Here is a 72,089-nt window from a genome sequence, read left to right as displayed (position 1 = left end):
AGGTAAAAATACCCAGTTCCCAGTTTCCCCCTGATAAAAGCTAGCTGGCATATCTAACATCCTGACTTTCCCAACTGTTGTCTAAAGGTCTTCCAATTAGCCAGCATCAGGGGCTGAAGGGGAAGACAATTAATAGTCCTCTGGGGGCCTGAAGATGCATATGGGCATTTCCCATACCTTTGGGAGACTCACAGATCTTGGCACACCTTAAACTACTGGAACCAAATAAGAAGAAAGAGAGCAGCTGAGAAAGTCACAAAGGAGCAAGAGGCAACCAGGAGCTTGTCCAGGCTGATTAACAAGTTTCATCTCCTGCATCAGGTCAGTCTGTCAAGACTAGGAGATGTGGCTGTTTTATCTAATGCACAGAAACCAACATGGAGGTAAAAGAAAAAGAAGAAATATGGGCATATGTTCCAAGCAAAAGAACAAGATATGTCTTCAGAAACTAATCTTAATGAATCAGAGATAAATGATTTATCTGCTGGGGCGCCTGGATGGCTCAGTGGGTTAAAGCCTCTGCCTTCAGCTCAGGTCATGATCCCAGGGTTCTGGGATCGAGCCCCGCATCGGGCTCTCTGCTCAGTGGGGAGCCTGCTTCCTCCTCTCTCTCTGCCTGCCTCTCTGCCTACTTGTGATCTCTGTCTGTCAAATAAATAAATAAAATCTTTTAAAAACAATGATTTATCTGCCATAAAGATCCTCACTGAGGCCTGGAGAATAATGCATGGACAAAATGAAAATTTGGACAGAGAAATAGAATAGAATAATTTATATAGAATAATTTTAAAAGTACCAAACAGAAATCATAGAACTAAAGAACACAACAACTGAACTGAAAAAAATAAATAAAGGGTTTAAACAACAGACTAGATCAACTGGAAGAAAGGATGAGGAACTTAATGTCAGAGGAATTCATCCAATCATAAGATGAAGAAGAAAAAAAGAATGAAAAGAGTAAAGGATAGGTTAATGGACTTACTGGGACATTAACGAGAGTGCCAATATATGCATTACAGAGATCCCAGAGGATACAAGAGGAGATAGACAAAGGGACAGAAAATGTTTCCAATGAAATAATAGCTAAAAACCTTCCTAACCAGGAAAAAGACATTCAGATCCAGGAAGCCCAAAAAGTACCAAAAAAGATGAATCCGACCAACTGATAAACACTAATAAACTCTCAAAAGTTAAAGACAAAGAGAATCATAAAAACTGTAAGAAAAAAACAACTTATCATGTACAAGAGAATACCCATGAGAAATTCAGTAGACTTTTCAGCAGGCCAGAAGGAAGCAGAATAATATATTCCAAGTGCTGAAAGAGAAAACTAATACTCTGCACAACAAAGTCATCCTTCAAAATTGAAAGAGATTTGCCAGAATAAACTAAAGCTAAAGGAGTTCAAGCCCACGAGGCTTGCCTTACAAGAAATTTTAAAGGAAATTCTTCAAGCTGAAATGAAAAAATGGTAATTAGTAACATAAAAATGTATGAAAGTATAAAACTCAGTAGTAAAAGTAAATATATAGTTAAATTCAGAACATTCCAATATTGTAATTGTTATGGGTAAATCACTTTGTAATTCCAGTATGTCATAATAGACTAAATTAGAAATCAAGAACAAAAAGATATCTGGAAAATCCCAAACATGTGAAAATTAAACACAAATGGGAAAGAGGGAATAAAGAGAATAGAATAAAAAACAATGTAAAGCTGCATTATAAAGTATTTCAAAGTAAATGAATATGAAAACATAAAAATTGGTGGAATTCAAGTAAAGTAGTACTTGGAAGGAAATTCATAACACTAAATTACTATAATAGGAAACAAGGGTATAAAGTCAGTACCTCTGCTTAAGAGGCTAGAAAAATAAGAGAAAATGAAAACCAAAGAAGAAGACAAGAATGATCACATGGAAATCAATGAAATCGAACACACCAAAAAAAATATAGAGAAAAATCAATGAAAACACAAGCTATTTTTTAGAGAAGATCAATAAAATTTATCAACCTCTAGCCAGGTTGATCAGAAAAAAAAGAAAAGAAAAGAAACAATTAGAAATGAGAGAGGTGACATTACTATAGATTCCACAGTTTATTAAAAGCATAAGTTGGCTCAGTTGGTTGGACAGCTGCTTTTGGCTCAGGTCATGATTCTGGAGTCCCAGGTTCAAGCCCCGCATCTGGCTCTCTGCTCACTAGGGAGTCTGTTTCTCCTACTGACCTCTCTCCTCTCATGCTCTCTCTCTCTCTGTCCCTCATTCTCTCTCTATCTCTCTCAAATAAATAAATAAATAAATATTTATTTATTTATTTATTTGAATTTATTTAAATCAAATAAATATTTTATTTTTAAAAAATAAAATAAAATAAAAGCATAAGGAATGTTATGCACAACTTTATATGCCTATAAATTTGACTTAACACTTATAAATTTGACCACATAAAATAATACAAATTCCTTTAAGACACAAACTACAAAATCTTGTCAAAAATAAATAAACTGAATAGCTCTATCCATTAAAGGAACTGATTTTTTTTTTTTTAAGTAGGCTCCACACTAGGCACAAGACCTGTGAGATTCACAACCCTTAGATCACGATCTGAGGTGAAATCAAGTGTCTGACACCTAACCAACTAAGCTCCCAGGCACCCCATGGTAACTGAAGTTCTAATTTTAAATCTTTCCATAAATAAGTAAGTAAATAAGTACTGTAGATCCAGACACGTCACTAGTTACTTCTGAATAGTATTTAAGAAATAAATGTTACCAATCTACAAATACTTCCAGAAAATTGAAGGCCAAGGAATACTTCCCAACTCATTCTTTAAAGCCAGCATTATTCTCACAGAGCAGCCAGACAAAGACATTACAAGAAAATAAAACTACCTACCAATATCCTTCGTGAACATAACTGCAAAAGTTCTTAAAATTTTAGCAAATTGAATCCAACAATAAATAAAATGGATAATATATCATGACTCAGACTCATGACTCATGGTTTATTTCCAGAAGGCAAAGTTGGTTTAATCATTCAAAATCAATCAATATAACACACCATATTAATAGATAAAAAAGAAAAACTGCATGATTATCTCGTAGATGCATAAAAAGCATTTGACAAAATCAACATCCATTCCTGATTGAAAATTCTCTGAAGACTAGATGAAAGACATTTCAAACTTTCCACATAAAATCAAGGACAATGCAAGGGTAATTGCTCTCTCTCAAACATTGTACAGAAGGTTTTAGACAGTACAATAAGGCAATAAGATGAAATAAAGCATCTAGATTGGAAAGGAAATAGTAAAGCTCCCTTCATTCATAAACAAAAATTCATTTATATAGACAATTCAATAACAGCTACGAAAAAAAAATAGACCTAATCAATGTGTTTAGCAAGGTTACAGAATATACAATACCCAGAAAACCGTTGTATCTTCATATACTAGTAATGAACAATCAAAAATCATTTCTTTTCCTCTTTCAGCTACTACTTACAATAACTTCAAAATTATGAAATACTTAGGAATAAATTTGACAGAAGACTTCTAAGATCTGTTCACTGAAAACTATAAAATATTGCTGAGTAAAATTTTCAAGACCTGGATAAATACCATAATCATGGGTCTAAAAAGTTAATACTTTTAAGATATTAATTCTCCCAAAATTGCCCTAAATATTCCATACAATTCCAGTCAAAATCCCAACAGGTTTTTGGCTAAGGTTTATTGAATATTTCACCAAAATCAAGGTCCATAAAGAAAAAATTGCTAAATTAGCTTCTTCAAAATAAGAGATTTCTTTTTTTTATTCTTTATTTAAATTCAATTTAGTTAATATATACTTTATTATTAGCTTCAGGGTATACTTTAGTGATTCATTAGTTGTATATAACACCAAGTGCTCATTACATAAAGTGCCTTCCTTAATACCCATCACCCAATTATCCAATCCCCCCACCCATCTCCCCTCCAATAGCCCTGTTTGTTTCCTAGAGTTAAGCATCTCTTACTCCTGCTCTATTTTCATCTTATTTTATTTTTCCTTCCCTTCCTCTATGCTCATCTGTTTTGTTTCTTAAATTCCACATATGAGTAAAATCATATGGTATTTGTCTTTCTCTGACTGACTTATTTTGCTTAGCATCATACCCTCCAGTTCCATCCACATCATTATAAATGGCAAGATTTCATTCTTTTTGGTGGCTGAGTAATAGTCCATTATGTATATATTATATATGCATATAAAGTCACATCTTCATTATCCATTCATTTGGCAATGGACATCTGAGCTCTTTCCATAGTTTGGCTACTGTGGACATTGCTGCTATAAATATTGGGGTACATGTACCCTTTCGAATCACTATATTTGTATCCTTTGGATAAATACTTAGCAGTGCAATTGCTGGGTCATAGTTATTTTTTAACTTCTTAAGGAAACTCCATACTGTTTTAGAGAATGGCTATACCAGTTTGCATTCCCACAAACACTGTAAGAGGATGCCCCTTTCTCCACATCCTCACCAATGGCTGTTGCTTCCCAACTTGTTAATTTTATCCACTGTGACCAATGTGAATGTAAGGTGGTATCTATCATAGTTTCGATTTGTATTTCCCTGATTCTGAGTGATATTAAGCATTTTTTCATGTATTTGTTGCCCATTTGTATGTCTTCTTTGGAGAAATGTCTGTTCATACCTTCTGCCCATTTCTTGATTGGATTTTTTTGTTTCTTGGGTTTTGAGTGTAATAAGTTCTTTATAGATTTTGGATACTAGCCCTTTATCTGATAAGACATTTGCAAGTATCTTCTCCCATTCTATAGGTTGCCTTTTAGTTTTGTTGAACTATTAACTACCACACACAAAAATAAACTCAAATTGGATAAAAGACCTGAACGTGAGACAGGACTCTATTAAAATCCTAGACCTTGGCCTCAGCAGCTTCTTGCTTAGACATGTCTCCAAAGGCAAGAGAATTAAGAGCAAAAAAATGAACTACTGGGACTTCATCAAGATAAAAAGCTTTGCAAAATTATGGATTTCTGTTCTGAAAGACACTGTTAAAAGAATGAAAAAAGCTACAAACTGGAAGAAAATATTTGCAAATCACTTATCTAGGAATTCTATCCAGAATATATTTTTTTAAAAACTCCCAAAATTCAATAATAAGAAAATAAACATCCAAAACTAAAAAAAAAAAAAAAAAAAGAGGGGAGTCAAAATACTTTAACAGATACTTCATCAAAGAAGATATAAGGATGGAAAATAAGTACACAAAAAGATGCTCAACTTTGGGGCTCAGTCAGTTGAGTGTCTAACTCTTGGTTTCAGCTCAGATCATGATCTCAGGGTTGTGAGACTGAGCCCTGTGCTGGGCATGGAGCCTGCTTAACATTCTCTCCCTCTCCCTCTGTCTCACCCCCAACTCACATTCTCTCTCTCTTTCTCTCTCTCTCAAATAAGTAAATAAAGCTTTTTTTTAAAAAAAAAATATTTCAATATCAATAGTTCTTAGGAAAATGCAAATTAAAACCACAATAAGGTACCATTATACATCGATTTAAATTACTAAAATTAATGATACCAAGTGTTAGTAAGGATTTGGAACAATGGGAACTCCCACACTCTACTGGTGTGAAGGTAAAAATAGTACAGCCACTTTGAAAAGTAGCAGTTAACAGTTTAACATATACTTATATGACCTAACTATTCTACTCTTAAAACTGTCTACAAAATTTCATACCATTTTTTAAATACCCAGATATGAAGAGAGCCCAAATGTCCAGCAACAAGTGATGAATAAACAAACCAAAATATCCATACAACAAAGTACCACTTAGCAATAAAAAGTGATGAACTATGATACACACAGATACACACACACACTAAATGAGTCAGTTTCAAAATTACTATGCTGTATAAAGGAATGCAGGCAAAAACACTACATATAATATGATTCAATTATTTAAAATTCAAGAACATTCAAACCTCAGTGGTTACCTGAGGACAGAAGGGGAGGCAATAGGTTGTATCACGTTTTACACTCCAAACATGTGTACTTTATTGTATGTCAATTATACCATAATAAAGCTGTTAAAAAGTGGCTATCCATTATTATGAGTTTTAAGTACGTGAAACTTATTCTAAGTTTAAGAATATCACATACATATTGACAACTTCAATCTCCCATATGATTTAATTTCATTTCTATTCAAACTCCATCTGTTTCCAACATTAACTAACTCAATCCCAGTTGAACCTAATTATTCCCCCAGATTTAATTAGAATACCTTTGCCTTGCCTTAAATGGATGACTCTATAATCATACCTAAAGCATAGAGAATAACAAAGAGTATTTCATGTTTCAATTACCAAGAATCATCCAATTCTGATGGTATATGCAACTGTTTCTGGAAATAAAGAAACAAAATCTCAAAAATTTTTCATGCCAGCATGACTTCAAGTTCCCCCAATTATACTGAATACTCTCAAAAAATCCACTTTGAATTTTAGCTGGTCAAAAGAAATGAGATAATCACAGTGAAAACACAAGTTAAGAAAGTATCAGAGTTAATGTACTCCGAGAATAACTTTTTTATCTTTCCAAGAGAATATAAAAGGGCTTGTATTTTCACTGTCCTAAGCTTTAGTGGTGGCTTTGATAGTTACTGAGATCCCTCAATGTTCCTGAAGAGGTCCTTGCGATACAATCAAGTGTCTCTGGGAGCCCAGGGGGAATTAAATGGCAATCATCCAGATACAAATAAATAAATAAATAAATAAATAAATAAATAAATAACATGTTGATAAAGTCAAGAGAATGGAAACTTGGGTAGTCTTCATTCTCTCTTGCTAGTTGACCTAGCAGTATTGACCAAAAAGCTCAAAATGTTCCACCTCTTCTCCTGATGTGGTCTAATGAACTGCAGTTGAGGAAAAAAGCTCCAAAAACGAGGTCTAATTTAATACAAGAGTGGTGAGTAAGGGGAAAATAAGGCCATTCTTCACAGTATTTCCCTTCTCTTATTCTGTTTCACTGTCTTAACACCTCTCAGTAAAACATCCTCAGAAAGCTCCTGTAACTTCTGCAGAGCCTAAGCTGACTCTCCATCTGCAGGCTAAGCAAGCAGCCTTCTCATTCCTCCAGCAAACTTTTTTGAAAAACTACTCTTCAAGGAAAGAGTTCATTTCATTCATATAAATGCTATAAAGAGAAACAAATACTATTAGACAAATTTCTATCATTACTTTAAAATTCCTCTTCCCTTTCCTCTCTCTCACACACACATTACTTTTTCAGGGTTGGGGAGTAGCAAATGAATAATGAACTTAATTTTCTCCCTATAAATAGGCCTTGCTCTCAATGCAAAGGAACCATTCTAACATCTTTGCAGAGCTGCTATTGGCAACGCTGGTGCATGAAAATTAGAAGAGTGAAAATCTTCTTAAACTGCCAGCTTTTCCACGAATCTAACACCAAATATGTGTGTATATATATATATATATATATATATATATATATATGGAAAAAATACCAAGATTTAGACAAATAAAGATAAAAGTCTTGAGTTGTGAATGTCTGAGACAGGTGAGTGCATGTCAGGAGGTAATAGAGATTCAGGCAGTGGTGTACTATAGCAAACTTAACACTAGTTCATGATTATACTAGCTTGTTATACCAGCTCATCGTCTGATTATAAATTTTCAGAAATTTTGCAAGCTGGCAGTTAAATCTTTGGTACCTTGAAATTGGTCATTGAGGAAGTATTTATGTAGAAATCAGCAAATGTTAAAAATCAGGGCTTTGGGGGTGCCTGGGTGGCTCAGTGGGTTAAAGCGTCTGCCTCTGGCTCAGGTCATGATCTCAGGGTCCTGGGATTGAGGCCCGCATTGGGCTGTCTGCTCAGCAGGGAGCCTGCTTCCCCTTCTCTCTCTGCCTGCCTCCTTGCCTGCTTATAATCTCTGTCTGTCAAATAAATAAATAAAAATCTTTAAAAAAAAAATCAGGGCTTTTATTTTTTTTTTTTTTGTTTTTGTTGTGCTAATTGTTGAACATTTACCAGCACACTGCTGGGTGGATGATGAGAGCAGAGACAAAGACAGACCCTTCTAGGTAATAATACAAGGGAACCTTACTTTCAGCCCCATGTTAACTTAAAGGTAGAGTTCTACCAATTTGTAACATTTACAAAAATCTCTTAATTACCAAAAAGATTGGTAACCTGACATGTTAAGTTTTTAAAAAGTTTCAACTATAATAAAATGACAAAATACGCTTGTTAAAAAGAAACCCAGCAAGGAGGTTGTAAATACAATTCCAACTTTTATGTCCAATTTCTGAAATTCTCTTCCAAAAGTTATATTCCCTAGACCTAGCCAAACTACCAGTCTTCAGCTCTGACTCCCAAATTTAGACAAAGTCTGAATTTTGCAGGTGCTGTTTATTGAATGTTTTGACTGCAGATTCATCATCTGCAAATTTTTCAAGAGATTCTGAAAGCACAGTATGCTTCAAAATACCACCTGGACAAAACAGAACCTTTGCAGAAGCTAAAAGCAATTAGGTGATAGATATAAAAGAAACACAGCATTCTCTTTCTTCGTTGCAAATCTGTACTGGGAAGTGAGATCATTGGGTATATTTGTGTTCTCTTATTCTACTGATTTACATAGTTTAAGATGAGAGGAAGTGGAATCTGAAGTTAATTCGTAAAAGTAGACAGTCCAATCAAAATAATGATTCTACAAAATTCTCTGAATCAACTATAAGATTCACAATGTTTAAACTACCACATTTGGAACACTTAGAGTTTAATAAAATAATCAATAACATTTTCCACTTCTTAAAGTATTTTCAAAATTAAATGTAGGACATAAAAAGTCCATTTTGAAAAACTAAAACCCATGGATATATTAAGGAATAAGTCTTTTTCACCAAAATGCAGTCATTCAAGGTTAATAATTTTAAGATCCAACAACAGTCAGCTTGACAATGTAGAAACTGAAATACACCTGAAATTTTCAAATAATAGATAATACACTCATAATAAATACAAAAATAAATTTTAATTTTAAAATTAATTGATTGATTAATTATTAATTAATTAATTAATTAATTAAAATAAATTTTAAAATAAATAAATGGTAATGCAACTTGATATAGAGCAATTAATTTTGTTTCTAGAGACTCTTTCTTTTCTGTTTGCAATAAAAGTAGAGATTAAGCCACATATTTCAAAGTGTTGTTATTGGATGAATCTGTTTCATTCAAGGACAGATCAAAGATTGACAAAATTTCTAACCACAAAATTTTAAAGAAAAAATTTCACAAATATGAAAGGAAAAAGTTTAAATCTTTATTAGAGAATTTCATCTTCTGTACACATATGTGATTGACAAAATTAAACTTATGATACATACATGTACACAGAAAAAACTTAAAATACAGCAAAAACATTAACAGTAGTCATTTACACTTCTTATATATTATGTTTCTAATGTGTATATATTACATATGATTATAGGCTACTCATAATCAGAAAGCAATACATATTAAACTAAAAATTAAATTGAGCCCCAAATTTAAAAACTTCAAACTCTTATTTTTAAGAATTTATTTATATATTTGTCAGGGAGAAAGGAAGCACAAGCAGGGCGAATGGGAAGCAGAAAGAGAAGAAGGCTCCCTGCTGAGCAAGAATTCCTGATTCTGAGGGGTTTGAAGTGGTGGGGGTGGGGGGGGAGGTTGGGGTACCAGGTGGTGGGTTTTATAGAGGGTACGGATTGCATGGAGCACTGGGTGTGGTGAAAAAATAATGAATACCGTTATGCTGAAAATAAATAAAAAATAAATTAAAAAAAAAAAAAAAAGAATTCCTGATTCCAGACTAGATCCTAGGAAGGACCCTGGGAACATGACCTGAGCCGAAGGCAGATACAACCTGACTGAGGGCTGAGCCACCCAGGTATCCCAACTTAAAAAAACTCTTTCAAGTTGGATCTACTGAAAATGCCTTATCTGAAAAACAATACAGAAACTAACACTTGTCCAAGTCTTAGTTCATGCTTTGGGATTTTAAAGGAAAATATTTATTTGGATTACAGAGATTATGAAGCTTATCCCTTGGGTGGATAGAATTCTAAGAATGGCCTCCAATGACCCACACCATTGTGTCATCTCCCCTGCTTTGAGCATGGGTGAAACCCATGAATATAGTAAGATATCACTCCTGATTATGTTACTTTATAAAGCAAAAGGGAAATTAACCTGGTGGACCCAATCTAGTCACGAGTCCGTTAAAAGTGGACAGTTTTCTCCAGATGATGACAGAACATGAAATTAGAAAAAGTCCCAGTGTGAGAAGGACTTGATATGCCCTTGTGGCTTTGGAGATAGAGAGGACCAGGTGAGAAAGAACCCAAATGGTCTCTAGGAACAGGGAGTGGCCCATGGCTGACAGCCAGCAAGGACCTCAGACCTACAGGAACTGGATCCTGACAAAAATCTGAATTAAATTAGAAGCAAATTCTTCCCCAGAGCCTCCAGATAAAAGTCCAGCACTACCAACACTTTGGTCTTGTGAGACCCTGAGCAGGAAAGCTCATCCTACTTCTAGCCACAGAACTGTGAGATAAGGGACAGATAGTGTTTTAAGTCATTACACTAATATTTGTCATGCAGCAACAGTCCTTTATACTGCCTTTCCAGGCAGGGTCTTTTGAGGGAGAATTTCCTTCAAATAACTTCAATCCCTTCAGAGTAGAATTTCTAGCAGGGTGTTTGCATTTTGAGACTCAAAGTCATTAACATTTCACATGATTTTAGTTCTATGTAATATAAGTTTCCAAAAGGCTATCAAATATTTTATGTATACAGTTTTGTTTTGTTTTGCATTTCATGTTGAGACCAAAAAATTACCCTGAGAAAATATTTCCAATACATTACAGCAGTCATGGTGAAAATAATTCCACAACCTGAAATTTGTTTTACAACCAATTTGGGAGGGAAAGAAACCAATATCATTAAATAAAATCACACCTGAATATGGCCATCTTTTTTTAAAATTGAGCATTCTTGAATTTCAGTATTGGGGCATATTAATAGGGAAAAATATTTCTGAAAACATTTACCCTTGTCCCATTTACTATGGTTGGCCATTTTCTCCCATCCACCCCATGGAGCCATCTATATTGGGAGAGCCACTACCTAACCTGTCACTTCTGAAACCATGTCCTAAGTTGAAATTTAGCTTAATGATATTCCTTTAGACTTTCTTAGTCTGTAAGTCTACTTATTGCTCTTTTGACATCAAATCTAAGCTTGTCTGGAAGAGAACTGTGCTTTACACCAAAAGCCAACTTAAAATAATTTTCTTTTCTAACTTTTAAATCCATTCCTCAAAATGCAATCAGAATTCACTCTAAGCCTGTCCCATGAGTAACAAAAAAGACTAAATGATGTCTGAGATCCCTTCCAAATTTAATATTCAATGGATTGGGCATTTAATGTAATTGGCAATAAAGCTAGGATAAAAACTTATTTTTACAAGATTTAAGCTAGAAGGTGAAGAGAATAACAAATGACCCCTGTCATAATTTGATGAAATTTCCTTTGAAGATCTCAGAGAATATTAAGGCCATACTTGATAGTCTTTGACTGCAACCACCTACAGGCTTCACATTATTTCGAGCATCTCCTCCAACTAGATGCTTCAGGCACAAAATGTAGAACCAAGAAACTATTCTGAGCTAAGAAAGTGTCCGCTTTTATTTTAGGTGCATTTCTTTCCAATGTTTTATTATCATGAAAAAGTAGACCAAAAGAACACCATTTTCAATCATCCTCAAACCTAACCAAGGGTCATAACAAATTTTCCATAGGTATTTTGATCAATCTTTCATTGAAATGGAAAAGCAAGGTGTCTATTAGCTCCTTTCATTTCATTTAGGAGAGAAGGATGGGAAGCAATAAAAGAGAGTAAGGGAGCACAATCAGGTTTTAATATGTAGTATTTGGATGACTTGTAGTTTCATATTCCCAGACTTTCAGAGAATAACTACGTAATGATTGATACTTTGGGGAAATCATCAGGATATGAAATTAATTTCTTAGCCTGGAACTTTAATTTGGCACATGAAGAATTAAGACATAATAAAATCAAATATCCTTTATTAGCCATAATTCTCCTCAGGAAAAATAACTTTGTACTCCCACCCACCCATTCCTATCTCCACTCTATGATTTTGATTCACAATATGATGTCATCACCCACCTTTATTTTTAAACTGGGATTAATGTAATTAAACCCAATTTCATTTATCAGTCTTATCTGCAAAATCAAGTCTAGGAATAAAAATAAGCCTGGGAGAACACTGCTCTACTAGACCCAGTTAAAACTATGTTCACAAGGAAGTATTTTCTATAGGATTAAAAGGAAAGAATTAAGGATACAATTACCAAATTGCCTAAATACAACTTCAATGCTTCAGGGATAACTCTTCTTGCACAGGATATAAAATGATAGGCCTCCATGCTTTATATCCAACTGGTCCCTCAGCCCCAGGACTCCCCTTCCTCACCTCTATTCTTATTAACCACACATCTCATTCTAAGAAGCCCAGTTCAAATGCCACCTCCTTCCTGGAAAAATTCTGTATCACCATATCACAGGTCATTCCTTCTAGTTCCTACTTTTAGGAATTATCCCATTCATCAAAGAGTTTATAGTAAGGGTGCTTTAGAAAATAAGCCAGAGAAGGGGATGATGCCTTAGCATAATAAAGCTAAGTCGCTCCTGAGAAATATTAGGAAGAAATGTTTTATATATTTTAATTAATATTAAAATATTAATTCCTCATTTAATGAGGAAGAAAAAAATCAATTCTCTGATAGAGAGGCACCAATTTCAAGCTCAGAGAGAAAGCCAGCTTCCAAACAGAGCAAAAACCCCTTGTGGTTTCTCTCCTCACCCCTATGCTGTACCCGCCCTCACCTCTTCCCTCTGCAAGGCCAATAGAGCTGAGCAGAGGATAATGTCCCGTCATTCACAAGACACTGGAGGCAATGAAATCAGCAAAACACAAGGAGAGAAGATGTGGACTGAGATTCAATTTTTTTTTTTTTTTTCAAATATTTGAGAGGATGAGGGGGAAAGCATGGACTATCTCAAGGTATACCCAGGAGAACAAAAGGGCACTGAGGACACCTACAGGGAACAAGTTAAAGAGACTAAAAGTGGAGGAAGAGTTAGGAACAGGGGAGCTTCCATACAGGACAGCCCTCAAGGTTTACACAGTGGGGCCTCATCGTGTAGAATGCAAGGGAATGATGTTGCTAGAGCTCACTTTCTTCCCCACTCGGTATGGCTTGGGAAAATTACCTGTATCATCCAGTAGTGATTTATGTTTTGTTTTGTTTTTTTAACAATCATGACTTTTTACTGTACTTGTTTACTTATCTTTCTCCCCAAACTCATAGTTCTGTTTGTCTGTTCTGCTTGGTGTCAGGCCCAGTCTTTTGTCCACAGTAGTTAATTGTAGTAGACACTGTTCATGACCCACCCAACAGCCACTCTGTCTTTTTCCACCCTATCAGAACCCTGACTTTCTGTGGGTAACTCCAGAGGTAATCAGGATTAATTTTTAAGCCATTCAACGCACTTTATGCCTCTGACAACTATTACTGGTCTGGGGTGGGAATGTGATAGAAGTTGGTACAATCAGGCTGAAGAAAAAGACTTTCATTCTATGCTTAAAGGGCGGTGGGGGGGGGAGGCATGAACCAGGAAATATATGGCTTTAACTGACACTGGTGGCCGTCTTGCAATCACAAAGGATATAGGCTTAAGGTGAAAAAAAAAAAAACCTGTGAGAATGGCAGAAAACAGACACTAAGAACCCTGGATGTTAGTGCCATCACCCAGCCCCCAGTTTTATCATGACTGTGCCCTAGCAGACGTCTCACTCCCAGCTGTGGACAGTACTCTTCCACATTTTGATTCACTTTGAGTCACAGTTTTTATACTTGACTAGTAAAGTTACAAATGGGTTTTTTTTTTAATTGAAAAACAGTGAATGAAAGTTATTTACACATATTTAATCATAGCTTTAAGGATTTGTTTTTTAAAAAGGGAATAAATGTCACAACAAAGGCTGTGGGAACTTGGGAGCTAGATAGACCATATGGAATTGAATGGAGAAAATATTTATAGCTAACCCTTTGAATATAGAGAGGATAGTGGGCAAACACTGGAACTGGGTTTCAAGACCTTGAAATGACCAGATGGAAAATCAAGAATGGACTAGGAATACCGGGCAGAGAGCAAAGACAAGGGTTTTAGCACAGAGACTAAAGGCAAACTTGGTTACAGAGAGCAGGCTACAAGTCAGTGACTCAGTCACAAGTTCTGTTAGACAGAATTCCTTGAAATAAGTATGATATCAAGATAGGACAGCTTTCATTCATTCAACTATTATTTGAGGACTTGCTTTGTGCCAGGCACTGTGTAAGGTGCTAGAAATACAAAAGTAAGCAAGTACAAAGTACCTACCCTCATGGATCTTACAACCTAGTGCGGAGATAGGTATTATTCAAACTCTAAAAATGTAATATTGCACCAGTAATTTGAAATGAAGGAAAGCTACCCAGTGCTAGGAAAACATTGAAGCAGGATATGTGAGCTGGTAGGGACAGTTGCTAAGAAAGGTTTCATGAGACACAGAATCTTGAACAGAGTTAAGAACCATTAGCAGAAACTGAATAGGTAAATAGAGGAGAAAGAAGAGCATTCCAGGAAGAGAGAAGAGTATGTGCAAATGCCCTGGGACAAGGATGCTTAAGAGAGACTGGGAAAAAGCTAGAGAGAAAGAGTGAAGGGAAGCATGGTAGGAGATGAAGCTAAACAGGCAATGAGATAAGGAAACAGCATAGTAGGCCATAATCTTTATCCTAAAAGCAATGGAGCCCATTAGAGCTTTCTTAGCAAAGGAGGTTATGAATTATATTTGTGCTTTGAAGGGACTACTCCAGAAGCAAGTGAGGGAAAATACCTGGAGAAGGACTCATGCAGATGAATAGGACCTGATAGGATGCAATTACAGTAACCCCCCAGGCAACATATGATGTCTAGAGCAGTAGCAATGACAATGGTGAGAAGTGGATAGATATGAAATATATTCAGGTGGTGAAAGCTATATTGCATAGGGATTATTGAGCAAGACAAAAAGAACACCAATGAATGCCTAGGTGAAAGAGAAGAAGATGGGGCCAACCACGGAAAAGACAGCACAGGGCCAGCTGTGGGGTTGACTTTAGTTTTTGTCTTTAACAGATTATGAATTCATCAGTGGTGTGAACTTGCATGCTCGGGCCTTAATTACAGGTCTGGGGGGATGTAGTTCCTCCTCCCACAGAAATAAATTTGATTATTCCAATTATAAGGATAACAGTTCCCCAGACTAAAATCTTCACTCATGATGGAATGCAACAGTCATACATACACCTACTTCCAAGCCAAACATATGCCCTCCATTTTTTCAACTCTTTCTTTCTGCTTCTCTTGTCCCCTGGTCTCTTTTTGAAACCCCAGCAAAATTTTTTCTTTTATTTAAGACTTTTTTATTGTACCCCCCACCCCCAACACCCTGCCAAGAATCAGGAATACTCAATGGAGACCAAAAAAAAAAAAAAAAAAAATGCCTTTGAAAGAAATACATCAACTTTGGCAGAAGTACTAGCAATTCTGTTATTATATATAGCCATATGGCATGAAGAAAAATTATCTAATTTATCCAAACTTCTTACTGAAAATTCACTTTAAAAGATAAAAAAAAAAAAAAATACAGCATATACTGCATCTAAAGCTTATACACTATAAATAGCCTCTTTTCCCGGAGATTAGGAAGTTCGTCATTTATACCTACAAAGCAAAAGGCCTCCTCCATCTATATATAGATTTTTTTTTTTTTTTAAGTTAACAGATTATTAGAAACTAACATAGGGGACACATTAGATTTTTATTTTTCTTAAAGTGACCAAAATGGTGTACATTTATGAACAAGCTTCCTGACTAAATTTTAAGCACGACATCACAGACTAATGGGCTTCCTTTCTGAGAAGGTAAGACCTCTGATTACAGATAATGTGTACTGTACTTACTCTCCTTGAGAAAAGCAAGGGCATCTTTCAAAGTGATTACATTGATTTTTTTATTAATCAGTTTTCCCAATCCAAAACAACTATCCATACTCTCTTAGGGATGTAAAAACCTAGTAAAATTTCATTCATAGCCTAGTTTAGCAACAGCTAATGAAAAGTCAGATTCTTTCTTCCTTACTCTCCCTCCACCAAGTCACAACAACCAGACCTGTGGTGGTCGTCCCTGACCAGACAAGTTCAAAATTAGGAAAATTAATAATGACACTATTTGTTGAACTGTACTTCATAAGAATTATTATTATTAATACCTACAATAATGAAAGGTAGAAATTCGTATCTTTATTTCATAAATGGAAGGAGAGAAACTTGAAAAGGCAGTAAGTTGTCCAAGACTAGAATGCCAGGAGAGAATGAAGCTGGGAATTAAGCTGAATTTTCTAATTCTAAAATCCATACTTTTTCTACCACAATTCTCTACTCATAAGTTGACCTATCAGGATCCATTTCTAGATCCATTTCGGCTTTGGATCTTACAATGAGAGAGTTCTTAAAGTTTCTTTGGTACAAGCTCCTTCCACAGGAGAGAGAGGCAGCTAACAAAATATGATGGGAGGCTTTTCCTTGGGAGGCAGTGGTGAGAAGCTCGAGTTCTGGAATCAGAATGAGGTCTGGATCTTATCTCTATGCATGTGTGACCCCAGGGATATTTTCTCTAAGCCTCAGTCTCCCCATTTATCTATAAAGTAGATGAAAATATCTATCATAGAGTTATTTTTAGAATTTAAGGAAATCAAATAAAATATTTACCCTATTTTGGCAAATACCGAGTGTTCAATAAATAATGAATAATAAATAAATATTAATTAAAGCTATTGCAAAGAGTAATAGCTAGTACCTTTTCTAGCTGGTACCTTTTCATTCATTTTAGTTTGGCTTTCTGGAAAAACAGTTTAACCCCTACATAGCAACAGAGTTTGTCAGAATCATCCCATTTTTATTACCCTTATACAGCATGACTTCCTGCTCCCGCACGTTGTTCAGTAAGGAATAAGCTAGACGATCACCGTACTTTTGACTTCTATTAGCTGGTCAATTCAAATCTTTTTCATATAAACAGATGTCGAGCCAACCTAGTTCATAATACACATATACAACTGATTTGAGAATTTAAATGCAAACATTTAAAAATATGCTCATTAGTTATCACCTTACATACAGAACAGATTCACAAGGTTCATGAGATGATCCATGTGACTGACTGCATAAAGATTTTGAGGAGTGAAAGCTCTCAAAGCAGGCACTAAATATATGTCAACTGTCCCCTCCATAGAGTGTTGTTTTTGTCTAATGCCAAAATATCAGCATATCACCACAGACGGCAGCTTGAACAAATATGAGAAGATGGACCTCTCCTGCTATTATTGGATTCTGTCTAATCCACCCCCATAGAGTCTATATATGGTCATTTCAGTTCATGTGGAAAAGGAGTCCAAATTGGTCATGTTTGCTGACATCAGAAAACAAGCCATTTATAGAAGGAACTCCTCTAAGCGCAGATATTTGTGGAAAGATTCCTCTTCAGGTGGTAATTTGTGACTAATATTTTTTACTTGGTGCTTGATCTTAACTCTGCATTGGTTAGCCAAGAAATGTCCTTGCATCTTCCTACACCTGAACTTTAAAAATATCAGCAAAAGGTAGATACCGAAAGTGTGAACTGCATCCAGAGTTCTCAAATTGACAGCACATTAGAATACCTGGGCAGCTCCTTTAAACTACGAATGTCCAGACCTAACCTACCTAGATCAATTAGATCTGAACCTCTGTGGTGGCTTTTTAAAAGCTCCCTGAGGCATTCTAATTTGAATTGAGACTAGCTGACCTCAAAAGTTCCTTTCAATCCATCCTTCATTTTAGAAATACATGGGGGTATTCTCCTCCCTTAAGATGTTATCCATGACTTTGCCTACTTACCTTAAAAGCAAAAATCGGGGTGAGGGGGAAGTATTCCACTCTCAAGAACTGTCTATACACATTTGTTATGCTTTGACCAAATACCTGCTATTTTCAGCAATTTCCTCTAAATAACATGTACATAGACCGAGCAAAGTTAAAGGGTTAAATGAAAGAATCAGCCCCCTATTTTTTCTTTTGAGATCAGAAACTATAACTCAGGCCCCATTCCTTTCTGCCTACATAGCTACATCTCATCCTTCCTTCTGAATTCTGAATCTCTCCCACTTCCTCCCTGTGGGATCTACAGAGGCCCCCTTATTCTCCCAATCACAAAAGAAAACACAAGCTATAAGTCAAGACTGCTTCCTCCTTGACCCCTATTCTACAGGCAAAAACGTTGAAGCCCAGACTGTGAAATGTTAGAACAGAGAATGCCAAATTCAAGCACTATGTTCCAATTATTTTCACCTTGTCTCTCAGAAATACACACAGATTTTCCTAACATGGTCATCTACAAAACTTTTCAGAAATCAAGAGTATACAAAGGGAAAGACATGAATATTGAAATGGGCTGGGATGAAGAGCACTAATATCATCCATGTAGTTTGAAATGCACCAAAAATTGGATTGATGGATGGATAGATTTTGTAGCAAAGTGACAGCAATGTTGAATCTGGGTGTTAAGTATGTGTTGCTCACTGTACATCTCTTTCAATGTCTCCATATGTTTGAAATTTTTTTAAATAATGGAGGAAAAGGATGTACTAGAGGAAAATCTAGATGAATCCCACAGACATAATAATAAGTGAAATAAGTCAAACAACAAGAGTACATTTTCATGACTCCAATTACATAAAGGTCAAGAATAGTGAAATAATCTATGGGGAGAGAAGTTGGAATAATGGAAATCTTAGGGTGGGAAAATAGTGATTGGGAAATGTTATGAGAAAGCTTTCTACAGTGCTGGAAATGTTCTGTGCCTTGATTTATTTCTTGTTCTGTTTCTCAATACCCAGACATAATATGATTGAAAATAGATAAATAGATAGATAAGAATTCACTAACCTGTACAGTTTACTATAGTATACCTCAATTTAAAAAAAAAAAAAAAAGCTTTTAAATATTTACTAGGGAAAAGTAGTCATATGAGTTTGCTATATTACTTTCAACAACTCAGTATTATTCATGTGGAATTAACTCGCACTCTGTAGCAAAGAACCACTTAACCATACACATAATCCTAATTCCTACAATTTCGGCCCAGAATTTCTTTTTCTACCCTGATAGCCTAGCCTAAGTGACCACAAGTGAACCTGAAAGGCTGCTGATCTGCCTCTCTTGAGACCTGAAACTTTTTTCAAAACAACAATCCAATTTTTTCTCCTCCTAGCTCTCTAAAATAAAGATTTCTCCAAAGCTGAAGGTAACCCAATTTGGAAAGTCTCAATACAGAAGGAAAGAAGGGAAAAATACCAGCCACAATCACAATTTTGCTTGTTGACTATTCTTTCAGTGTTACTCTTTGTTTACCTTTATGCAAAGAGAAAAGCAGTGTTGATGTTTCCTCCATTTTTCACTTTAATTCTTCCCCCAGCAACTCCCTTAGTGAAGTTGGATACAACTGGCTGAAACAACTCTGTTTCATAAGGTGAGTCTCTGAGCAATGAAGCAAAGCTGCAGAGGTGAGTGGCAGAAAAGATGCACCCTTTTCTATTAGTATTATTTATCTAAAAATTATAGTGATTCTATGTAAAATCCTGAACAATCAGCAAATCAGATCATTTTTTGTTTGTTTGTTTGTTTGTTTTTAATTTTTTATTTTTTACAAACAAACATATATTTTTATCCCCAGGGGTACAGGTCTGTGAATCACCAGGTTTACACACTTCACAGCACTCACCAAAGCACATACCCTCCCCAATGTCCATAATCCCACCCCCTTCTCCCAAACCCCCTCCCCCCAGCAACCCTCAGTTTGTTTTGTGAGATTAAGAGTCACTTATGGTTTGTCTCCCTCACTGACCCATTCATCAGTCTGAGATTTCTTGATGAGAAAACTAAGGCGAGAACCTAAGGGTGGCAGAAAAGTTTACATGCATTCTCAGAGATAGATAACAACCAACTCAGAGATAGATATCTTGAAAATCTAAGCCCAGTTATACTATATAAAACATTTAAACCATGTAAATACTGTGTAAATGCCCAAATGCTATTAAGGAGATCAGTCAAATATTTCTCTTGATGTCTATAGAACTCTGTGTAACTTCAAACTTCTTTCACCTAAATTTTAAGCAATTGGAGAACCAAAACATGTTTCCATTTAAAGCAAAACTCCAAATCAATATGCAGGACTTTTTTTTTTTTTTTTAACTTTACCATTCCTTAGGGGAAGAGAGAAGTTAATGAAAATTCTTAATTCTCTGTGTAAATGTTAAAAGATTCTGGAAATACTTTTATTTGAGGGGGATAATCCTCTGGAGGGAAATTTAATATTTGTATCAAATGAGCAAGATGAATATTGTCAATCTCTACCAAATTCTGCTTTATTCAGTTTCTTACTTTTCAAATGCAAAGTTTGATCTCAGATTGTCTGATATGAAAAGTTCCCAAAAATCCCAAAATGATCACGGTGGTTCTTAGGGCCCAAGCTGAGCTAGAGAGAGCTGAACTGTCAGATGTCGTAGGAACCGATTAAGACAACAAATCAAAATGAAAATACCAGTTAAGCCTCTAATCACTTACTGCAATAGTATAAGCAAGAGACCAAACCAATTCCCTCTGCTCTATTTTCCCCATGGAACATGGTCAGTCACCAATCACTAGTTGATGGTCAGGTGAATCAGGACAGACAGGGTCATTTCACTGCCAAAGGAACCACAAACAAAAGGTTCCTGCAATATTATGGACCTGGGGATAAGGTAAGGGAGAAGTGAGAGGAGTGGAAAAGTACTAAGTACTGAGTCAGAGTGGAAGAAAATGTCTTTAAATTCTTCCCTTTCTGCACCATAAGGACACCTCTGCAGAAGTCCCAAAATAAGAAGGCCTCCACTTGGAGGCACTTGGGCTAGAAATGCAGCTATGTGTAAGAGCATGGCTGAGCAGGGGGCCTGAGTCCTTGAAAAGAACTCCTTTCATAGGCCGCAATGTACCAAGTCTGCCTTGGGGAGGGCAATGTTCCTCCACGAAGCCTGACATGTAATTACAATTACAAAAATTGTCAATGGTCAAACTTGGGGCAGGAGCTGGACTCCTCAGTGATGACTTTCAAAAATATTCCATTTTGTTCATCTCCGTCTTGCCTTTAGGTTGTGAAAGAAATTCACTATGATTAAGATTGTGTATACACACACACACGCTTATATATGTAATATATATACATACATATATCCTCATATATGTAATATATTTATTTATTTATAAATATCTTTATATATTTATAATATATTTCAAATGTTTTCATAAGATATAAAACTTGCCTCAAAAACATATAATCTCACAGCAAACAAAACCTATGAAAGTAGAAGGGAAGAAATAATAAAGAGTGGAAATCAATGAAATTAATTTGAAAATAATTCAAAGCAAATGTGTAAGATAAACAATCATCAAAGCCAAAAGTTAGTTCTTTGAAAACATTGATAATATTGGATACCCCTAAAAGTGATCAAGGAAAAAAATAAGAAAACATAAATTACTGATATCAGAAATAAAAAGGGAGTTGCATTGCCATTTCTATAGACATGAGAAGATAAAACAGTCATGAAAACTAATAAAAAATTAGTTTATTAAAACCCTCAGGTCAATAAATTTTACAATTTGGGTAAAAGAAAAAATCCTCAAAAAGTATAATTTATAAAACCTATCCAAAAAAGAAGAAAAAATCTTAAGAGTGTGATATTCATTAACAAAACTTAATCCACTATTTAAACTTTCACACACACACACAAACACATAATACCTAAGCCCAAATGGTTTTACTGGTCAATTTTTCCAACCATTCACTCAACTAAAGACCAATTTAGCAAAAACTCTTCCAAAAAATGGAAAAATTATCTTTATATTATATTTAGAAACAGATATTCTTAGTATCTTTATAATGCCTGCAAAATGTTGATTCAAAATATGAAAAAAGGGCAAATTTAATATAAAAGGCAAAAAAATAAACTTTTACAGGAAACATTAATCACCTCACTTTGGAGGGAGAAATTTCTTTAAAAAGATAGAGAAAGCACAATAAAAGTACATTAAAATTGATCATTCCTATTCATGAGGAAAAGCACCATTAAGAGTGAAACAAAATCTACAGACGAAGATATTCACGAGTCATCTAACTGTCACAAGACTCAGATTCAGAATACACAAAGAACTTCTACAAGTTAATAAATAAAAGGTAGGCAAGCCAACAGAAGAAATGACCAGAAGACTTAAACAGCCACTTAACAAAGGAAGGTATCTACATGGCTACATACCATGGTATCTACATACCATCATTAGTCATCAAGAAAACGCAAATTAAAATTACACTGAAAAAACACTCACCAGAAACTAAAAAGATAGAATGAGATAACACTCACAAAAAATTAGAAAGAGCAAATATCTGGGGAGTGCTGAAGATATGGAGCAAGCAGATTCTGTGGATGAGAGTACAAGTTGGTACATCTATGGAAAACTATTTGGCTATATGCCAGGAAGCTGAATGTGTACATTTATTTTGCTGTACAAAAGCTTTTTAGTTTGATGTAGTCCCATTTGTTGATTATTTTGTTTCTTATGTTGTAGGTATTAGATCCAAAAAATCATTCCAAGCCCCATGCCAAGTTTTGTTCCTGTTTTCTTCTAGGAGTTTTATGCCCAGGCAGGGGAATTAACTCATACACAAAGCTTAAGGTAACTCCCAGCCCCTCCCAAACAGAGAGTCTGTTTGAGAAACAGAGAGTACCCTGTAGTGGCCCATCACCCTTCCACCCAGGAAGGAAACCTGAGACACAGCCCCACCCACCGCGGAGAGTGTCTTCAACTCCACCCAACCAGAAAAGTGGCAAAAACACCTGAAAGCAGTGTAGTCCACTGGCCCTTGAGCAGAGAGAAAAGCAGCTAGAGCTGATAGTCTGCAGCACAAAGCCAGTGGCCCTATTCAGCCAGGGAATTTAGGGTATAAGTCCCTTGACTTAAAGCAATAAACAAAGAATTTTATTGGTTTTAGAGCTGCTTCACCCACTACCTGGGCAGGGAATCTAATTCATAGTCCTGCTCATGGCTGAATAAAGCCTTAATCCTGTCCAGCCTGGAACCTAACCAACACAGGGGAAGCTGAACAGCCCATTCAAAAGCTCTATATACAGTGGCACTTAAAAAGACAGCATAGCCTGTGGCTTTCTCCATCTGGAGAGCAAATCAGTGAACTCACCTGACCAGGGAATCCAGTGTACACTATGGCCTGAATCAGGTCCCCAAACAATGAACTATATAGGCTCTGGGTCCTGTCCTGTTCCCTTGTCAAGGTAGGGAAGCTAATTCATCACCCCATCTACTACTAAATAGAGTACCCAGTCCCAACCATCTGGTAAGTCTGACACAGAGAATCCAGGCAACCAGAGACACCGTCCTATAGCCTCACTTGGATAGGGCACCAAGCCAAGCCAATCCTGTCCAACTATTCTCAGCCAGTGGCACAACTTCATTCTCATCCTTTGAGCTCAGACAGTTGCCTAACCCAAAAATACATCATAAAATAGCAGGTTGCACCTGCCCAAAAACCTTACCAGCAGAAACACCCAGAAACCCAGACTGAGCTGGCTGGTGAAGAACTGTCTCTGCCAAAAATCCTATAAATTCTATAAAATATTCTATAAATTCTATAAAATAAACTCTAAATTCTGAAAGAATTCCTCAAATGTGAAGATACAACATAAGGAATCAAAGATCACAAGATCACAATAAAATCAGGTAAATAAAACACCACCAAAGGAACCTAATAAATTAAGCCCCAATAACTGACCCTAAAGAAATGGAGATCTATGAACTGTCAGACAAAGAATTCAGATTAATCCTCTTATGGAAGTTTGGTGAACTACAAGAAAACACAGACACACAACTAAATGAAGTTAGGAAAATAATGAGTGAACAAAATGAGACACTGGAACAGGAAAAACCAGCCAGCAAAACAAACAAACATAAAATCTTACAGCTGAAAATGAAATGCACTGCACTGAAGAAATTTATGGAGAGTTTCAAAAGTAGACTCAACCATGCAGAAGGAAAAATCAATGACCTGGAGAATAGGGTATCAGAAATCACCCAGTCAGGGGGGGGGGGGGACTAAAGAGACTAAAGAAAGCCTATGGGAATTATGTGCACAATAAGAAGAGACAATACTCACATTACAGGAATTTCAGAAGAAGAGAAAAAGAATCGGATTACAGCAGAAAATGTCCCAAAACTGGAGAGAGAGATGAACCCACATAGATCTATGTGGCCCAAAGGATCTCAAATAGATTGAACCAAAACAATGCTACATTGAAACACAATATAATTAAAATGTCAAAAGTCAGATACAACGAATTTTAAAAGCAGCAAGAGTAAAAAGAGAAGTTACATATAAGAGAAGCCCCATGAGACTATCAGCAGATTTTCCTATGCAGTATCCAGCCCAAATCCACATATTTTGGTAAAACTCATGGCAAAAGTGATCACTGAATTTCATTAGACTTTACCCTGAAAACAACTTTGGATCAAGTCAAATATGGACGATTAATTTTTACAACTGAGAGAGTGGTAATGGCCAGCTGCCTTGCTACTCTCTTTCCTACCTGTGACAGGCTCCTCTAGCATAGTGGGATGTATACACTAGTATCCTCCAGTCAAGGTGGGTAAAGAATGGAATGCACCACCCTCCAATCTCTTTTCAAACACAGAATTCACTCATCTCAAATCACCAGTCCTCTGCTCAGAGGACATGAGTGGAGAACTATCACAACTTAGTGACCATGAGAAATGTTTGAATTCATGAAAAGCAAACTGTGCCTGTTCACTCCTTCTCCACAGAAAATACAGAAACAATCAAAGAAAAAAATTGTAGGAACTGTCAGTGTGTAACATTATGATATTTTTAAAACTGGAAATACAAAGTATTTTTCATACACCTTCTGAATTTACCCAAGTTTTCCTCTTGGCAAGGCACATTTGTGTTAGGTAAGTCATGCTGTATTATTATTCCAAGCTAAAAAATTAATTTAAGCACTGACAGACTGAAAGAGGCAATCCACTTGTTCTGACCATGGAAGCATCTTAACCACAAGGTCAAATTAGTGCAGAAAGAGATGCATTTACCCAACATTATGTTATCAACATCACTTTTGGTGAAATGTAGAGTAAGAACCAAACTAAAAGCCTAACTGATTTGAAACAAGAAGTTCCCAAACAAAGAAACAGAATGTAGACTTTAAAATAAAACCGCTACTCTAACAAATAGTTGGAACAGAAAATTATATTGTGTCCTCAGTCTTGTGAACATAACATTCAGAATAGAGTATTTGGAAGCATAAATATCACACAGCAATTAGTAATTGGCCTGATGCACCTATCCTTGTCAGAACAATCAGTACATTTTTCACTAGACAACATCTCCCATTAACTGTGAGCATTCTGAGGCCAGAGGTCCTGTTCATGACCAGCTTTTAATGTCCACTGTGGAGGAGTCATTCAATATATATATTTTTGAATAACGATCATATAATTGAAATGAAATCAATGAATGACAGAGCCTTCCAGCTCTAACTTGAAAAGTCTTTGGTATGACGTTCTATGTAATCTTATCCCAATGAAGATATGTTTCCAGAAGTTAGCTCTGTTTCACCAGAACTAGCTGGCCCAATGGTTCTATTTAACATTACCCAATTGGGTCACAAAGACTGATTATGTACATAGTAGGCTAGTTAATTGTACGGTCAAAGACTGCAGCCTCAACTGACCAGTTCAACAGTTACACATTTAGAATCATTAAAATTACCTAATTATTAAGACAGGATAGACATTTGTTGTGAAAATCCACAGCTGAGTGTGGATTTTGAAAGTGTTTCTCCTTCAGTTCATGAGTCAGGTCCAGGACAAGAGTATGTTAAAAACTAGAGAAGAGGTCCAAAATGAAGTCACTTGTGCTAAGCCTCACATCACCAAACATAAACTCAACTATACTTTTTGCTCTTGCAGAAGTGGAATTTTTAACCAATCAGGAATGGTTCAATCAATAACAGTTAGGTAACAGACCTACCTGATAAGACCCTAGCCATTCCCTAAAGGACAGGTTGCAATAACCAACCCACATTTTTGCCTAGTATAACTTCTTTGTCCCTTATCCCTTCTGCCAGAAAAGTCTTTGATTTTACACAGTTCCTTGGATCTCCTTTATATGTGCTAGATTGGATGCTGCCTGGTTCTACTAAATTTTTACTCAAATAAACTTTTAAAATTTTGAATATGCCTCAGTTTATCTTTTAACAGTTTTAGTGTCAGAAGAGGGAACTGAAGGAGATCCCCAATGGACACCAGGAGCAATGAGTAACAGGCATAGGTCCATCAAGCCCCTGAACTTGCCACTTTCTTGCTTCCTTCCTCTGCACCTTTTGCCTTGTGAGCTTTTAGACTTTATTAGAGCATTTCTTTTTCTAGACTGGGTCTGGAAACCAGACAGAGTCAAATTAGACAGACTTAAAAACCAGCATGGGTCTGAAGTCAGATTGGTTCCAACTTAGAAACTGAGTTGAATCAAGGGTTAGACTGGGTCAAGTTTAGCTGGACTGGGTCCAGTGTGAAGCCTCAAGTGAATAAAATTTTGTTTTAATATGGAGCAAGCAGGTCAACCTTACTGAAGAGAGGATTTAAATACACTGGCCATAGTTGAGAACTTTTAACCTAGATAAGCTTATTCAACTATGAGATGCCCTAAAGAAAAAGGGGTTTCAGTCTAACGCCCACCATAAAGAGTACAGGGAAAAATATTTTCCCCCTCTAATTTCTGGGGACCAGAATGAGACCCAACTCACTCCAGAATTATAGTCGGGATTCTGGGTAAACTGGTAGAAATCAGCAAAGTGTGAGAATTATTACCAAACTAAGTTCTCCAAGCTCTCCTAGATCCCTATCGGTGGTGCCTAGTTGAGCGAGGAAGGTAAAATTTCACAATATCCCTTCCTTTCTAAACTCAGATTGGCAGATAAAAAATATTTCTAAGAATTAGACCTTTGAACTATGACTTATGAATTTGCTTTTAGGTACCCACTGGTTATCAACACTTCTCTCCCAGGGATAGCTACTGCCTTCTTGTTTATCTTTTTACATCCTGGGAAATGGGCTTAGCAATTACCAGTGGGAGTCCACAAAAATATGGCCAGACTTCTGGCCATGCATCAAGGGTACTTGCGTGGCTCAGTCATTTAAGCATCTGATCTTGATTGCAGCTCAGGTCATGATCTCAGGGTCCTGGCATTGAGCTCTGCATCAGGCTCCCCCGCTCAGCTGGGAGTCTGCTTCTCTCTCCCTCTGCCCCTCCCCCTGCTTGGCTTTCTCTCACTCTCAAACACCCCCTTTGGAGACAAATCCTATGTCCATGGAGTTGTCCAATACTGCTAGGAATATTTACTGTTTGTCCCTGTTGAAACCCAACAAGATATTTGAAGGAATTTCTTTTTTTAAGTAGCTTTATTGTCAGAAGTTTGTCAAGCTGAAATTCAGAGCTTAACAGGAATCTTTTTTTTTTTTTTTTTTTTTTTTTTAGGCCTTCTCCTCTAAGCTAAAATGAAACTACATACCCAAAGGGAAAGAAGGAAACTACATACCCAAAGGGAAAGAAAAACATTTTGAAGGCTTTGTGGAAAGATGTACTAAAATTTTCTGAAGACACACAGCTCTAAATCTAGAACATAGGAATCTTTTGATTTCCATCTTAGTTAAGATTTTCTCCCTGATACAAAGAAGCAAACTGGAAAAATTATACTTGGATGGGTGGATCTGGCTCTTGTTATCTTTCTGGTTGCAACCCAATTCTTTGAGGAATTAAAATCAACTGTATTGGTCTTACAAACTGAGACTTTACAAACAGGAATGCAGCTCTAAAAACAACTCAAAGCACACCATCATTTTTAACAATCCCAAAACATTTCTATTCATTTCAACAGACTTGCAGATAATGTAAAAAATATGGACTTAGTGAAAAAAGTCACTTGATAAAACTTGCATTTTTTACTCTTTTAAAATATAAATATTCTACTTGTCATCTCTAGAACCCAAGGTAATTCTTATCAGAAGAAGAAAAAAAATCATTAAAAAAATCCAAGTCTCTTCCACAAATATAAATAAAAAGCATTAGACATCTGAGCAGATAATCTTAAACTTGTTCCATCTGCCAAAACACAATCTGAATCCCATTGTTCTTTTATAAATTAGGAGTTCCACAGTATCATACCCACACATTGGGCTCTGTGCAGAAGGTAGAGCCTACTTAAGATTCTCTCTCTCTCTCTCCCTCTGTCCCTTCTCATCTCTCTCTCTCTCTCTCCTGTAATTATGCTTTATGGTATGTCTACTTAAAAACCTTTAAAAATCTTTTTGGTAACTTGAAACCTTACAGTCATATTGAAATAAATTAAATAATGGATATTTGTTGACTATATAGATCATTTTCAAATAAAATGAAATGCTGAAAAACACTGAAATACTGAACCTCTCTAAGACTCTATAGGTTGCATTTCATGTTCATTTCACTGTTTTAATCCAAAACCCTGTGAAGGCTGCTGGAGATGGTCATTAGGACAAGATTTTAAGAAATTGCTGAGGTCAGTAAACAAAGAAACATGTGACAAAATCAGTGCATTTGTTTTTAAAAGCAGTCTTCGATATCTGTTATTTTCTAATTTTACATGGATCTTTTAAACATTCCATCTCCTAAAAATGTGAGAGCACCACAACTTTAGAGTTTAATATATAACTCTTTTTTTCCCCATTTTATTTACTTATTTTTTATTTTTTTTATAAACATATAATGTATTATTAGCCCCAGGGGTACAGGTCTGTGAATCACCAGGTTTACACAGTTCACAGCATTCACCATAGAACATACCCTCCCCAATGTCCATAACCTCACCACTCTCTCCCTAAGCCCCTCCCCCCCAATGCCCCTCAGTTTGTTTTGTGAGATTAAGAGTCTCTTATGATTTGTCTCCCTCCCGATCCCATCTTGTTTCATTTATTCCTCTCCCACCCACCAAACCCCCCATGTTGCATCTCCACTTCCTCTTATCAGGGAGATCAGATGAGAGTTTTCCTTTTCTGATTCACTTGTTTCACTAAGCATAATTCCCTCTATTTCCATCCATGTTGTTGCAAATGGCAAGATTTCATTTCTTTTGATGGCTGCATAGTATTCCATTCTATATATATACCACCTTTTCTTTATTCATTCATCTGTTGATGGACATCTAGGTTCTTTCCATAGTTTGGCTATTGTGGACATTGCTGCTATAAACATTAGGGTGCACGTGCCCCTTCAGATCACTAATATATAACTCTAAATGTTAAAAGTTAACTGAGTAAAATAAACCAGATAGAGACAAACACTGTAGGTTCTCACTTAGATGTACAATCTTAAAAAAAAAAAAAAAAAAAAAACTCATAGAACAAGAGATCAGATTTATGGTTTCCAGAAACATGAGTATGGGGGAATTGGGTGAAGGTGTTCAAAAGGTACAAATGTCCAGTTATAAAATAAATAAGTATTGGGGATATAAGGTACATATGGTATATTTAAAAGTTCTCATCACAAGGGAAAAAAATTGCAACCATATAAGGCAATTTACTTTTGTACTTATTTTGCAACATATATATGGATCAAGCCATTATGATGCACATCTTAAACTTACACACCTTTGTATGTCAATTATATCTCAATAAAACTGAAAGGAAACTAAATAAATACTTCTGGTTTGGTCCTACCTGACTTAAATCCATTTTTCTCAAGTAAACTCTTTAAATTTTTTTTTAACTTTAACTCATTTTCCAGTGTTTTAGTTTATAGGATTTCCAAGGAGCAGCTAGCAATTTTCTTCAAGAATAACCTGTCCTTTTTAAAGAGCACATTATAAAATAAAAGTGAAAATATTTAATATTTAAGACTATAAGATTCATTATAAAAGAAAAATAGCAACTGTAACCCCAGTTAAATAGGGAAATAGATTGTAAGTCAGTTCATCTCAAGGGCTCTGCAATTACTGAGACAATTATTATCATCTATGGAACATCAGTTCAAAGATGCCCCCTACCAGCTTGATGATTGCTTTTCAGATCAAGTACCAATTTGAAATGTGTAACAGGACAGCTCCTTTCTTAGATGGTAATTTTCCATATTTTACTCTTATAATCCAAGCCACTTTTAGGAGACCTGAATTCAATACGAAAGAAAAACAGAACCAATAGAAACAACTCTTTCTGAAGTTTACACTGAAATAAACTTATATACAAGTGTGTGCACAGGTCATCAGCATGAAGTTCACAAACTACCTAGCACCCCAAATCAAGAAACAGACTATCGGCACCCTCAGGAATGCCACCCTGTGTTCTCTCCAAGACTGGTCCTAACAAGGGTAGTCCTTGTCATCCCAACCTTTAACAACTAGGTCTGTTTTACCTGATCTATATTTTGTGCAACTGAGTCATCCATATTGTAGTTTATTGTAATAAATGGATCATTCTCATTTTTGTATAGTATTCCAGTGTATGAATACAAATTTGTCAAGATTTATCATTTATCTATTATTTATGGGCATTTGGATATTTTCCAATTGGGGATTATAATAGTGTGACTGAATATCCTGGTGCATATCTTTTGGTGAACCTATAGACACACTTTTGTTGGGTATACAGCTAGGTATGAAAAAAATGTCACATCTTTAACTTTTGTAAGTAATGCCAATTTTCAAAAAAGATCAAACGAGTTTTTACTCTCACTCTGGCACATGAGAGTTCCCAATTACATCACTTGCCTTGTATATCTAGATGATCAACATACATGTATATCTCCTTAGGTGGCTGATACAAGGATGAAGAGAATGATGAGAAGACACTGTCAAACATAGGCAAAGTATAAAAATTTGTCTGTTTATATGAAGGAAAATAATCATCTACACATAGAAGACCACATAGTACAGGAACACAGTGAGGAAAAGGCAGGCAAATTTCCAGAGCCATGAGTCTCCAACAAAGCCCCCAGCAGCCAATAAAACAATTTGAGGTTCTTCCATCTATGCCATTCTCAGGGAATCTTGTGCATTCCTGGATTATAACTATTCTGGAAGTGCTGGCGAAATATGTGTCTTCTCACCTCGGGCAGGCAACTAGAAATAATCTGATTCCCAATATATTCCTGAGTATTTATTTTTACTGTAAGAATGGAAAAAAGCAAGTCAATTCCTCAATAAACTATATTCCAAGCAAAATGCCCACTTGATATATTTTCTTACCCTTCTCAACAAACTGTAAATTCCTCCAGTATAGCAGATGTATTATTCATCTTGTATCCCAAATATTAATAACTGTATAGAATACAATAGGTTTTGAACAAATGCTTTTTAAACTGAACTGAGTAAAGCAATTATTATCATTCCCACTTTACAGATGAGCATGGTGCCAGGCACAAAGTAAGCCCCCAGATGTGGTAGCTTCAACTAAATCTTACTCCAGAGCAAAGCTGAACCACACTGGAAATCAATTTATTTGTATTACCCCAGCGAATAAAATTAGGAAAGGAGATTTTATGTCAATATAAAGAGAATACTTCTAATAGTCTAAATATCATTTGCTTTAGGAGTTACTACCAATAAAAGTGTTGTTTATGAAGTATTTAGTATGCTAACTCCACAAACATTATTTATTGAACACAATACAGTTGCTGAGTATATAGGGAAAAGCAGAAACACTTCTAGATCATGTGTTCATCAAAGTGATAACAAATGTATTATCACAAAAATAAATGTAAAATTTTAACTGCATTACAGGTACATGGTCTATGATACATGAGAGGAATGAGGAGGCTTAATGTAAATTATCACTTTCCCTGAGAAAGTGATATTTAAATTGATGTCTAATGGCTGGTTAAGAGTTAGCAATAAAATCAAAGGGGTACTGCTCTAAGTAAAGACCCCAAGTTAAGGGGAAGAGTGATGTGTTTGAGGAACTACAAGAAGGCCAGCATGGAACAGAAAACAAAGAAGAGATGGACACTACACTTACAAAGCATCTTGTGAACCTTATTACGGATTTGGAACTTTATCCTAATATGATTAAGGGTGGATTTCCTCAAAGTAACATCCTAACTTTCTCTAGCAATTTTTGGCAAGCAGCAAAGGACACAGAAAGACAATAAAACGAGCGGAGGAATTTTAAGAGTCTGATGATGACTTCATTGTAATGGCTAGCCATGAGATTAGGGCCACCAGGGAAACAAATTAGGTCTAAAGGAGTAGGTAAATGATACAAATAAATGGAAAAATATACATGGATTAGATACAAATAAATTAGATACAAATAAATGGAAAAATGATCATGGATTAGAAGAATGAATATTGATAAAATGTCCAAACTATCCAAAGCAATCTACAGATTCAATGCAATTTTCATCAAAATGCCAATAGCATTTTTCACAAAACTAGAACAAATAATCCTAAAATATGTATGGAACCACAGAAGACCCCAAATAGCCAAAGCAATCTTGAGAAGGTTGAACAAAGCCGGAGGTATCATACTGCCATCTTCCAAGCTAAACTATAAAGCTAAACTAATTAAAACGAAAAAATATTTAAGATGCTGATCAGACCTTTGCAAATCAAGTGCTAGCCTATCAATTCACAAGGGCAAATAATTCCCCCTTTATGAATAAATGTTAATGTTAACATATAAAAAAGTTTTGGCTATAGTTTGAGGAGCTTTGTTTCCTTTATTCAGCTTCTTTTTAAAAAAAAAAAGATTTTACTTATGTATTTGTCAGAGAGAGAGAGAGAGAACATAAGCAGGGGGAGCAGCAGGCAGAAGGAAAAGCAGACTCCTTGCCAAGTGAGGAGTCCAATGCAGGACTCAATCTCAGGACCCAGGGATCATGACCTGAGCTGAAGACAGATGCTTAATTGACTGAGCTATCCAGGCATCCCAACCTTTATTCAACTTCTTATTTAAGGTCATTTGACATCCAAGATCAGCAAGTTATTTGTTTTTGGTCAAGGGTAGAATGCAAATATCTAACTTTTAAAAATTATAGGAATTAAAATACATAATCCTCAAGTGCCCTAAAGAAATTCTACTCGGTATAGTCAAAGAATTCTATCTCTTAAGCACTGCAGGCTACACCTTGTAGATCAAAGGAATCTTGGTATTTTTCTAAAATGTATTGCAACATTATTAAGAATGAGAAAAGAGATGAAGATGAAAAACCCATGGGAAATGAAACTGTTTTAATATCATCATACAGTTTGAGAAGTAAAAATTAATGAAATTCTTTTAAAATATGAAATAGTAAGGAAAGAGTTTTCTAGAAAATAATCACATACACATATGCTTTCTTGACCAGATTCAAAGGGCAAACCTGTGTGAATCCAAAATATAAGCCTTCAATAAAATATAGACATTGTGCTCAGGCAGCCAGGTAAATGACCATCTGCCACATGACTTAAAAACTGCCAAGTGACACATTCTACAGCACGTCCTGGAAACGCTAGAAATGCAGGAAGTGTCTGCTTCCAGCCTGGCACATTTGTTCTGCGGTTTCAACTCCAAGCATCCCATATTTCCTCCAAGGCCATGGCTTATAAATCAGATGAGATTGGTCATCTTGTAACAAAATGGATTTTTAAAATGTGATTTTGAAGAAATTGGAAAGTGTAATACAACAGGTTTTCCAGTCTTCAGTGCTGAGAAATGATTGTTTTATTGACGGCTCTATTGCAAATGTGATATCACTGCAGAAAGATGTAGACCTGTAACATTTTCAGGAGCCGTATCATTAGATGTTTTATTCCAGGAACTAAATGGTCAGATACCAATTATGTGCTCTACTCCAAAAGATAAAATAATAATGACTTGAGGGCTCCAGTCATTGCTTTATTTCTGAGTTAATCATGATATTTTGATAAAGCTACAAAGGAAAGCCCTAATGAAGAGTTCCAGTGAAATTTAAATATTCCAATATTGGTAGATGATACATTATAATATAGATGTGTGGTTCCCACTTTAAATGTCACTATTGTTAAAATGAAAAATCCAAACAAATACTTTACAAAATCGTTCTATATTTGCACTCATAGAAACGTAATATATTTCTAGCTTCACATTAACATACACAAAAAAGAAAGCTTTAAATTCAATACCCTGCTAAATTAATTCATTGCTGTCTTTTTAGCTATCCAAGCACTAGATGGCCTTTCGCCTTTTCCTCCTACAGCAGTTCAGAAAAGACCCATTCTCCCCATCTCCCCTCACCCCTGGCTTGCATTTAATGACCAGAATTCATGCAAACTGGCTGCTCTTACAAGCTCATAAGGAGACAGCAAAATCTGGAACCAGGTGGATGACAGCCAGTTAATTGGATCTTTCTTCTCCAAACACCAGGGGACAGCTGGTTTGCATTGTTGTTCTAATGAGCTACGCTGAAATTAAAGCCGCACATTAGTGGGGGCTCTTCTGGTGCTATGTACAGTCGTGGAAATCACCCTCATCACTGCCAGAAGCCTTTATGGTGAAAACTTATTCTTTATTAAACTTTATGAGTTTCTTTACTTTAAAAAAAATGCAATCCGATATTAAGGGAAGATGACAATGTTTCTTATTTGCCCCATTTTAGTCCTCAGATTTCTAAATGATCATTTCCTCTGTCACATACTCACTTGCATGGGCATATATATCTGATATGTACATGTGTCTCTGCACGCCACACGCACACACGCTTCTCTTGGTAATCCTGTGGGGGAAGGGACAGCATGGGTTCAATGGAGGCAGAATGAGTTTAAGCTTGTAGGCTTGTTAACCAGAGCCAAAGGCCAAAAGCCATTTTAAAAATAAGAATAAAGCACAACTATGGAGTAGCTTTGTAAATCTTATTCTTTCAGAGGAAGGCCCATGCAGTGTTAACAACTTTCTTAAATATATCGGAAGAAAAGAAGGGAACATGTGAATACTCCCATTTTAAATGTAAGATCTAGGAAATGTGAGTAAATTGACAAAAATCCAGAATCATAGGATTCTCCCCTCCCAAAAAACCAAGTCTCTGAGGTCACTCACAGGTTACACAGGTAAAGGTCTGTGTTGTGAGACTGTCAAATGCTCAATATTTAGACAAGATGCTAAAGTGTAACTGGGTGTCTGCTTTCACTTTAATTTTTCAGAAAGACATGAGGTATCTTTTTCTTTCAATGTAAAATATTAAAATGGTTCCAAAATAGTGTCAAAATATAAAAGACTTAGTAAGATACTTAAACTGTGAAGGCTGTTCTTTTCCTTCAGGACAGTCAGAAGGCATACAAAGAATGATGTTTAGGCAAAACTATAAAAATATTGATGAAACTGAAGTTCTCTGGCAATAAATCTTATTGGTTCTCTGGCTCTCACTTTCCCAAATTTCCTTTGATTTTCTCTTTTATGCTGAAATTTAAGATCTTTACATTTTCACTTAGTTATCTAGAGGAATGAGGTGTTACTCAGCATTAAAATGTGTCATGCTACAACCCTCCCCTTATAAGAGACTCATCTAAATGATAATGAGCATGAAAAATTGATTATCTCCTAGGTTGAACTGGTCTTTGTATTTTTCATCTGACAAATATAACAGTTCTAGAATAGGTCTCAAAACATAAACATGCCAGCAGTTCAATTAATAGAATAGTTAGAGGCAAATCTTCAGGATGTTACCTATTTTAGGCAAAAAGCTTCTCTAATAATAGTGATTCATATCATAATTTCAACAGAAAACAGCTAATTTGAATTTTTAAGTTCCTATTTAGACTTGTATATGGCCTGTTTCCTTAAAATCCTCTAATCTAAGGCAGAAGACAGATCACAGAGTTTTAAGGCATACCAAAATATGAATTACAATGACCTAACCCTCTAATAAAAACATAATAATAATAAACATTTGATGAGAAAAGTAGTTTTTATATGAGACTATATTCTGGGGCTTTCTGGATCTTTCTGGATCTTTATCTGGATCTTTATCACCTTTTAATTTTCTGTTCTCAATTTTTTATATTCTCTCCTTTAAAATATGTATCCTTGGGGCACCTGGATGACTCAGTCATTAAGCGTCTACTTTGGGCTCAGGTCATAATCCCAGGATCCTGGGATCAAGCCCTGCACTGGGCTCCTGGCTTCGAGGGAAGCCTGCTTCTCCCTCTCCCACTCCTTCTGGTTGTGTTCCCTCTCTCCCTGTCTCTCTCTCTCTCTGTCAAATAAATAAATATATATTTATATTTATATTTATATTTTGTATATCATTTATATTATTTATATTATATATTATTTATATATATCATATATATGATTCAACTTTCTTCTCTCTATGACACTTCTCAAGCTACGGCTCTAATCTTAATCTCTGTACAGATCTACAGGTCCAAGTATCCACAGGAAGTCTCCTCAACCTGTATCATATACTTCCAAAACACATTCTGATTCAGCGCCCACACATCATCTTCTTCTCCTGATATCCAAGCTTCTGTCAATGGTGCCTATTCATTCCATATTACCCTGTAGTTTCTCTAGCATAACATGTTCTGCCATTTGTGATTTCTGCCTGTTTTCATGGGCACCCCTGGACTATGAGATCGTCAAGGTAAGGAATGTTTTGTTAGATAGATATATATAGATACAGATAGATAGATAGATAGATAGCCCCAGAAATTACTTTTTCTATATTCCTAAATATATTCCTAAATGTTAAATGAATGAATATATAAACCATCCTATAGCATTTGATTCATATATCGCTATCACACTCAATTGAAAATGAATATGAAAATTCATATTGGTATCATTACCAAAAAATGAATGGCAACTGGTAACATTTGAATATGGATTGAATATTTGACAATAGTATTATACTAAGGTTGACTTTTCTAAATTTTATTATTGTTATATGTCAGAATATTATGTGAATATATGTTAGAATGTTCTTGCTCTTAGGAACTATGCTAAAGTAATTAAGAGTGAAATATTAAGAAACCTTGAAGTCACATGGTAGTTGTCATTACTGTTGATATTGGAAATAACTTTGTTTTTAAAATAAAACTATTAAATGCTGTGCTAAATTCAGATTTTATATGATGTAGTGCTATGCTAAACCAAGACAATTTTGGAAACTAACTAATGTTCTAACTCCTAAAGGAGTTCTGTCATGCCTAATCTCATATAACTCTAATATAATAAATACCTGACATCCCCAAAACAAAAACAGTCAGGATTCTAGAGGGTGTCTGAATGGTTAGATGCAATAATAGAACCAAAGCCTGCTCACAGGGACTATACTATGCATCATACATTTTTATTGAATATTTGCCTGATTTGCCTGCCAGGACTTTTGTCAAATGTCTTAGGAAATATTAAAACCTGTAAGCCAACAGATTCAACTTCAAAAAATTGTGACCTGAACCTGAAAATTCCACTAAAGTTAAAAAATAAATCTACAGACAAGAACAACTTTGCACCTTCAAATGAGTTTCAGATATTCTCCCTTCAAATTCCCACCACATTTCACCTGAGAACGTGGAAAGAAATACATATCTTGGACTTTCATTTGTTCTAGGAAAGGGAAAAAAAGAGAAACAGAGAGAAGGGGAAAAAAAAAAAACAGAACAAAGAGAGACAGGGACAGAGAAAGAATCTGAATATTCTCTAAATGATTATTTTTCATTAATTTTCATGCCCACCTCACCCCCCATGGTTAAGATTCAAAGATTTCTAGGACTGCAAAGAACCTTAATGATCACTCACCCAGAGGTGTTTCAAACTGTGTCCCCAAAATCCCTAGAATTCTTTGGCAACCCTGAGGACCATTTTGGGAATCAAAGGAAAACTTGACCACTGCCTCCACCAGAACCACCCTACTATTATTTGCTTTACCTACTGGGGCTCTGGGTAACATTTCACTCAAAAACTAGGTTCAGTCCCACTGTGATGCAACTGGAAAAACAGACCAGAAACGTTAAACGACTTCTAAAGTCCACACAGCATCAGGCATGACTAGAACCCAGCCAGCAGACCTTCAAACTTCCAATGCTATTCCCACATCAGCAGGAACTCCCAAAGCAGGCTGCACATCTATGTGATCTAAAGAGTTTATTCAGATGAAGACTCCAGATTATCAGTCCAGGTGATATCATTCAGTGGGTCTGGGTTGAGGCCTGGCCATCTGTATTTCAGCTATGTCTGGATAATTCTGATTTAGCCAGTCCACAGACCATATTTGGGGAAGCACTGCTACCTCTACTGATGCATGCATTAAGTCTCAAAACAAATACAGTTTATTTCTAATCAGTGCTGAGCACGGGGCTCAGCAACCTGCCACCCAGGATCCTGCTATCAGCTGGCTCAGGAGTTCAGAAGGCTTAACAGTTAATTTAGCACCAATGAGAGAAGTGATTTAGTGTGTGTGTGTGTGTGTGTGTGTGTGTGTGTGTGTATTTGCTCCTTAGGGACAGCTCTCAGAGGCTGGGGAAACAGCATGTCCACCTTGGCCTTAAGGCCTCTTCCAGATGGCTCTGAAATTAGCTAGAGGAATCAGCAGCATATTTTCAAAATCCTACATATCCACCCATGTGGTCTAAGCAAATTGAGTACTTTTAACGAGTCTTAGGAAAAGACCTGATTGGGTGCAGGAGACAAATGAAGAACTGCACCAACTGTCTCCTGCTGCTCCTCACTCTCTCAACATGAGCCCAGCAGCAGAAACTCTCAGGCAGAGATGCAGCTGACCATGCATGCAAGGCGGACAGCAAGTGTTGGCAGTGCTAAATCGACAGCATGGTTCCTGCTGGGGATAGAGATGGGAAAACTACAGGAAAACGCCAGCCACAGCCGCCCCCACCTTGTAAAGGGAGCCTTAGCCCTTTTATTGTGGATGGTCCACTGGGTAAGCATTATTATCGGTCACAAACAGTACAGTCTACTCTCATAACTAGAAGGAGACCACTCTTCCCAGCCTCTTTACAGTTAGGCAGAGTTGGGTAACTAATTCCAGCCAATGAGCTCTAGCTGCTAATATTCCAAAATGTTAGAAACAGAAGGATTCCTAAGTCACTGCTTGAAACAGGGCTGCCCTACAGAGCATCAGGGTATATGCAATACACAATGCAAGCTCAAGAAATAATTCTTCACTGCCTCGAGCCACTGAGATTGCAATGTTAATTTGTTACTAGAGTGTTAGTTAGACTATCTTGACTCATCTCCTCATCTTCCCACACCTACGACTCCCTGCTCCTATCAGAAAAGGGATTGCTCCTACCCATGCCTCTCACCAAGACTGTTAAAATCAGAAATAGAGGCTTTCTTCTCATTGGCCAGATCCCCCCAAAATCCTTTTTATTTTTTTTTTATTTTATTTATTAGACAGAGATCACAGGTAGGCAGAGAGGCAGGTAGAGAGCAAGGAGGAAGCAGGAACAGAGATCCCGATTCGGGACTTGATCCCAGGACCCTGGGACAATGACCTGAGCCAAAGGCAGAGGCTTTACCCACTGAGCCACCCAGGCATCTTCCAAAATCCTTTTTTTTAAAAGTGGGCCCTAAACTATTGTTGGATCACCTGCCTTGTGATGTTATCTACCAAGATACCATTGAACAAATTAGGAGTGAACACCTATTTTAACTTAATCTGTAGGTCAAAAAAATATATAATGTAAAAGAGACAGAGGTCTCTGTGAAGCTCCAACATTATGACTGAATTTAGGGGTCTAAAACAACAGTGTCTTTTAAAAATTGCATAATTGAAGTACCAGCGTAGAGACTCAAGGCTGTTCCCGATCAGCCCACATCCACAGGTTGCTAGGTCTGGTCAAAATTCTTAATTTCATAGCAAAGGCAAATACAAGATGAAGACAGTATCAGCAAAGTCTCTGTTCACACTGATGATCAACGGAATTCCCACTGCTTCTGTGCACAGAGGTGAACTCCCAAACTCATGTCACCCTAAAAGTGGTCTATACAAGACCCAGAAAATAGATGTTAAACATGGTGACCTTCTTTCAAAGCTATACAACAAGACGACCTTCTGCGCTACAACAAGCCCTACCAAGTAGGTGGGTGATGCCCTTGCGGTTGCTGTGTAATCACCTAAGTGAAGGAACCATGGCTGACACAAGCAGGGAAAAAATACTGAAGTAGGGCTTCAAGCTCCTCAGCATAACTGTGACCTTCCAGAAATAGTAAAAGCAGCAGTATCACGAAAAGGTGTCCCAAGAGGCAGGGGAGGAGGACCTTGGTCGAGGTAGGCTTGCCAGCAGCTGCAAGTTTCAATGGACGGAAATCACACTGGTGTTTTAGGTACTCACAGACATCAGTCCCAACCATGATTCTGAAATATTACAGACTGCTGATGGGGAACAGACTAAGGATTGCTCTGTCCTGTCCTGCAATGTGATAAGCATTAGGAAAATTGATTCCCAAATACAAACCTAAACATAACTACCTGGGAAAGCAGGCAGCAACTTAGAGCCCAGAATAGGAGCCCAGGCATCACTAGCAGGGCTCCAGGTCTCACATCTAACTGAGAGATTGTGTGACTTGGTGGGAACATCAATTCTCAGATGATAAGGAGTCCAGCCTTCCAAAACAAATGCTTTGGCCCTAAGGCCAGGGCCAGCCACAGTCCTTATCCCAGAAACATCCCTCTAACTTCCTCTCTTCAAGTTAACCTCAAAGTGCAATATAGTGACTAAAATCTCAAATACCCCTAAGCAAAGATATAAATACAGAGGGAAACTGTGGGGGTCCACTTCTAAAATTGCAGATTTGGGTGTTCCATGGCCAGAGCACAATAATGCTTTATACTACTTTCCATTATTTTAAGAAGCATTTTCTGCACATAACTCTACCCACAGTTAAATATACACAATAAACCTGCTCTGATTTCTGCTAAGTCATGATGAAATTCAAATCTAAGCCTCATGCTGAGGAATCATATATCACTGGAATCTTCTCATTTCAAAGCCCCTTTGCCAGGCCAACTCTGAAAACATTGTTTTAGTTGAATAATTATTTAAATGTGTGCTCATAGGAAATATTATCAAATTATAGTAAATGAACAAATGCAATTAAATAAAACTATGGCTCCTCATACGCATGTAATGATCTGAGATGTTTGGCCCCAGGAAATGTAGATAGAGTGGACATTAATCTCTGTCCACTGACTCAGGTGTGTGAAATAATCCATTTTTTAATAAATAAACTTAATTTCTAGCTCAGTCCCCATCCCACAGCTTGAGGAGGGATACCCCTCTCTTCAGGGTCATGCTGAGGTCATCTGCCTTGATAAATTATTGCTAAGGTACCTCCTGTTCTGAATCACATAGTTTCTTCAGATCCAGAAATTTCTGATGGCTCCTGTTGCTCTGCCAAGGGTAGAAAGATATATAAGGTTGGGACCCCCAAGCCTGAAGTAAGACCTTCCCCTATGCATGCACTATGCTGCCATTCTCTTTGGCATCTTGCTGCCTCACCACTTACTACCCTGAAGACAGGTCTGGGTCCTCAGTGCTTCTCCCACAGCTGGGAGAATGAGGACTTCTGTCTAGTAGAAGACTACATATTCCTCCTTCTTCTTCCAAACCATCCTGATTCTTCCTCTAAATCTTCTCTTCTCTCTATTACCTTTGCAAGCCATCTCATCCCCTATGGACTGGGGTTTTTAGCAACAAACATGATGATGCATCACAGGTCGTTTCTTTGTTTAGTGATCCAACACAAATAAAAAAATATCTTAACCCTTAGTTTAAAAACATAAAGCAAACTCAGGCACACAGAGCATTCTCTAATCTGTTGTGTTACATTTTAATAAACAAAGGAAATCTGCCCACAAAGGAAAAAGGGTAAAATATCAGAGGTAAATTTAAAAAATTAATAAAAAAATTTGAACTTTGAATAAGTACACTGCACAGCCTATTGGACTGCTTTCTCTTCACCAATTAGTGTCACTCAATTAAATCAGATAAATTTTCACTTAGTCCACTGGATTCAAGACTCATTAAAGCAATCAAACAACTTCCATTGAAGTTTTTTTTTCCCTCTACTCATACACACTCCATCAGATTGGCTCACAGCCCCACTGAGAAGCTGCTGGCAGCTCCAAATAAGTGATATTGAAGTTACTCTTATATTTCTGTTAATGCAACCTAGTTTTTTTTTTTTTTTTTGGCTTAAAGATGGTATCTCCAAGTGTTCATAAATATGCATGTTAGAGAACTTTTTAAACTTGGATTTTTTTTTTCTTTTTGGCCTTCCAGGAATTTTTGAAGTCACAAATCTCTAGGCTAAGGAGAAATACCAGTAGTCAATCACCACATCAAATTTACTAGGACTCAGAGAACTGTAAAAGCAAACAACAATGACATACCTACCATTTAATAGCTATGACATTGGCCATTTTAAGCACTAAAGAAGTGTTGGTAAGACTGAAGGGAACAAGAAGGGACACTCTCATGCACTGTTGGTGGAGGAACAACCTTTCTGGAGGACCAGCTGGCTATGTTAGCTAAGAAAGCACTAGACACTAACAGATAAACCCCTACTGTCCAGAGGCTCCACATGATGAGTCATTCTTTTTTTTTTTAGGATTTTATTTATTTACTTGACAGACAGAGATCACAAGTAGGCAGAGAGGCAGGCACAGGGTGTTGGTGGGGGCAGGCTCCCTGCTGAGCAGAGAGCCCCCATGCGGGGCTCGATCCCAGGACTCTGAGATCATGACCTGAGCCGAACGCAGAGGCTTTAACCCACTGAGCCACCCAGGTGCCCATGATGAGTAGTTCTTACTTATCTAGAGTCCAAAGGGGTAATCCTGATTGGTGGCAGAGGTCTCTCATCCTCTCACTGACAGGGAAGATGACAGAGCCTGATTGACAGAGCCTCCACCATCATCAGTTGGCTTTCAGGGTCACTCAATCATCAGTACTCAGATGAAAGGTGGGAGAAGAGGGAAACCAGAGAGAAGGCACACCAGAAGGTGACACACATTAGTTCTGCTCAGAGTTCATGGATGAGAATCAGGCCCATGGGCTGCTACCTGGCAGTGAAACTCCACTGTGGATGGAAGGTATGAGACAATCTCCACCAGGAAAGCTAAATAAACATATAAATATACAAAGTGTACATACACACAGATATATAAATATATCTTTATCTATCTATCTATATATCTATGTATATATAGATAGATATATCTATATGTCTGTATATATCTATATATGTATACATATAGATATATCTATATATATATATTTATATATATGCATACACACACACACACACACAAATGGATACATACATAAATTTTTAAAAGTCATACTTTTTGTCTAAGCAATTCCATTTTTTAAGTTTTATCTAAAGTAAATAAACAGATACATGCAACAAGATGTTCACTGAAGGCACCTGGCTGTGCCTCAGTTGGTAGAGTATGTGACTCCTGATCTTGGGGTGGTAAATTCAAGTCCCATGTTGGGTGTAGAAACTATTTAAAAATAAAATATTTAAAACAAAAAAAAAGATGTTCACTGACATTTTGCTTATGCTGGCAAAAAAAAAAAAAATTAGAAACAACCTAAAAAATATTTTTAGGCAAATTAGGTTAAATAAATTCTGGCACATTTGTTTAATGAAATACTGTTCACAAATCAAGAATAATGCTATAAATATTTATTTGTTAATTGATATGGAATTTACAAACCAGGATACACAAGATGAGCTCATTTCTATAACAAAAGATCTGGTAAATATACAGGTTGGTGATTCACCATGTAGAGTCCAGATTCTCCACCTTTTATTACAACTTCTAAAATTCAATTTTACCCATTAACTTAGAACCACTCAAGATCTGAGAGATTGACTGAAAAAATATTCTCGAGTCCAACTGAAAACTACAATGCTGGTTTATTCTTTTGCAGTGAAAAATATGTAGTGAAATTTTAATACTAAAAATGCCTATTTCTTTTCTTTAAGAACACCTTCACTCGGTTATTAAGAAACTACAAAATCAAGATTCTTTATCAGAAGTTGCTTCGTGGGGTGGGGGGTGCACCTCTGTGGCTCAGTTAGTTGCCCCACTCTTGATTTCAGCTCAGGTCAGGGTCTCAAGGTGACGAGATTGAGCCCCACATCCAGCTCAATGCTGAGCATGAAGCCTGCTTGAGATTCTCTCTCTCCCTCCGCCCCTCCCCACCAACCCACCCCTGCTCGGGAACACACTCCTTTCAAAGAAGTTGCTTCATGAGCTCAATCCTCAAAAGAAAGGAAATGTCATGCTCTTGAGGCTTTTTTTCTGGACTAGAAAATCCTCAACTGTTATTTAATCCACTCCTTCTCTATGACACAGACCGTGTCAGACCCTAGGGATACCAAGGTGAACAGCACAGAATCTGCCATTTCAGAACTCACAGAGGACAAGAAAGAACCAGCATAAACAGCAGTCGTGACCTGATCTGTGAACAGAGTTTAGTAAGGGATACCCACAAAGTCATATGAGAAATACCCAGCCCAGTCAAGAAAGACTCCAAGAGAAACCAATATTTGGGTTAAATCAAAAAGGGTGAGAAAGTCTTTCATGGACAAATAATGTGAGGAAGGACTATCCAGTCAAAAGGACAAGCATACGCAAAGAAGATATTGTGAGCTCAAAGCCTGTGAACACCAGAGAAATATGCAAACCATGTTCCCAAACTGAAATAATATTACACATACAAAACATTGGATGTGATGCTTGGGATAGACTAGGTGCTCAAATGTCAATTTCCTTTCTTTTCTCCTTCCCCAACTCAGAGCAACTGAAGCAGAGTCAGAGTAAGAATTGTTTTGTGAAGTTTCTATATTTGGGAGACTCTTCCCCAGAAAAATAATACAAAAATCAGTTGGAGAGTCTTGGAAGGGGCCGATGCAAATGAGTGGATACAAAGGTTATGCTTCAGTAGCTTTAGTCCGTGTATGCCTCTGGCAGCATACAGGATTGATGGTAGAGATGGAATAGAGTAGGCGTAGTAGGAGAGGGGCACCATGGTGAGGACTCCAAGGCACTCCTCAGACTTCCCTTCAGGAAAGAAGAACTTTCTCCCCAGCCACTAGGAATACAGCATGCTGTTCATCCAAGCAACACACCTCCTTCCTGGAGCATCCTATAAGGTCCACTCCCACACTCGATACAGAAACGCAGAAAACTGAAGTATCATCATGCCCTTCATCAGTAAATCATCAGTAAAGATTTGGGAGGCCAAATAGCAAAAAGAGCCCCGGCCCATGTCCAGTTCACACTGAGTGCCGTAGGTCCACAGACCCACCTAGTGGTCATTTCCCCATCCCCAAATGTATATTTGGGATGCACATACCTGCTAGTTGCCAGAACCCATGCACTGGTTCCTTGGCCTATGGGGTAAGAATAAGTGTGGTATGGAAGACAAAGTGGTAACCTCTGAAACTGCAAAGTGCCCACCAACACCAAGACAGAAAATCAAGAATAATACTGCCTCCCAAGTACAGTGGCTGAGCTTAGTACCATATTTAAAGAAACAGATTCTATTCATTTAATTACCATCCTGGTCCCTGCAAAAACTAGAAGTCTTCCAGCGTAGACATGGATTACTACAAATTCAACCAATTGGTATAACCCCACTTGCAGCCACTGTGCCACATGTGAAATCTTGGCTAGAGGAGCTCTGTGTGTATGGTTAGTGGCACTGATCTGGCATAGGCATTCTCTTCTATCCTTCCATAAAAGATCAGAAACAATTTGCATTCACCTGAAATGAACAACAGTAAACATTAATAGTCTTACCCAAGGGCTATGTTAATTCTCTCACCCTCTGTCACAATTCAGCAAGAGACTTACTGGACATCTCAGACAGCACTACACTGGCCCACTGGCCCACTCTATTGATGACACTGTGCCAATCAGAGCAGAGAAGGAAGATGAGACTTGTAGAATAGAGGCTTGGATAAACACATGAACTCCAGGATATGGGAGATATACCCTCTGAAAATTCAGGACCTTATTAGTTAATTTTTTACATACCATTATCAAATTTAAATGTCTAATGGACTGGGATGAACCAGGATGTCCCCTGCAAAGTAAAGGACAAATACTATAATTTGTGTTTCTCACCATGAAGAAGGAAACACAAAGCCTCATAGGCTTCCTTGAGTTAGGAAGACAGCATGTTCCATACCCAAGAATGTTGTTTCAACACACATGTCAAATTTCCAGCTTTTTGTGTAGGTCCAGACCATGAAAAGTCATCAGCTTTTCTTTTCATTGGAATCAGCGAAGCAAAGAGCTAAGCAGCAGATGTAGGCTGCAGTTCAAGCAACCCCCTGCCTTTTGGACCATATATCTCAAGATATATGGGATATGTGGTCCCTATGATAAAAGAAGTTTCAGTGGTGAGAAAAGACGCCATGTGCAATTTGTGGCAATTACCTGCAGAAGAAGTATACCATTCAGCCACTGGATTCTGGGGCATGCCACCTGTAACAAAGAAACACACCATTTGGGAAATGGCTCCTGGCATGTTACTGAGCCCTGTTAGAGATGAAATGTCTGATTATGGGACACCAACTCAGAACTGCCGCTGATGAACTGGACATATCAGAACCACCAAGTCATAGGTTGGACAGGCCCAGCTGGTGGACCTGGAAGCTGGAAATGGCACATGTGGGGTTGAACACAAACAGTGACAGAGAGCACAAGCAAGCTGCACAAGGAAGTAGCCTTGACCCACCCCTACTACCCAGAGTCTCTTCCTCAGTGCATACCTCTGGTCACCTGACTGGCCCCTTTTGACCAGCTGGTGATGGAATAAGAGAAAACCTGGATTTGGCTCATATGTGGGTCAGCTCAGTATGTTGATGAAAGACAAAAATGGTGGGTATTAGGGAGGGCATGTATTGCATGGAGCACTGGATGTGGTGCAAAAACAATGAATACTTTTACACTGAAAAGAAATTTAAAAAACAATAAAATGACTACTAAAAGTTATTAAAAAAAAAAAGAAAGAAAGAAAGAAAGAAAGACAGAAAGAAAGACAAAAATGAGTGCTGGCTACAATACAACCTTATTCAGGATTGGTTTTGAACTACAGTGAATTTTTTAACTACAGTGAATTCCAACAAGCAGAGCACAGGCAGTGACTACTTTATGAAAAGAGAAATGGGCTAAGCATAGACTGTACATGAACTCCTAGGTAAAAGATTGGCTGACTCAGTCAAGAGCCTGGAAGAAAAATGTAAGATCAGAACCAAGAAGGTCTCAAATAGAACCATGTGGATAGACATACAGGAATAGGGACAAGGTCTGAAGATCTTCATACAATATGTCAATCCCCATCAGAAATAATCCATCACAAAACAGGCACTAAACAACTACATAGACATAATGACTCAGCCAGTTGATGTCAGCCAGCTTCTGTCAGTAGCCATCCCATGGCAGACACAATGGAATTTACATTACTAACTACTACTAGATTAAAGGATTAGTTATGGTAGCACTGATGGAGGTTAAGCATGGGTTCAAAGAATGACCTTTCACCTACCAAGGGTGATCCAACTACTGTGACTGCTGAATGTCTAGCCTACGAACAGCAAAAACTAATGCTGAGTTCCCCGTATGGCACCATCCTTCAAGGGGCCAACCACCCTCAGGTGACAAGCTGATTACACTGGACCCCTTCTAGCACAGAATGAAGTTACTTTTTTTCATAGGAACAGACATATATTCTGGTTAATATATTCTGGGAAAGGTTTGCCATTCCTACCATAGGGCCTCAGCCAGCATTACTGTCCAAAGGCTTAGAGAATATTTGATCCACTGGCAAAGAATACTACATAATACTGCATCAACCAAGGAACGCATATTATAGCAAAGAAGCTATAGGACAGAGCAATGACCATGAAACCTATTCTTATATGATGTACTATAATACCAAGAAGCTGATAGCTGGTAGTCTGTTGAAAGCACAGCTGAAATTCCAACTCAGAAATACTGCAAGGATGGGGGAGGGAGCCATCCTTCAGGATGCAGTGCACATTTTAAATCACTGATGTTTATACAAGCACTACTTCCCGAGTCAGTAGAATAAATGGGTCTGACAATCAAGAAATGGAAGGAAGAGTGGTTCCATATACCATTATCCCCAGGGCCCATTTGCAAAGTTTTCACTTCCTGGCCCTGCAACTTGGGGCTCTGTGACTTTACAAGTCCTGGTACCCAAAGAGAAAAGCATTCTGCTTCCCCTGGGGGACACACCAAGAATCTCTCTGAACAGCCATAACTTCTACGTGGGCACTATAGGCTCCTCACACCAAAGGCTTAGACCACTCAGCAATGAGGGTCTGGGTCACACCAACAAGTGATCCAGCAATATCAGCAGAGTTGTTTAAAAAGGTAATGAGGGGGCGCCTGGGTGGCTCAGTGGGTTAAGCCACTGCCTTCAGCTCAGGTCATGATCTCAGGGTCCTGGAATCGAGTCCCGCATCGGGCTCTCTGCTCAGCAGGGAGCCTGCTTCCTTCTCTCTCTCTCTCTGCCTGCCTCTCAATGTACTTGTAATTTCTCTCTGTCAAATAAATAAATAAAATCTTTTAAAAAAAAAATAAAAAATAAAAATAAAAGGTAATGAGAATATGGAACAAAGAGCAGAGGAAGGTAACTCTAGGAATGCAGGGGTTAGAGTTATCAAATTACCTTCCTCTTCTAAGTGTGCCTCAGACAAAGAAAGGTCCTATGTAATCCTAGAGGGGGGCTGCTTCCAAATTTTATACAAATAATTGGATCAAAATGACTCAAAGGATTGACTGCACTACCTGGAACCCCAGCGTCTGGAAGTGCTAAAAGCAGGAGCTCTCAGCTATGAGCCCCCTACGTACAATACCTCTACTAAAGAGAAATACTTCACCCAAGATCATACCTCCTTCCTAGGATGGCCAGAATCTGTTGACTGATTGACATGGCATGCAATGACCCAGTGCCTGTCTCAGCTCAACACAACTCTGAAGGGTCATCTCAGGTTCAGAAAACCCCAGAGAGTCAGCTGAGGCCTCTGCTGAGAATGTACCACAGCCCAATCCTGCTGCCTTCCCTTCTACAAATGTTGACCTCAAGGGTATATCCTACTAAACTGCTGAATTTTTATCTTCATCTCAGGGAACTTGACCTGAGATATGCACCAAAAGAGAGGCATCAAAGATACATATGTCTGCCAGATAAGTTTTCTCCTCTGAATGGTATGTGATAAACACCAATACATTTATCATCCAACTTGCCTGCATAATTATCTACTATAAACAAGCAAAAGTATAACTGACTTGATCATAATTTCTTTTTATTAAATCTAAATATTGATGAGATACTATCTAATGGAAGGGGTCAGAATCCTGTCATCCAAGATGACCCCAGATGTCCAGTTTGATTAGACTTTTTCTTCAAATATGATTCACTACCAATCAGATAAAACCCAATTCACTCTTGTTTTAGAAGTAAGTCACAGCCAAAAAGACTAATTAAATGTCCGGTGGGCTAGCTCTTCCCATTACCAGGTTGCTCTAGGGTCTTCAGCAGCAGTACTTGGAATCAGATCCTTGTTGTGATTTCTTGAAGTCCCTTGCTTTAAGATCCCTCATCTTGGCCATCCTAGGACAACAAAAGGGATAGAAGAGCTCTTCCCCACTTCCTCAGTTCATTTTTCTGCCAGATACTCTCCTATTGCCTGGGTCAGTCAGCAGCTCACCTTTAATTTCTAAAGACAAGAGAACTGTTATCATTAATCTTCTCTTTCCTGTTCCTTTTAAATGGTACTGAAAGGGAAAATACTGCTGTCTTCCCAACCCCAGAATTACACAAATTTATGCAAGCCAATTAACTGCAGAAGGAAAAACCCATAATTCAAGTAGACATGAAGCTACAAATCATACAAAACAAAAGAAAGTTCTAAGTGTGGCCTGGCCTTCTCCATATCAAAATGGTGTCTGGGGAACTAAACAACTAAGCAACTTTAGGGGAGAAGAAATGGGAAAATAAAAGGCTGGCTCTGTGCTCTATACTACTTATGTCACCCAAGACCTAAAAACACCCTGTTGTTGAAGACCCTTTGTTAAGAAATGGTTCTACTCAAAATCACAATAATAATAACAGATGTTTTGTTTGTTTCCTAAAATCTTACCCTCCATATCAATAAAGTGGCTAGATTAAAAACAATTTATGATGGTGGTATAAAATAACAATAACTGGGGTACCTGGGAGGCTCAGTTCATTGGGTGCTCCTCTTTTTCCTTTTTTTTTTTTTTAAAGATTTTATTTATTTATTTGTCAGAGAGAGTGAGCACAGGCAGACAGAGTGGCAGGCAGAGAAAGAAGCAGGCTCCCCACTGAGCAGGAAGCCGGATGTGGGACTCCATCTCAGGACGCTGGGATCATGACCTGAGCCAAAGGCAGCAGCTTAACCAACTTAGCCACCCATGCGTCCCAGGGGTGTTCAACTCTTCTTTCAGCTCAGGTCATGATCTCAGGGTTGTAGGATCAACCCCAACATCAAGCTCTGCACTAGGCATGGAGCCTGCTCAGGATTCTCTCTCTTCCTCTGCCTCTCCCCCCATGCTCATGGTCTCTCTCTCTCTCTCTCAAATAAATAAATAAATAAATAGATTAATTAATTAATTAACCATAAATGAGGAGTTTAGGGTTCTTGGCCCAGACCTCCTGCTAAAGATGAGTCACCTTCCTCTCCTGAGGTCTCCTCTTTATCTTCTGTTTACACAAATGGGGAAGGGAGAGAGAGGGCTAGCTTTCCCAAAATCATTTTGTAATAAACATGTATTAGTTAATGGTGGAAATAATAAAAATTATTTTATTCTTTGAAAAATAAACTTTAAAGGTAATTTCTAAGTTTCCATCCAAGGCTAAAATTTTATGAACTACACTGCAGTAATTCATCATTCCCAGCCCATATGTCACTCAAAATCTGGCTACAGTAACAATCTGCATGCCTACAACCTCCAAATTTACATCTCTGAGTCCTACTCCTCTTCTGAGCACCAGACTTGTAACAACTGTCTGCTCCATATATCCATTTGGAATCTCAAAATCACCTCAAATGCTTCCCTCAAACAAGTTTCATAACTTTTTGCCCCAAATAAAGATTCTCCCCCAGTGATCTTTATCACAGTGACAAGCACATCACCTAATAAGTATAATGAACAAGGTAACTAGAATAAGACTTGATACCTCCCACCTCCTTCATCTTCTATTTCCAATCAATCAATTCCTATCAATTTATCACTAAGTGTGATAACTCAAACCATCCACTGGTATTCCACAAAGACCATGTAATCCAAGCTATGATGACTTCTAACTGGCACTAGGCAACGGCTTACCCTCTTGCCCTCAAAATCTTTACTTGCCCCATATCCTTCTCCACACTACAATTAGTGATGTTTCAAATGAAAATATCATAATGCTGTTCCCCTCCTAAAACTCTCAAATGATTTCCCTATTCTCTTACAATCACAAAATCCTTACCTTTTACTATAAGGCCCCAGATAATCTGGAGTGTTGACCTCCACTCCTCTTTTGGAGCTCCAGCCACAACAGCCTCTTTAAGTTTCTTAAATATACATGCTCCCTCCCACCTCAGTACCTTTGCACACATTCCCCCAGAGCTGCAGAACTCTGTTATGAAATGAATGTTCCTATGTCCCTACCGAAAGTCATATGTTGAAATCCTAGCTCCAAATATAATGATGTTAGGAGGAGGGGTCATTATAATGTGATTGGATCATGAAGGTGGAACCCTCATGAATACAATTAGTGCCCTTATAAGAAGAAACATGAGGGTTTACTCACTCGTTCTCTCTCTCACTCTTTCTCCTCTCTGTCCTGTGAGGACACAGCAAGAAGACAGCCATCTGCAAACCTGGAAGCAGCCTCTCACCAGACCCAAATCTGACAGCACCTTGATCTTGGACTTCCCAACCTCCCAAACTGCGAGAAATAAATGTTTGTCATTTAAGCCACCTAGTCTGTGGTATTTGGCAACAGCCTGAGGTGCCTAAGACACACTCCTTTTTCTCTGCCTGCTTACTCTTACTTTCCCTTGTATCTCCATTCAAAAACCACTTCCTCAGGGAACCCTTCTCTGGCACACAGTTTAAACTAGATTTTTTTGTTACAAGTTCTCATAGTACCTCATATATTTTCTTTATAGCACTTAGTCTAGTTTGTAAATGATGAATGTAGGGGGCTATTTATTCCATATCTGTCTTTCCTACCAGGTAAATTTTATAGGGCTAAGACTTGTTTGTTATTCATGTTACTCCAATACCTCACTCAGAGATTAGCACATAATAGGCACTCAAGAAGTATTTCTTTACTGACTGGATGAGTCAATGAATGAATGAAAGCAGAGAAAAGTAATAAGGCATTTTTCTTATTGTTTTTGCTCAAATACCTAGTTTTTCTCTTAACTTTACTACACTTTGACTATGAAGATATAATTTGGGACTGCTGCTCAAATTTCATCAATTTTAGAGGAGAAAAGATATCTACTCATCAAATTAAATTGTTAAGAATGATTATTTGTTATGTCTATAATAATTAAAAGATGTCAAGTAAAACTGAGTCCTGATAATCCTTCTGGGGAAATTATTAGTAGGTCAAGAAGAAATAGAAGTTTAGAAATATTTGTAACGCTCTCCAAGAATGAGTTATCATCCCTGAGTATTATGCAGTGGAAAGATTTGAATTACTGCCAGCTTTGCTTCTCCATAAGTATTCTAGCCAAGTGTCTCACACACTTCAATCTTAGACACCTAATGAGGTCCCCAAACCACTCTCTAACCTGGAGACCATTGGAAAAGAAATGAGGAGTGTTTCTGGTGGTACACAGATAGACAAGTACACCAGTCTAATGAAAACCAGAGAAAACATATGAATAGCAGGGAGAGAGGGAAGAGGGATGGATATTTTCTCATTCAGTCTCTGATCAGCTTACCTCCCTATCCCTCTGTCCTTGGAAATGAATTTTGTAATGCCACCCCCAACTATGAAGATACAAAGATAGGTAGGACACTCATTAAATCCTTGGGACCTTGGGCCCAGGGCACTCATCATCTTTGATTTATCCCTTCACTGTGGCCCTTTGGCCAGCTCTGCCTTGGGAGAACAAACTGACACCAAGATTCTCAGCCAGGTCTTTCATCAGCACCAAATTCAATTTATAAAAACGCAAGAGTTACCTTTCTCAGTGAAAATGCGCCAGACAGTATTTCAGAGGCAAGTCATGCCCAAATCGCGTGACATGTTTGACTGAATCTCTAAACTGATTTCCCCTTCCCTCTACCCTTTACTGCTTTCTTTTAAAAGGAAAAAAAGAAATAGAAACAGGACAAGGCAGGAATTAATCACTGAGGTCCGCATTCCTTCTTCTTCCAATGTGACTTGAATAAAGCACTCATCCTTAAGATAAAGCATCAGTTGGTCCTGGACTGGAGAGAAATTTACAAAGGACACAACAACAACAACAACAAAAGCTTCAGAGGCACACAGCCAGGCACCTGAAAACAAGACCAGTGATGGGTGCTGTTTAAGATCTCTGCCTTTAACTCCGGGGGCTTCAGGACAAATAGTTCCCATAACCTCCCAAAGAAGAGAATGAGACTCACAAGGTGCATAATTTTGATATAATTAAGAAGAGAGGCTTAGAGTTTCCTTTTTGTAAAGCCATCCATGACTGCCCTGACACACCTACCTACACGTGCACATGCATACAAATAGACACACACATCCCTTCAGCTATGATAGCACATTTTTTTGGTATCTCTGTTGTATCACTGGACACAGTGATACATAATTATTTGTTTACAGTAAATCTCCACTGTACTAGGCGATCTGCTGGAGCCACATTTTTCAGCTTTATAGCTTCACTGCACAGCAAAATAGGTGTTCAGTAAGTGTTTGTTGAATAAATAGGTAAATAAAAGAATGCAAAAATCTGTCAAGATTAGCTGATTAAAACCTTACATTTTTAGGGGCGCCTTGGTGGCTCAGTTGGTTAAGCACCCAACTCTTTGTTTTGGCTCAGGTCATGAATTCATGGGTTGTAAGATGGAGTCTGGTAAGGCTTCCTGCTCAGTGGGAAGTCTGCTTGAAGATTCTCTCCCTCTACCCTTCCTCCCACTCTCCCACACACATGTGCATACTCTCTCTCTAAAAATAAATAAATAAATCTTTTTTTTAAAAAAAACCTTTTGTTCTTAACATAATGATTAAGGTTGATCACCCAATCTATTCCTTTTATTTTAAATGTTTTTCTGTTTATTGACATAGACATTTTTAAAAAATATTTTATTATTTATTTGACAGAGAGAGACAGCAAGAGAGGGAACACAAGCAGGGGGAGTGGGAGAGGGAGAACCAGGCTTCCCACTGAGCAGGGAACCTGGTTCAGGGCTCAATCCCAGGACCCTGGGATCATGACCTGAGCCAAAGGCAGATGTTTAACAATTGAGTCATCCAGGTGCCCCTAGACATAATCATTTTTAATCATGCAATATTAAATATACATAAAAATGTATAAGAACTAGCACAATGAACATTAGGGTGCCACCTTTCTTAAGAAACAAAACATTACTGACAAAACTAGAAATTTGCTTGTACCCTCCTCCCTTATCCCCACTCTCACCCCAACCAGAGATAAGCATTATCCTGAGTCTGGAGTCTATAAAGTAATCACTTTAAGATAAAGTCAGGGGCTTTGAAATAAAAATAAGCAAAGATAAACTCGAAATGGATAAAAGACCTCAACGTGAGACAGGAATCCATCAGAATCCTAGAGGACAACATAGGCAGTAACCTCTTTGGTATCAGCCACAGCAACTTCTTTCAAGATATGTCTCCAAAGGCAAAGGAAATAAAAGCGAAAATGAACTTTTGGGACTTCATCAAGATCAAAAGCTTCTGCACAGCAAAGGAAACAGTCAACAAAACAAAGAGGCAACCTACAGAATGGGAGAAGATATTTGCAAATGACAGTACAGACAAAAGGTTGATATCCAGGATCTATGAAGAACTTCTCAAACTCAACACACACAAAACAGATAATCATGTCAAAAAAGGGCAGAAGACATGAACCGACACTTCTCCAATGAAGACATACAAATGGCTGTCAGACACATGAAAAAATGTTCATCATCACTAGCCATCAGTGTTTTCATACTGTTTTCACGGTGGCTGCACCAGTTTGCATTCTCACTAACAGTGCATGAGGGTTTCTTTTTCTCCATATCCTTGCCAACACCTTTTTCTTGTGTTGTTGATTTTAACCATTCTGACAGGTGTGAGGTGATATCTCATTGTGGTTTTGATTTGCATTTCCCTGATGGTAAATGATGATGAATATCCTTTCATGTGTCTGTTGGCCATGTGGATATCTTCTTTGGAGAAATTTCCATGTCTTCTACCCATTTTTAAATTGGACTATTTGATTATTGGGTGTTGAGTTTTATAAGTTCTTTATATATTTTGGATACTAACCCTTTATCAGATATGTCATTTGCAATTAACGTCTCTCATTCTGTAGGTTGCCTTTTAGTTGATTGTTTCCTTCACTGTGCAGAAGCTTTTTTTGATGTAGTCCCAATGGTTTATTTTTGCTTCTGTTTCCTTTGCCTCAGGAGACATATCTAGAAAAAAAAGTTGCTATAGCCAATGTCCAAGAAACAAAACAAACAAGCAGACAGAAAAGAGAGAGAGAGAAAAACATAGAGAAAGAGAGAGAGACAAATTAAGAAACAGACTCTTAACTATAGAAAACAAACTGATGGTTATCAGAGGGGTGGGGGTGGAGGATGGATTTAATTGGTGATGGGGTTTAAGGAGTGCACTTGTGATGAGCACCAGGTGATGTATGGAATTGTTGACTCATTATATTGTACATCTGGAACTAATAAAAGTGTGTTAAAAAATATTAATGTTATTTTAAAGGCAGGTAGAGAGCACTGAAGTATTTCAAGTAGGGGAGCAATCTGGAAAGCTCATTTTGGAAGCTGTACTAAGGAGGAGTGAGACGAAGACCTATTAAGAGGTTACTTCTGTGGTCCAAGTGAAAGATGATGGTGGTCAACACTGGATGTGACATTGAATATGGAGAGAATTAGAGGAATTTGAGAGACCCTAATAAGGTGGAGCCAGAAATTTTTGTAATTTACTGAATATGGGGGTTTTGTAGGGGAATGGAGGAGTTAAAAAATGACTCAATTTTCTGACACTGACAATTGGATGAATGGTGTAATTATAGGGAATATAAAAGGAGGAATTTTGTGGCAAGGTAGGCCAGAATATTTTTTCCATGTGTCCATACTGCATCAAAAATGTACAGATGCTTGAATTATCCGTCATGATTCCTTTTGTCTTTTATTACACAACCTAAAAGTAATTCAACTGTTTATTTAAGATTTGTTTATGGTCTTCATCATTTTAATTGCTACTTATATTTGACTTTTCTATTGTTCCTCCTAAAATATAATACTGTGACCTGGAAAAAACTTACTAAGTAAGGTTCAACCAAGAGATTACAGGTTGTTACTACTATTCTCCATGATACCCTAGTGATACATATTTACTTGATCATAAATATGTATATCCAAGACATTTTTCACCAGTTTTAGAAGCTTCATAAAACTTTTTTTTTTCCAACTGAAAATTCTTAGGTCATTTCCTTAATTCTTTAGTGCTTAAAAATACATCAGGATGTCTTCAGCTAGTAGTGACTCAAACCATAAGGAGATTTATTGTTTACTTAATAAAAGCCTGAAGGAATATGATCTCAGGCTTGTTTGACGGGTAAATGATGCCATTGATGATCTGGTTTCTTTTCTTCTTTTTCCTGTATTGTTGGAGAATTAGTTTCACCTTCATGTATGTGACTTCATGGTTTCAAAATGACTGCTACAGGTCCAAGCATCAGATTTTCACATAAAAATATCCATAACAAGAATGAAGAAGCAAAGAAGAACATTCACCATTCACATCTTTCTTCTTTCATAGAGAAAAGTCTTCCTCAGAAGTACACAACAGGCTTCTTTTTATTTCTTTTAGCCACTTGCTGGGCCGCACGGATTGCGATTGATATGCTTGGTATAGACCAATCAAAATTCATTTCCGGGAAAATAAGTTATTACCACCTAAACAAAATCATTGTTTTGTTACCAAGGAAAATGGGGACATGGTTGTGGAATAAGTAATCAACAGTGTCTGCCCATAGGAAACCAAAGAAATGTTTGATCAAATATAGAAGCAGAAAGGATCAGTTTGGAGTGGTCTTAAATCTTTATCTATTGGGGCGCCTGGGTGGCTCAGTGGGTTAAAGCTTTTCCCTCTGGCTCAGGTCATGATCCCAGGGTCCTGGGATCAAGCCCCATATCAGGCTCCCTGCTCAGCAGGGAGCCTGCTTCCCCCTCTCTTTCTCTGCCAACCTCTCTGCCTACTTGTGATCTGTCAAATAAATAAATAAAATCTTAAAAAAAATCTTTATCTATTATATGTCTATCATTTCTCTCTCTCTATCATCTATCAATCATCTAATCTATTATTTATCTATTTAATCAGAGCAGAGACCTGATTTTCACTCTACTGGTTTAAATCATTATAATTCTATTATCATCTAACTTGAAACATTATGCTTTATTAAGAAAGAAAATGAGAATAACTTGCCATAATATTTTAGTGACCTGGACATTCTTTTCTCCAAGTTTTTCTGAGATATAATTGATATACATCACTGTATAAGTTTAAGATATATAGCATAGTGGTTTGACTTACATTTACTGTGAAATGATTACCACAGTAAATTTGCATCCATCATCTCATGTCGACACAATAAAAAGAAAAAGGCAAAGAAGGAAATAAAAATTTTCTTGTGATATGAACTCATAGGATCTGTGCTCTTACCAATTTTCCTACATATCATGCACCAGTGTGACTATTGTTATTATGTGGTACATTACAGCCCTTATTTATCTTATAACTCCAAGTTTGTACCTTGTGACTAACTTCCTATAATTCCCTTACCTCCCACCTTTGGTAACCACAAATCTAATCACTTCCTCTATGAGTTTGGTTTCTTTTTTTAGATTCCACATATAAGTGAGATCATACAGTATTTGTCTTTCTCTGACTTTCACTTAGCCTGATGCCCTCAAAGCTCATCTATATTGTTGCAAATGACAGGATTTCCTCTCTCTTTTTTTTTTTTTGAATTTCAGACAATACAGAAGTATATCCATTTTTTCTTTCAGATTTTTATTGATTTGACAGAGAGAGAGATCACAAGTGGGCAGAGCAGCCCGCAGAGAGAGAGGGAGAAGCAGGCTCCCTGCTGAGCAGAAAGCCGGATGTGGGGCTCCATCCCAGGATCCTGAGATCATGACCTGAGCTGAAGGCAGAGGCTTAACCCACTGAGCCACTCAGGTACCCCTGGATGTCCCCCTTTTTAATGGCTGAATAATATTCCAACTTCTTTATCCATTCATCTCTTGATGGACACTTAGGATGTTTCCATATGTTGGTCATTGTAAAGCTGCCATGAACATGGGAATGCAGATGTCAAGTTAATGTTTTAATTTCCTTTGGATATATAATCCTAGAAATGGAATCGCTGGACTATATGGTATTTCTATTTTTAATTTTTTGAGGATCCTCCATACTATTTTCCATAGTGACTGTACCAGTTTACAATCTCACCACTCTGCTTATAGCTTTCTGCTGGTCCACCACTCTGCTCAAGCCTCAGCTTTTGCTCTGGGCTTTATCCAGTGAGCTCCAAAAGTAAAGAGAAGTGAACTACTCATTGTCATTCTCTTTACAGAGGCAATATTTCTATAAGCTCATTACTGAAATTTTGGTAAAAGGAGTCCAAGTCTTATTTGTGGCTCCCTGAACTGTGTGAGAACCCAAACTCATGGAGGTTAAAAGAGAAGCCAAATGAGTCTCAGACAACTCTTCTTTCCTCAGAATAGCCTTTCTTACCTGAGGCTCCACAGGTGAGAAATGATTTGCCTTTAGAATTCCCCCATGCAGGGGCACCTTGTTGGTTCAGTTGGTTAGGCATCTGCCTTCATCTCAGGTCATGGTCTCAGGGTCCTAGGACTGAGCCATGTATTGGGCTCCCTGTCAGCAGGGAGTCTGCTTCTCCCTCTCACTTTCTTCTGTGTGCTCTCTCTCTAGTAAATAAATAAAATCTTTTTTAAAAATTGCATCATGCAAATAGACACCAGACTATTTCACTTTTCAATCTGAAACTTCTTCCATGCCACTTTGAGTCCATAGTGTACAGCACATGCCTGGCACATAAATGTGTGCCCAACAGCATTTACTAAATGAATGAATAAGAAAATATTTTCCAAAATGAAAAATTAAGATGGCTGTATTTCTCAAAATAAGTTATAGAAATGGCAATAAGCACATGAAAAGATTGTCAACATCACGAATCATTAGAGAAATGAACACCAAAACCACAGTGGGAAACTACTTCGCTAAGGTAACTGTGATTAAAAAGAAAGGCAACAGCAAGTGTTGACAAGGCTACAGGGAAACTGGAGCCCTCGTGTGCTGCTCATGAGAATGTAAAATGGTACCACATCTAACCTGGAAAACAGTTTGGCAGTTCCTCAAAAAGTTAAACAGAACTACCATATAACCCAGCAATTCTGCTCCTAGCTATATACCCAAGGGAACTGAAAACATACATTCACACAAAAACTTACACTACCCTAATGTTCATAATGTCATTATTCATAATAGTGCAAAAGTAGAAACAATCCAAATAACCACTAATGAATAGATAAAGAAAATACAGTATGCACCACACAATGAAATATTATTCAGTCATAAAAAGAAATGAAGTACTACTACATGCTATAACATAGATGAGCCCTGAAATCCCTTGCTAAGAAGTCAAACACGAAAGGCCTTATATTGGGGTGCCTGGGTGGTTAGTGAGTTAAGCCTATGCCTCCAGCTCAGATCATGATCTCAGGGTCCTGGGATCAAGCCCTTCAATGGGCTCTTTGCTCAGTGGGGAGCCTGCTTCCCCCTCTCTCTCTGCCTGCCTCTCTGCCTACTTGTGATCTCTCGCTCTGTCAAATAAGTAAATAAAATATTTTTTTAAAAGGCCTTATATTGTATGATTCTATTCATACGAAGTGTTCAGAACAGGCAAATCCATCAGAAAGTAGTGGTTTTCAGAAGCTGAAAGGGGGAAAAATGGGAAGAAACTATTAATGGGTCCAGAATTTCTTTCAGGGGTGATTAATTAATAGTTAAATGGTAGTTGTTATTAATATTAATAGATAATTAATATATAATATTAATATATAATATGTTATATATAATGGTTAATTATATATGTAATATTATATATTATAAAATTATATAATGTTACATAGTATAAAATATCATGATATAATTATAAAATGTATAAATAATAGATTAATAATTAATAGGTATATAGTAGCAATGGTTGTACAACTTGTGGACATACCAAAAAATACTGAATTGTATCCTCTTCAAAAGTGAATTTTATAATAGTTGTCTTTGTGAAGTGTGTAAACCTGGTGATTCACAGACCTGTACCCCTGGGGATAAAAATATATGTTTATAAAAAATAAAAAGTTAAAAAAAAAAAAAACCAGAAAAAAAAAAAAGTGAATTTTATAGTATACAAATTTTACTTCAAATTTTTCATATCTATCTCAATTTTTAAGTGCCCCTAAAAAAAATTAGGATGGGGGCGCCTGGGTGGCTCAGTGGGTGAAGCCTCTGCCTTCAGCTCAGGTCATGATCTCAGGGTCCTGGGATCAAGCCCCACATCAGGCTCTCTGCTCAGCAGGGAGCCTGCTTACCCCGCTCTTTCTGCCTGCCTCTCTGCCTACTTGTGATCTCTCTCTCTCTCTATCAAATAAATAAGTAAAATCTTTAAAAATAATAATAATAATAATTAGGATGATTGGATGGATAGTACATTACTACAGAGCAGATTTTGGTCAGTTCTTTTAGAAGTACTTTCTACTTTTAGAAATAGACATCCCCACCTATGGAAATAAATTCCTCCTTCAGATAATGAGCTGCCTATCTCAGGGACTATTTAAAATAAGCTTGTCAGATATACCCTTATGTTTACTGCAGCATTATTTATAATATTTTTACAATATTACAAATTTACAAATATTACAAAATTACAGTATTATTTATAGTAATTACAATTTACAACAGCAAGATATGGAAGCAACCCAAGTATCTATCCAGATGTGAATAGACAAAGAAAATGTGATTCATACATGTACACACACACACATGTACAGTGGAATATTACCCAGCCATAAAAACAGAATGATATCCTGCCATTTGTGACAATATGAATGGATCCAGATGGTCTTATGCTAAGTGAGATAAGTCAGACAAAGAAAGACAAATACCACATGATTTTACTTACATGTGGAATCAAAACAAAACAAATGAACAAAAAAAACAAAAAATAGACTGCTAAATACAGAGAATAAACTGGTGGTTGCCAAAGAAGAGGTATCTAGGGAGATGGGTGAAATCAATAAAGAGGATTAAGAGGTACAAACTTCATTATAAAATAAATCACAAAGATGAAAAGTACAGCATAAGGAATAGAGTCAATAATATTGAAGTAACATGGTATGGGGACAGACACAGAGTACACCTAACATGGTGAGCACTGTGTAATGCACAGAACTGTCAAATCACTATGTTGTACACCTGAAATTAATATACTACTCTATGTTAATTCTACTTCAATAGAATAAAAATCAAATCAAATAAAATACAAAATAAGAAAAAGAAGATAAGCTTGTCAGGAGTGCTATAACAGGAATTCCTACATTACACTTGAGATTGGACTACCTTACAAATTCCCTATCACGTTAGGTACTCCCTAGTGCCCTATGCAAAACAGGAACTCAATTATAAATAAATAAATGTCAACAAATGCCTGGTAAATAAGTTAACAAACCCTCATAAAGCATTTATTAAGCATATCTGCAAATGATGCTGTACTAATCAGCAAATGCCAACTTTTTCATTGAAAGCTTACTATGGATGGAAGCCAATCTGTCCCTGAGAGGCAGAGAGGTGAACTTCACATATTCTATGTTGGGTTTTATCAGCTGCTGGAGAAGTTATTTAGAAGAAAACCAATAATGGCTGGTAAAGTCTAATTGTCCAGCTGAGTGAATATAGACACTGCTGGCCAACACCGTTCATACACCCCACCAGTGGAGAATATGCAGCTCTCTCATAGAGGAGGGAACTAGGGGTCTGTGTTAGTTTTCAAATCCTGGGAAAACAAGAGACATTATCAGAAGAACAGCATTCCCTGACATCAGAATAATGTGCACAAAGTCCACGGGAGGAACTTCATTCCAACATTTACAGTACTGAGCCCAGTACTGGGAAAAGAGTAACACTCATTTTATATGTAAATTTTTCATATGCTTTTATAAATTTTTTTCCCTCTTTCTCTCCCCTACCTCTGTGTTATGGGTTGATTTGCAGCCCTCCCAAAAAGATATGTTGAAGTCTTAATCCCCATGTGCCAGAATGTGACCTTACTTGGAGATAAATCTCTACAGAGGTAATCAAGTTAAAATAAGGTTATGAAGGTGCCCCCTAATCCAATATGACTGGTGTTCTTTTGGACAAAGACACACAATCACAGGGAAAACACATGTGATACAAGAGAAGTCAACTAACACCAATGATCGGCCAGCAAGTCATCTAGCAAGAAACTAGGAAGCAGGCATGAACAAATTCTCCACCACAGGCCACAGAGAAGCAATCTTGCTGACACTTTTGATCTTGGACTTCTGCTCTCTGGAAGTGGGAGATCATCAACTTCTGGCACTTAAACCAGCCAGTCTGTGGTTCTGTGTCACAGTAGCCCTAGCTAACCAATCCAACCCACCATCTGCCAGCAGCAGCAGCACCTTCCACCTTGCTATCCTTGTCATTTCTTGTCCTGACTTCCACATGCGAGGAGCTAACTTTAAAACCCACACTGAAAAATCCAGCCAGTCCGGGAACACGCAAGCTCGTAAGTGTCCAAGACCATTTTCCCTCTGTGAGGACGGTCTGTGTCCTCTAGGCCTCTGCAGCAAACAAAAGGGACTAAAATACCATGATCCACTCCACCCCTATTCATTTTTATTATATATCATTCATCTTTAGCAGAGTGGCAAAACAAAACAAAAAAAAAGAGAGAGAGAGAGAAAGAAACAAAGAAAAGCTGTTCTTAAAATGGCAATTTCATGAAGTTAAACATGATTTTGAATGAGTGAGGCCCAAGGGCTCAATAAACAAATATGAACAGATGTTCCAAACTGTGCAAAGAATGTGACAATGGAAAAGAGGGAATAATGTTGCCAGAATGACATTTCATACCCAAGGCCCTGTCTGAGCTCCCAGTCACCAGTACACCTGCTGCAGGAGTCGCATTTCGTTATGATTTAATATACTCAGTAATGAGTTCAAAAGTGCATCATGCACATAACTTCATTCTAAGGTCTGTAAATTAGAGTGATCTTCTAATGAGGGATAATAAGTCACATTTCCCAGCCTGCCCTGAGGAAGCCACGAGCAGAGCAAACTCTCTAGCTCAGAGCAAAGGGCCTGTCTGCCCTCTCTCTCTCTCCATGCTAGAGCCTCTGAGGAGGTCAGCTGTCTAGAGAATGGTGCCCCTACCTCAGCTGCCACCACACTTCCTGGCAGCAGAGTCAAGATTGGTATGTCTGCAGAGTTTGGGGAATGGGGGTGCTCCAGCCAATATCAACAAATACGACCCTCCCTAAGCCCAAAGTCAGCCTCACAGTTTGATGAAGAAACTAATCAGAGAAAGCAGAACTATTCACCCTGTGGAGGAAAGAAGTCTTAACATGCAATGCTATGAAGGATATTTCAGAGAAAAATTTAGGTTGATGACAAGTTTCCAGCTTTAGAACAAGATAATTCCTTTGTGTGCTTTAGCCGGGGTTCATCTGTAAATCATTCCTGAGGACCTACTATGTGCCAAACATCCTGCAAAGAGCTAAGTAAGGTAGTAAAGATGTTAGACACAGTTGCTGCCCATGGAGACACAGTGATGGGCAAGAGATCAGACATGGGAGTCAGACTCACCTAGACTTCAACCCTGAGTCAGTTACTTATTAGCGGGGTGATCCTGGGGAAATCATATGACCTTTCTGAGCCTCAGCTTCCTCACTGTAAAATAGAAATAGTATGTCCTACATAATGTTTTGTAGCATTTCTAGTACATAGTAATCACTTGAAAACAACAATTATAATTTTTTTTTAATATAATTTTTTATTTTTTATAAACATATATTTTTATCCCCAGGGGTACAGTATAATTTTTATATGCTAATGTGTAAATGCTGATGAACACATCATCTTTGTAGATTTGCCTTTAAATGTCCTTCAGTAGCATCTGTTCTGCCTTTCCAGCTAGAAGCAGAAACAATATCTTCTTTTTTTTTTCTCTCTTTTTCTTTTTCTTTTAATATCCTCCAACTGTTTGTAGCATAATGATGGTTGCCTGCATTCCCACACCAGTGTCCTAGACCACCTATAATAGGCCAAAAAATTACATAGTTGAGAATGATGTGTTATGATGCTGCTCAGGAAGAATTAATGGGGTAATAGTTAAGGAAAAACTTGGAAGCAAGTGTTACTGTGATTGGGTGTCTTGCTCTAGTCCCAAAACAGAAAACTTAGTTTTGCTCCTCACTCTCTGTCTAGAGTAAACCAGTCTACACCAGAGCCAATATATGCTCAGGCCCCAGAAGCAAGGAAAAGATTGAGTCTATAGAATACATTGGTATTATGTAAATTCGCATAGCATGTATATGTTCCTACATAATAACCTCAGTTATGAGACCCACAGAGATTGGCCTGTTCTTGAATCACATGAAATATTTTTCAAATAATATCCTCACTCTGAGAAGAGGAAATAAACTGTTTCTTCTGAGGAATCGGCAGCTTTCCTAAGGAACCAAATGTTCTCCAGGACACAAACCATTTGCCTTCCAAAAAGAGATTATTTTCTCCCTTCGTCAACAAGAGAGAGTTTACTGCTTTTAACTCAGAAGGTATATCTAACCTAAACCTGTTCAAGAATGTCTTCATACATTTCTTGGCTATTTTCAAGGGCTTATCATAAGAATGTATTTAAAATGTAATCAAATATTATATGGAATATGGTTTTCTGTGTTTTATCAAAAGTTACATTGAGGGGCATCTGGGCAGCACAGATGGTTAAGTGTGTGACTCAGGTCATGATGTTAGGGTCATGAGATCAAGCCCTGCATCTGGCTCCCCACTCAGCATTTGGAGTCTGCTTTAGGCTCTTTTTCCCTCTCACTCTGTCCCTCCCGCACACCACACTAGCTCACGCTCTCTAAAATAAATAAATCTTTTGAAATAAGAAAGTTACAGTGATGTCTTCTTAGGGAAGAATAAGAAAAAATTCCATTATAAAATTCAATAAATTCTTCCTTTTCTCAAAAATAAGGTATTTAATGATAAAAGGGAGGTTAGAATTGACAAGGGATAAAAAGACCTTTTAATGTTTCCAAGAAGACCATCAAATATAGAAGAAATTGTCACATACGTTCAGCCCTTCAATAGACTCACAGTTTTCCTTAGATGCTCCTAAAAGAATTAATGATATAGACAATGGCTCAATGGGGAGTAGACTCTCCATAATCTGGCCACCATTCTTAACTCGTGCTTTATTCTCCAGCCTTCTGCTGCTCTGTGGGCTCAGGCTGGCATGCCCATTTATGTACTCTCCTAGGACCCAACCTCTCCAGACTCCCATGAACTGCTAATGGACCCAACTGGCTTGTCCCAGCCTCTCTCCACCTGGGCCCTGCCTTCGGGGACAGCCCTGACAAGGTTTGGCGAGGCCCAGAAGGGCCGATTCTGACAGCCAACTGCTTGTTTTGAATGATTTAATCTGCTCAAGAGTAGCAGCTGTATCAGGTGATACCTTGAGACTTGAGGCTTCTGAATAAATATTCTAGCAATTCATGGATAAATCCCCCAGTAGAGCCAGACAGAGAAATGTCCTATCCATTTAAAACATGGACAGAGAAAATATGACTGGTGGTAAAATAATTTAACCTTAGTCCAGACCTATTATCAGCTGCAGACTAGCAGACTGGTTTAGTCCTTTCAAAACTACGGGATTTTCTATGGCGTAGATGTGTGATAAATTAGAGGAGGGGGCCAGTCATAGGGATAGTGAGATGGGTATCTCCATTTTAGCCTAACTAAGAGGAGATTATCCCTCACCTCTGAGGTTTGAACAAAAGAGAAAGAAAGCTGAGGAAAGCAATTAAGAGGGCTTAATAAGGGTCTGAGAAGGTTTTGCTGCAAGCAATAATACGGCTTGGCTAGTGGAAGACAGGAAGAGCGTTTCAGTCCTATTTAGAACATCTGAAGCCAGATCTGCATGTGGAACTGAATGAACACTAGTCATTTGTATTTGGATAATTCACCAGTTGCCACTAAGAAATTACCCTGGGGAAGGCTTTCTGGGAAGGACATGGGGGAGGGGAGCAAAGGACGGGCTGTGTCCTTTCACCTGATTGTTCAGAGCCTGGACTCATTTGCATAGTCCTCCGAGGATGAAGTCTTTTCTGCCATTTGGTAGATTGCCATCAAATTTCAAATGACATGATGCACCGTAGATTTATGCACCGTGAAGCGGATACTGCAGGGGGCTGGTATATTTGTGTTTCATTTCCAGTTAAACAATACACAAGGGCTGTCACACTAACAAGGTTTATAATGATTGACTTGTTCAGCCGTATCGAGACCTTTACTTCAATGGAACAGAAGCCTCAATAAACAGGAAATTTATATTTGAACAGATGTCTGTCTAGAAGGGTGGTACTATATTTCTGCCTGACTTGGTTCAGAGTGAATCAAGCACATTCTCCTCCCACCCCCCAAGCACAAACACAGCTACATTCTGCACAATGTGCAGAATCTCGGGTCACTAGCATCTGACTCTCGTAAAATAGAATTCCTTAAAATGTGTTTAAGTCCTCTGAACGAATCACCAGGCATAATTCAACATTTGGCTATGCTCATTTTAAATACAAATTCATGATTTTTTAAAATGCATACATCATACCAGAACAAAAAGAAAGAATCTTTATCTCTGATTTGGAGCACTTTAATTCATTGAGCCTGAATTTTTTCACTTATGAATTAGGAATAATAAAACCCATGGTACAATGTTGTTATAAGAATTAGATAAGAAAAAGTCTGTGAAAATCTGGTACATAATTGATGTCCAATCAATGTTTAAAAAACTACACAGATGATATAACTGACCCTCTAGGTATACCTGATTGCACCTTTGACTGATGAATTCATATTATTTGTGACAAAATTAAGAAGAGTCAGAACGTTTAGGAATAGAGCAACACAGATATAAAGAGAGAAAAATGCTTTCCTAGAACATGATATATCCAGTGAGTTGGGCAAGTATGACAGTGGCCACTGCCAGGGATTGGATCCCTGGGGAGCTAGATGAAACTTGCTAAGTATTAAGATATGAGAGAGTCAAAGGAAAATTGAAGGAAATTATTTCCACGCTTGGATTCAAAAATACCTAGCTAGGTTTGTTAAGTGAATGAATGAAAAAAGAACAAAAGAATACATACATTCTAACAAAATCAATCACCTCCAACTAATCCAAGATTTCTTTACGATTACCATTTATTGATTCAGCATATATTATTGGACCCATACCATGTGCCAGATAATGTGCTAGGCACTGAGGATACAAGAGTGGGAAGATACATGCCTTCCTAGAGTTCATAGTCTAGTATGGAGTCAGATGAATATTTGCATAAAGATAAAAATTGTGGTAAGTACTATGATGGAAAACTACCGAATACTATGGAAGCATTCTTATACCTTAGGAACCTAATGTCTGAGACCTGAGGTATGTGTAGGAATCAGCTAAGTAAGAAATGTGTGGAGTTCTAGGCAGGGGGAACAGCATGTGGGAAGTCCTGAGGAAGAAAAGAGCTTGGGGCATTTTGAGAACAGGCTTTAATTGCTGGAATATCATACGCAAAGGGAAGACTGGCAAGAGTTGGCAAAAACTGGGGAACCTGGGTGGCTCAGTCAGTTAAGCATCTGCATTTGGCTCAGATTATGATCCTAGACTTATGGGATCATAGCTTCCTACTCATCAGGAAGTCTGCTTCTCTCTCTCTCTCCCCCTGCCCTTCCCCCATCCCCCATGCTCTCTTTCTTGCTCACTCTCTCAAATAAATAATATTTTTAATCTTTAAAAAAGAAACAAAAGAAAAGAGGTGGCGGAAACCAAACCCAGGAGTCTTACTGGCTTTGTAGTTTATTCTAAGTATAATGGGAAATAATGACTTGATCAAATTTTTGCTTTAAAAAAAATTATTCTGGGCGCCTGGGTGGCTCAGTGGATTAAGCCACTGCCTTCAGCTCAGGTCGTGATCTCAGGGTCCTGGGATCAAGTCTCGCACAGGGCTCTCTATTCAGCAGGGAGCCTGCTTCCTCCTCTCTCTCTCTCTGCCTGCCTCTCTGCCTACTTGTGATCTCTCTCTGTCAAATAAATAAATAAAATCTTTTTTTAAAAAATAAATAAATAAATAAATTATTCTGGCTACAGTGTACTAAACGAATCAGAAATATAAAAAGGATGTGCAAATACTATTGAAAAGCTATTGCAGTCACCCTAACAAGAGATGACATGGGCCTACACTAGAACATGGAGATGAATTTAATATGCATTTTTGAAGTAGAATTATTAAACCTAAAATTCAATTAGCAGTGGCCTGGCAACAGGACAGATAGCGGTACTACTCACTACATGGAATATTCCAGAAAAGCAGATTGGGGAGCAGGAGCAATGGGAAAAGATCAAGAACTTAATTCTGGACAATTCAAGTTGAAATGTCGGCAGCCACCAAAAAGTGGATGTGTCTAGAATGCAATTGTACCTAGATTACAGAGCTCAAAAAAGAAGTTAAAGCAGAAGATATAAATTGGGAAGTCATAGGCATATACAAACAATAAAAATAAAATCACAGGAGTGGCTGCAATTGCGGACAGGAAGTACAGAGGAGGAAGAAAAGAGAGTTTAACATTTCAAGGTAGGTCAAGTAGACTGGGAAGGAGAAGCCATGGGATGGGATGAAAAGAAAGATGCTGGGGGTGGGGCAGGGGGATGGTAAGAGAAGAAAGCATTTCAATAGGGAATGTTGAATGTTGCTGCAAATAAAGTAAAATGAGAACTAAAGTGGGTCAGTTGGATTCAACACATGCAAGTAACCTTAGGAAGTCCTGATACAATGGAATTGTGGGGCAGAAGCCAGGCTGAAGTGGGTTGGAAAGTCAGACGTGAGGAGGCCCTGGGTGGCTTAGACAGTTAAGTGGCTGCCTTCAGCTTGATCCTAGGATGGAGCCCCACATCTTGGGGCTCTCTGCTGAATGGGGAGTCTGCTTCCCCTTCTTCCTCCGCCCCTCTTCCCAGTTGTGTTGTCTCTCCTGCACTCTCTTTAAAATAAGTAAATAAATAAATAGATAGATAGATAAAATCTTGAAAAAAAGAAAAGGAAAGAAAGAAATCAGAAGTAAGGAAATGCAAGGCCGTGGGCAGATAAGGCTTGTGGCAATGGAAGCACGGAGATGGGAGAGTGCCTGGGGTCCAAGAAGGGTGGTAGTGGGAGTCATTTGTCATCTTTGTTGTTGCCGTCATTATACTTCCTGGTAGGAAATACTACAACATACATTAATACCAATCAAATAAAAGCTAGAGGGAGTGGAATTCAAATAGCACGTGGAGCAAGTATCCTTGGATAAGAGGAGGGGTGTGTCCTCTGTCACAACGTGTGAATAGAGGGCACAGACACGGGCTTCGGTGGAGATCATGTGAAGAGAACTTGGGTAGTTTCCACCTGAAAGTTTCCTTTTTAAATATGAGGCAAGGTCACCTTCTGAGACTGAGGAAGAACCAGAAGTTTTAAGCAGAATGGAAAAGAAATGAAACAGTCGTTGTGGAAAGCAGGATGGAGCTTACTAGACAAAGCAGTGCTGGATTTGTCATATACCGGGAGAAACCAATTAAGAAGCTTGGTTATGGGGAGTACACAGTGTTGCCATCTGCCAGGTTGTGTGATATTCTCCAACAATGCCATGCCCTTCAGGGGTGGACCTGGAGAAGTTCGATGGCTGGATTTCACCCAAGCTGGAGTTTTAGCAGGTCGGTGGGACAGGGAAAAAAAAAAAACAACAAAAAAAAAAAAACGAGGGTATTTGCAACAAAGGAATGGTTGCAATGAGCAATGGAGGACAAGAAGGACTAATGGGGAGAGAAAAAGTGAAAGGGCCAGTGGACTGGAGATGCAGGGGACATGTCAGCAAGAAAGCAGGGAAGACACAAACTGCAGGTCTCAGGGTGCAAGACGTGCAATTTAGATATTCTGCAGAGGTGGAAGCCTCTGGTGATGACAGCATCAGCATGTAAGCCACGGAAGAGGGTTGACTTAAAGGAGAAGAGGAGAAAGCCATTGTAGATGAAGTGTTCCAAAACTGAAATTTGAGATGTTGAACAAATTTAACCATGGCTATTTAAGTTACGGGAGAAAACAGAAGTTAAAGTGGACAGAAAGACTGATCCATGGTTTTAAAGTCTTTATCAAGAGAGAGTAAATATCAAAGAGATTTACTCACTAAAGAGTAAGCAAATTACAATGAAGAAAACGAGGGAGAATGAGGTATAGCAGACTGGTCTGAATTCAAGAGTTTTGATAAAAGGAGGGGGTAGTTATGGTCTAAAAGTTTCGTGAGGGTGGATTGAAGACATCTACCCTTCTGGCCAACCCCACAATTAATAGAGTACAAGAAAATTGCCTCTACCTGAGAGCGTCTTAAACCATTTGCAGTTATTGTTATTTTATGTTCCTTGAGATGCTCTCAAAGAACATAAAATAACAATAACTACAAATGCTTTAAGTGCCAACGCTGTGATAAGAATATTTTATATATTACAAAAACCATTAGGTATTATTCTCATTTCACAGATGAGGAAACTAAGCTTAGACACTGTTAAATGCATTAATCATATATATATATTACAAATGGCAGAGCTGAGGCCATATGTTGAAGGAAAACTGCAGTTATTGAAATGTTTCTGAGGGATTATTATACTGACAAGATGCAATGCTTTTTTTGTAATTAGAAGGATCCTGAAAAGCGCTTATTCTATGGACAAATGATGAAGTAATAAAAGCCTTGTAGACTACCACATGCGGGCAAAGGTGGTTATTTCATCCCATGTCCTTGAGGAAGGAACCACTCTTGGTCCCTCCTGTCCCCTCCTTTCCCCTTTTCCCTCACTCTCCTGCAATATAAACTCATGAACGCCAAGTCCCACTTTGTCTCCCCTGAGTCACACAGTAGTTGCTAAACAAGTATTTGGTGAACTGGAACAAGAAAAACATCCAGACTCAACCAATCCACTGGCCTCTCTTACTCACTGAGACAAGGACAGAAGAGAAAGAATGCAACAGTTTCTCTTGCTGCCTCCCTAGCCCCTCAAGAAGTTTGTGGTCATTTTATATCACATAGTGAT

Source organism: Mustela nivalis (genome assembly GCF_964662115.1).
Source record: "Mustela nivalis genome assembly, chromosome: 14".
NCBI classification, from domain to species: Eukaryota; Metazoa; Chordata; class Mammalia; order Carnivora; family Mustelidae; genus Mustela; species Mustela nivalis.
The sequence above is the reverse complement of the archived record's forward strand: the minus strand, read 5'-3'. Positions refer to the sequence as shown.